At 37.9% G+C, this 72,089-nt stretch overlaps 4 protein-coding genes and 2 long non-coding RNA genes across 9 annotated transcripts; all 6 read left to right on the top strand.

The window, feature by feature from the left end:
- Positions 1-9,204: 9,204 nt before the first annotated feature.
- Positions 9,205-11,915, top strand: LOC131018136 (uncharacterized). The gene is made up of 4 exons (XM_057946857.1): positions 9,205-9,785; positions 9,884-10,123; positions 10,280-10,867; positions 10,922-11,915. The coding sequence occupies exons 1-4, from the start codon at positions 9,205-9,207 to the stop codon at positions 11,913-11,915; spliced, it is 2,403 nt and encodes an 800-aa protein (XP_057802840.1).
- A 3,002-nt stretch (positions 11,916-14,917) lies between these two features.
- Positions 14,918-16,699, top strand: LOC131018135 (uncharacterized). The gene has a single exon (XM_057946856.1). The coding sequence runs from the start codon at positions 14,918-14,920 to the stop codon at positions 16,697-16,699; it is 1,782 nt and encodes a 593-aa protein (XP_057802839.1).
- A 14,358-nt stretch (positions 16,700-31,057) lies between these two features.
- On the top strand, positions 31,058-33,999 carry LOC131017029 (uncharacterized). Of its 3 annotated transcripts, XR_009099345.1 has the most exons (4): positions 31,058-32,203; positions 32,382-33,021; positions 33,245-33,295; positions 33,489-33,999. It is a non-coding gene; the product is annotated as an uncharacterized LOC131017029 (long non-coding RNA). The 3 variants fall into 3 exon arrangements; XR_009099344.1 differs by having other exon boundaries at positions 33,245-33,999; XR_009099343.1 differs by having other exon boundaries at positions 31,061-32,203; positions 32,382-32,632; positions 32,852-33,999.
- A 5,374-nt stretch (positions 34,000-39,373) lies between these two features.
- On the top strand, positions 39,374-40,204 carry LOC131018133 (F-box/kelch-repeat protein At3g06240-like). Its single transcript, XM_057946854.1, has one exon. The coding sequence runs from the start codon at positions 39,374-39,376 to the stop codon at positions 40,202-40,204; it is 831 nt and encodes a 276-aa protein (XP_057802837.1).
- A 5,375-nt stretch (positions 40,205-45,579) lies between these two features.
- On the top strand, positions 45,580-48,247 carry LOC131017034 (uncharacterized). Of its 2 annotated transcripts, XR_009099351.1 has the most exons (4): positions 45,580-46,725; positions 46,904-47,543; positions 47,767-47,817; positions 48,012-48,247. It is a non-coding gene; the product is annotated as an uncharacterized LOC131017034 (long non-coding RNA). The 2 variants fall into 2 exon arrangements; XR_009099350.1 differs by having other exon boundaries at positions 45,583-46,725; positions 46,904-47,154; positions 47,374-48,247.
- A 5,224-nt stretch (positions 48,248-53,471) lies between these two features.
- Positions 53,472-54,841, top strand: LOC131016900 (F-box/kelch-repeat protein At3g06240-like). Its single transcript, XM_057945701.1, has one exon. The coding sequence runs from the start codon at positions 53,575-53,577 to the stop codon at positions 54,727-54,729; it is 1,155 nt and encodes a 384-aa protein (XP_057801684.1). The 5' UTR covers positions 53,472-53,574; the 3' UTR covers positions 54,730-54,841.
- Positions 54,842-72,089: the final 17,248 nt, after the last annotated feature.

The following is a 72,089-nucleotide window of genomic DNA, read 5'->3' as shown; positions in this document are numbered from 1 at the left end:
TATATATATATATATATATATATATATATATATATATATATATCACTAGTTTGTTGTTATTAATGTTGGTTACTTAACAAATCCCCTTTGTTTTCTAGTTCTCATTGTTCACCCCAAGTCATAACGCCGGTTAACCTGTCATTGGGATAGTGGGCTGTGACAGAATGGTACAATTTCAAAAGAACATAGACCACTAGATTAGTAGGATATTTCTACAATCTAGATTCTTAAAGTGATGATTTAGAAGAATGAAAGAGAACTTAGAGCATTTCAGCTCCCTCAAGAAAACAATGATTCTTTTGAACTACAAAGAGGAATGAAAAGATATGTACGAGGTAAAGGAAAAGCACAGAATGAGGTAAAGATATGTACAAAGGAGCCTGCCATAACGACTAGACCTCAAATGAAAGTTAATCAAAATGAAGTAGTAATAAGTTCAAATAGAAACGGTAACAAGTCAGAGTGTTTGCAGCGGAAAAACGTGTGAGTTATGCATATGGAGATGCATACTCAAGGTTTCATTACATGACCGTCAAAAGGGAATCCGCTCAACACCGATCCATTCCATCGCCTGCTCAACCTGCACATTTAGAAATACATGCAGGGCTGAGTATAAAAATATTCAGTGGCATAAGCCGAAAAACAAACATGCATACACATATATAAATTGAACTGCCAACAGTAACACACAGGGGTTTTCTTGAAAGTCCTGCGCTTACTAAAAATATTTCTTTCATTTTCATAAGATTGGTCGACCGACCCATTTCCTTCATATGATCCATATCTGTTCCTTTCTGTCACGCGCCGGGAAGGAGGCCTCCTTACCACGGACGCCAAGACCGGTCACAAGCGACTCGCGATCTCCATGAGTGTACACGTTAACCCTAGCTAGCGACCTTTGTCTAGCATAGGATCCCAATTGGATTTCCTTTAAAGTTGGCGAACCAACACAGATAGGATACATACGTAAAACATAAACATTTTTGGCAGTCAATCATTTCATAAACATTTCATTTCATTTCATAAACATTTCATTTCATTTCATAAACATTTCATTTATCATTTTGGGCATAATAATAAACTGAAATTAACACTTAAAATCATCTCATGCATATATTCGTATAAGAGGCCTACGACACGCAGGGGATCTCTATATACGTATAGTAGAAGTAATGCCCACCTGAAAATCTTAGCTTTGGTCCTCGTACTTCGGAGCAATCCTACTTATGCCCTGTGTCTTCAGATATCATCATTGGCATAGGCGATTCATGTAATAAAATAAACGTCGATCAGACAAATCCCCACTCAGGTTTACTATTCTTATCTAAGTACTAGTCTTCCTTTCTTATTGTTTCCATGTAACTAATCACTCTTATAATAATACATCCTAAGTATTTATCGTTTCCATTTTCAACCCATTGTTCGCTATTTATTTTCGCTACGCCGCAAGTATACGGTGTAGTTGCAATAAGTGGAAGTAAGGTCGTATCCCACAAGGATTGGTGAATTCAAACTTCTAAATACTATTAATAAGTTATTTTCAATCTATTTAGACAAACCAAAGATGAAGAGATATTGAAGGTTAAATCAAAGTTAAATTAAAGCAAACAAACTAAATAACAATAATATAAACTTAGTTAAAAAATTGGGGAATGACTCGAAGGAAAGTTATCCTAGGGACTAGATTTCAATGGATCGTAATGAACTTCAATCTAAATCAATATAAATCTTGATATGGCCTACTTATCTAGGGCGATCTCCCCACTAGTTTTAGCCCCCTCCCGGACGACTAAAACAGTAGATTACGGGTCATAATTGCCGTCCCCGGTCAATTTCTAACCTATAACTCCCAAGAGCACAAAAGATCAACAAGCCCTCACCCAACTCTCAACCTCCCGGTTTGTTCGCTATTTTCTTTACACGCCGCAAGTGTACGGGTGCAATTGTATATAGTGGCAAACAAGGTCGAATCCACAGGGACTAATGGTTATCAATGCCTACTCTTAATTATTTTACTCTATCTGGATGAACGATTATTAAAGTTTTGATTTTGGAAAACAAACTTAAAGTAAAATAAAGAAACACTGAAAAGAAATCAAGCTGTGAAAACGCGAAGTAACAGAAGAAAGAGAGTTTCCCAAGGCAAAGGTTTCAACAGATTCTCCTAACTAACATGTTTGATTCAATTAATGAGATAATTCCTAAGGCAATCTCAAAGTTAATTCATACCCACTCCCGTGGCATACAAATCGTTGATTACATGCAAGGTTACCATCCCTGGATCACACTTCTAACATGTAACTCCTAAAAGTTCCTAGGATTAAAGCCTTCACAATTATTAATTCCCTTTAGAATTAAAATAAATGTGTTCTATGTTCTTAGTTTAGGTAATAATTATCATCTCCCGATCTCAAATTAAAACAGGTAATAATTATCATCTCCCGATCTCAAATTAAAACCTATGATTATGCTAAATTGGTGATCAAGCAATAAAGCAAACAATTATAACAAGAACATAGAAAGGAATATAAATCTCAATTAATTAAATCAACAGTCAGAAATTCGAATCATGTTTACTCCCTAAACCCTGGGAAAAAGGGATTTAGCCACACATAGACATATGACTAACAATCACAATCTCAATCTCAATAAAACTAATGAACATTAAACAATGAAAAACCGTAGAGAAGTCGAGATTCTTCCGTCTTGCTCTTGCTCCGTGTCTCACAGCTCTCAGGAAAAGTAAAAATATGATAAAAAGTGATTGGGGAATAAGTTATTGGATGGTATTTATATGCCCTAGGTCTTCAAGCTCCAAAAATACTCCAAAATCGCGCTTTAAGTGAAAAATCCGAAAACTGGGCGAGAAAATGGCGTCTCGCGCGGCCGCGCGCCGAGACCGCATGACCTCGCGCGGCCTGCTCGCGCGCCCGCGCGCTCCTCCAGCAAGCTTTGCTCCGTCGCGCGGCCGGGTCGCGCGGCCTCGCGCCTGGACCGCGCAACCTCGCGCGGCCTTGCGCAGTGATTTTGTTTTGGCTCGTTCTCTCTCGTCCGAACTCCGATTTACAAACCGTTTATGCTCACGAACTCCTCTCGAGACGAACTACAACTTGTATTTCAGCCAAATCTTCCAAATTCGACTTCATTATTTCTGAAAATTCGTTCAAACAACGAGCAAGTGACAAGTTCTTGACCATAAACCAATATAAGCTCAAATAAATCAACAAACACACAAAATCCTCATAACTAAACATAAAAAATGACACACCAAGAGGTAAAAATGCATGTTTATCACCGGTTTATTGAGATGATATGTATCAAACTCCTAATCTATTATAATTATCCTCTCCCGATTCAAATCACAAATTAGAAATGCACAAAAGGTGGCCAACCAATCATACAAGAGATAAATCTAGGGCTTGAAAAGATAACAATAAGCACAATCAAGATATAAATATTAAACAAAGAAATCAATCCATTACAAATCCATCTAATCTAATCCCTAAGATAAGAGATTTTAGCCAAGCATATTCATAATAAAAACAAATCCCAAGTCATAAGAAAACATAAATAAAGATATAGAGAGATAGAGATTCATAGACAAATCCTATAATCTTGATCTTCAATCATGTAATCTTGATGAGCTCCTTTCCAAGTCTTCCCCTTCTTTATTTGATTTTGGTGTTGTTTTTGTGTATGGAAGAAGAGAAAAATGGTAGATAATGGAGGCTAGGGTTTTTGAGAGGTGAAGAATGGTGGATGGTATGAGAAAAGAGGGGGAAAAAGGAGTTTTGGGGCTAAAAATCCCGTTTGGGCCCACAAAAACGCACAATTCTGCCTTTTGACCGCGTTCACGGCCGTGACCGCGGTACAGGACCGTGGGAGAGCTTTTGGAGGGGGCCCGCGGTCGGGCCCGCGGCCGCGGCCCGGACCGCGGGTGCCGTCTGGCGTTCTGGACGATTTTGGAGCAGAGGCCCGCGGTCGGGCCCGTGACCGCGGCCCGGACCGCGGGGTACTGGACTCTGTGCGCAGTCCGCTTGTTTTGCTCCGTTCTCCCTCGTCCGGACTTGGATTTGGTCGTCGTTTGAGTTCACGGATTCCTCTCGAGACGTACTTCAATCTCATGTCTTCAAAATCCTCCAATTAATCCTTGATTTTCCCTGAAATCACTCCAAAACTACACCAAGGAATCAAAACTCAACAAAACTCAAAATTGGGATACAAACACATATTAGCAATCAATTCATGGGAGAAAATGACAACAATTCATGCGATATTGAGGTACGAAAACCATGTTTGTCACTCATCACCAAAATTTTAAGTCTAATCTGTTTATTAAAGAACAACTCTTAAATACTCAACCCATCTAACAATCACATGGTGTTATATCTAAATATATATATATATATATATATATATATATATATATATAGGGTGTGGTTCTAGAGAGAACTACATTATTTGTGAGAACGGGAGAACCATCAAATCTAATGCATCCACTGTAAAAATTAATGCATTCGCTGTTAAAATTAATACACTAAAAAAATTAAAAAAAAATGCTCCCTTCAGGATTCGAACCCAGGATCTGCATTCATCCAACAAGATGATGCATCCACCGTAGATCTTGATGATCGAATGGCTGAAAATGGTTCTCCGGTCTTCTTTTATTTATGGTTCTTTCTTGAACCTCTCCCTATATATATATACATATATATATATACCCCATTAGCATTTTTATGAATTAATATGGTGTATAGTTATCATCTTTAACACATGAAATTATAATAATTCAAAAGTAGATGTACTGAAAGACCACACTTGACTTCATATACTCTGTCCCAACTTCAAGCAATAACCTGCTTTACCTCGGAACTCTCCTTGGTTTGGGACTCATACCATTTGAAACCTCTTAAAGTCTAGTTTTATTTAAAAAAAAGTAGGTTGTAAAACACTAAGTGGTTTAAGAGATATGACCATTTTCCTACAGTCTACCATTTTCGACAGTTTTGGTGAAACTGGAAGTTTTGATTTTGAACAAATAGTAGACCTTGTCAAAATGACTTGAAATTTTGTGGGTAGCTAGCTAACATGTTCATCTTGTTCATATAAAAATTTGGAAACCATAAACTCAGGAAAAGCTACTGGAAAAATGACTCTTGTATCTGTTTCTTCCACACCTTCGGTAGAAAGTAGCAGCTGGAGATTCATAATTTAAAAGAATATCAAACGATGTTCAAATGACTTTAATCTTTACATGAGCGTTCCTAACACTTATATATACTTACCATAAAAATTTCAAGATTTTTGGGTATCAATAACCCCGTCGAAATTAATCAAGTCAGTAGCTTAATAAGCTAGCCAATTAACTCATCAACTAGTCTACCCTAAACATATAGCTAAGCATACTCTATTTTTTGTCAAACCAATTAATCATAATCACACAACTTAACACCTTTAGTATTCCATATCTCAAAATCAATTCATGCTTTTCATTCAAAGACCAATAAATAACATCTTAATAACATGCATATACTCTCATCTTAAAGTTAGAAGACGATAAAATTTTAGAAGACTTCCAACCCTAGAAATCTTCGAAAATTACCAGCTTGAATTAGGAGTTGTTTTCATGCTTTAATCCTCCATTTACATGCTCATAAAGCTTAGATATAAATAGATTCATGTGTTTAGAAGCTTACTCTTATGATCTGTATAACGAAAAGTATAACTCCACCTTCTTGATTCCTAGCTCGAGCCTTCAACCTAGCCTTTGTTCTATGGATTTACGAGTGTTTTCAGCTTGATTAAAATGGTGGTTATGGAATACAAGTAGCTTGTGAAGCTTTTTACTAGCTCATCAATGGTGTTGGGTGATGTCAGTCGAGAGAGGAGAGAGAGAAGAGAGAGGAAAGGGACGTCTGTTATGGGGGATGAAAGAGAAAGGTGTTGTTTTATTTAACCCCATTTACTTAGCCATCAAGTATTGGATAAATAACACATGCTTAATTATCCACTTGCATAAAATATCTTATCCGTTAACTATGTTTATCCACTTGCTTTGACTCCTTTCTCTCTAAGTCAGTTCCGCACCAGAGCAGAGGAATCGTGATTTCTCTGGCAGAGCAGAGGAATCGTGATTTCTCTGTCAAAGCAGAGGAATCGTGATTCCTCTGTCAAAGCAGAGACAACTCAAAATATAATTCACTTGGCAGAGCAAAGAAGAGAAACTCGCCAGAGCAGAGGAAATGCTCGCCAGTGCAGAGGAATCGACGCCAGTACAGCGGAATCGACGCCAGTACAACGAAATGCTCGTCAGTACAGCGGAATGCTCATCAGTACAGCGGAATGGTGATCTCTCTATCAAGTAAGAGGAACGGTGATTTCTCTGTCGAGCAGAGGAATCGACGCCAGTGCAGAGGAATGACTTCGCCTCTGGCATAGCAGAGCTCGCTTCCCGAGCAGAGTTCGCAAGCCAGAGCAAAACTCCCAGGCCATAGCAGAACTCCAAGGCCAGAGCTCGGCTTCAAACTATCGAAAGAAAAGATATTTTTAACTTCATCAATGTTCAACCAACATCTCTATACATCCTTACTTCCTCAAAGTATTTCATTCTCTAGTCCCATCATTGAAAATATAATAACTCAAACTATTGAGATATCTCATCTCATCAATAACTTATTTTTATATCTCAGTGCTCTTAAACATAAATCTCAAAATATATAATATAAGAAAAAATGCGGTGTGTTACATCTACTATCAAATTTAGATAAAATTCATGACTTCATGCATAATTTAAAATTCATGTGGCTCATATAAATACACTTAACTCACCAATTAAAACTTATGCATCGCATTTATAAAAATTTTCTTTAACTTAGCACATTAAAACACATATAACGATTAAATCACATCAGATAAATCAAACCAATTTTTTATTATTAATGGATGCCGAACGCTAATTATTAATAATTAAGCCCTTAATCAGGGATTAGAAGTCGGGGTATGACAAAAATCCTCCAAAACTCCTAATATTTCTTTTAGAACAGTTTGTTGTGTAGTCAATAATGCGTGGAATATGCCAATATTTCGTCTCTATCTGATTTTAACTCTTTTTTATTCCTTTAGAATCGTCTCTCACTTTGTGGCTTTCAAAAAAAATTGTATTTGTGTGTATGTGTTTCTCACATACAGCCGCCGCTTCTTTCTAATTTTTTTTGTAATATGTAGCTCTCAATTCTCAAAATTTGTACACACTTTTTAAAGAGAGCCGCCCTTTTTTACTTTCAATGGGCCCAAGCCCATTAATATTAATATTTACATGAAAGAAATCGGTTGGATTGTTTGGGGGACAAAATACTTAAAACAATTCTAAATACATAATACTACTAGTAATTTTTTTTTTGGGGTACAACTGTACCCTCATCGCCCCTTATAGATCCGCCTCTGCCATCCTCTTTAATATTTTATCCTTACTAACACCCTTTATTTACAAAAAAATCCACCTCAAATTCAATCTCAACCATACATCTCATAAAGTGGTGGGACCCTTTCTCTACTACATCTAAATGATCACCAATTTTATTAAATCTTGTGCTCAAGCAATTTGACATAATCTTGGCGGACAGAGGGAGTATACATAACTACGGATTTACGATGGAATATATAAAAAAAATTAAAAAATATACTCCCTCCGTCCACCAATTAAAGGCCTATATGAAAAAACACGGGTTTTAAGAAAAAAATATATTTTTATTAGTTGAGTGGAGAAAGTGTCCCACTTTTTAAGAAAAAATGTATTTTTATTAGTTGAGTGGAGAAAGGGTCCCACTTTTTTGAAAAGAATCTTTGACTTTTTTGATTAAATAATGAATAAAAGCTTACCAAAAATAGGTAGGCCTTGTTTTTGTGGACGGACAAAAAAGGCAAGTAGGCCTTGAATTGGTGGACGGAGGGAGTAATATATATAGACACGGATTTACGACAGAATATATAAAAAAATAAAAATAATACAATATATATAGCTATGGATTTACAATGGAATATTAAAAAAAAATTAATACAATATATATACCTACGGATTTACGATTTATGACGGAATATTAAAAAATATAATATGTATATAGCTACGGATTTACGACGAAAAATAATAAAAAAATGTCGGTTAACTACGGAATTCCGTCATTAAATTTAACGACTATAAGTTTTCGTCGAAGGTGTGAACAGTACGACCAAGCATAACCCGACGCTTGGTATACTGTCGTTAAATTTTAATTTTCCGTCGTTAACGATATATGGCTACGGATTAACTATCGAAATTATTTTACGGTTAATTTTAATTTTTATATTATATAATAATTTCATAAATTCATAATGTTGTGCATCTAGAATAGTTGATTTCCAGATTTTATATTGCATTTTGTTAGTTTTCGAACTATGTTTGTTTTGCTCTTTCTTCACTTTATGTTTGTAGGTGTTTTGACCAAGTCAAGAGATGGAAATCGTGAGGATTGGAGGAGGAAAGGAAGGAACGAATTCTGTTGAGAGAAGGAAGGAACAAGAGAAGATAAGGAGAGAGAAAGAAGGAGTTGTTGGGAGCTCCTAAATCAAAGGGATGAGTAGCTCGTGAAGACTGATTCTTCCAACTAACTCAACGGCCACTCATCCACTTCCCAACCCACGAACTCATACTTGGAGATCAAGATTTGAAGGTCTATAAATACCAAGGAAGAGTTCAGTTCAGATCACGAACTTTGAGAGAAGATATCTAGCTTTTGAGTGATCTGTGCAGGAGTGCTGTTTCTCGTGTTGGGATAACATTAGCTATAGCATTCTGTGTTTTGTTGGATTTCGGAGTATAGCTCTTGAATCCAGTTTTAGTTTGGTAGTGAGAGTGTATAGTGTTCAATACCTAGTCCTTTGTAAAGGTATTGAACGTGAGTGTCATTCTCCGTTTAGTAATTTCGCCATAAGGCATTCTTCAAGTTATTTATAACTTGAAGAAATTTTTCCAAAGTTTGGTGTTCGTTTATTTCCGCTGCATTATTTACTCTGTGCTGTGGGGTGTGTTACTTTAACACAAGGTTTTCAGTTAGTTCGTGTGGAGCAACACTTTCAATTGGCGTCAGAGCCAACACTCGATACACTGAGTGTGATCCTTGGTGTTGTTACAACAATTCCCGTCATAGTTGTTACAACAGTTGTTTCCACATGGAGCCGTTTGGTGTTATGCGTCCTCCTATCCTTGATGGTGCAAACTACTCGGCCTGGAGGATAAGAATCCGACAGTACATCAAGGCTATCGACCTTAAAGCCTGGCACTGCGTCGAAGAAGGGTGGTCTGCCCCCAAGACCACTGATGCCCATGGTGATGTGATTTTGACACCACCTGCTCAATGGAGTCGAGCTGAGTTCGAGGAGGCAAATTTCAACGAAAAAGCTATGCATGCTATCTATTCTTTCGTGGACATGAACATGTTCAATCTCATAAAGAATAGCACGTCGGCCAAGGAACAATGGGATATACTCCAGAGACACTGCGAGGGCGACACAAGTGTCAAAGAAACAAGGCTGCGACTCCTGACCACTAAGTTCGAAAACATGAAAATGGATGAAGGTGAAGACATCAAGGAGTATTCCAAGAGGATACTCAGTGTGGCTAATGAATGCCGAGAGCTCGGAGATCTAATCAGCAATCGGGTGCTTATCTCCAAAGCACTACGAACGCTCCCACCGCGTTTTGAAATGAAGATTACTGCCATCGAAACAAGTCAGAATGTTGCAAGCCTGGAGTTCGTGGACTTGATGAACACACTCCGGACCTATGAGATGACATTGGAAGAAAGAGGATTGCGTTCAATGCTGGATGCTCCTCTACGACAACAACCAGCAGCCACACCCTTCAGATACGTGATCTAGAAGATTCTGAAGAATTGGAGAAGATTCACGAAGGAGATGATGTTGCACTCATCACAAGGAAGTTCAACAATATGGTGAGAAAACTTAGACGGACCAAAGAGAATGATCGAGAAGGAAGCTCACCAAGGCATGATTCCGCACCACCTAAGAGGAATGACTTCACGCCCCCACGACCAATGAGGAAAGTTGCCTCAACGACTGAAACTTTCAGGTATGATCCAAATTTCATCAATAATGTTCAATGTCGTGAGTGCAAGGGGTTTGGTCACTATGCGAACCAGTGTGCGAACACCCTTCGAAAACGAGGCAAATCATATTGGGTGTCTTAGAGTGATGATGAGGCTGAATTTTTCGATGGTTCGGAAAGCTCAAAGGAAGAAAAAGGAGATGATGATGATCCCGGTCTGTCAGCTTTCCATGTCAAGTTTGGAAAAACCTTGTCTGACGATGAGGATGATGAAGGAGACCAGCTGTTAAACAGGTATGACACAGGGTTCTTTCCAAATTGTCTGTGCTTTAACGCGTGTGTAGGTAACACGGAGGAAAGCAACGAAGAGACCATGCTGGTTGTCATAGAACTTAAAAAATTCTATGACGAACTACTGGGAAAATGGAAAAAGCAAGGAGAGGAGCTTGAAGCAACAAAGGAGGAGAATGTCAAGCTAAAAGGATCGTTGGCAAAGCTTGAAGCCTCAATCACACAAAAAAAAGTCAAGCTTGAGCATGTTACAAGTCAGCTGGAGGAAGCTCAAAGCACCATTGCCAAATGGAATTCAAGTCGGCATAGGTATGATGATTTTGTGTCTGCAGGAACTACGGACACCACTGGACTTGGATACACTGCTGCACCCGCTGCTGAACCCACACCTGGAAAGACAAAGGTAAAATCTACTCATGGAAAGGAGTTTGTCGTGGAAGGAACTTCGGTTGGTCAGACACGACCACAAAGAAAGAGGTATGTGTGTCATTATTGCTTTCAAATTGGCCACATTCAACCCTTCTGTTTCAGGAAGTTCAATGACGAGAAGAAGATCTTTGTCAACTCAAAGAAAACGAGAACCAAAGGGAAGAAAAATCCACCACAAGCTAGTAGAAAAGTCTGGAAGTGGGTCAGAAAAGATGAACTGAAATGTAATGTTGTGTTCACAGCACTGAAAACTAACATCTCAAGTTCATGGTATTTCGACAGTGGATGTTCTCGTCACATGACAGGTGACAATGGCTACCTTAATAACTATCAGGTATGTGATGGTGGATCTGTGTCTTTTGGTGGTGGTTCGAAGGGTAAGATCATTGGTAAAGGCACCTTAAATGTTTCCGGCTTACCTTGTTTGAAAAATGTTTTCCATGTTAAAGGTCTTATGGCAAATTTGATTAGTATTAGTCAACTATGCGATGAGAATTTGCATGTTAAGTTTAACAAGGACTCTTGTGAGGTTTTTGATGCTCAAAATTGTTGTGTAATGAGAGGGCAAAGATCTAGTGATAACTGTTGCCTTGTCGATGATCCTAAGTGCAATAAAGCCCAAATTGATGAAAGCCTGTTGTGGCATCAAAAGTTAGGGCACACAAATTTTAAGAATCTTGACAGGTTGTCCAAGTTGGAAGCAGTCCGAGGTCTCCCAAAAATCATGCAAAAGGAAAAAGAAGTGTGTGAGAGTTGTCAAAAAGGGAAGCAGATCCATGCCACCCATCGTGCTACCCAACAAGCTGAACAACATTTTGGTACGACCCGATGCTTTGAACTGGTTCACATGGATTTGGTAGGACCAGTTGGTGTTGAAAGTATTGGAGGTAAACGGTATGTGTATGTCTTAGTGGATGATTTTTCAAGATATACGTGGACCTTTTTCTTACGTGAAAAATCTGAAACTATTGATGTTTTCAAAACACTCTTTGCCCGGTTTACTAACATGTTTGGTGCGAGAATAGCAAGAATAAGGTCTGACCATGGACGTGAGTTCGAGAATGCGGCTTTCACAAATTTTTGTGAGAAGAAATGAATTTTTCAAGAATTCTCAGCCCCCAAGACGCCACAGCAGAACGGAGTTGTGGAACGAAAGAACCGAACCCTGGTGGAGATGGCAAGAGTGATGTTGGCTTCAAAGAAATTGGCACAACGCTTCTGGGCAGAAGCTGTGAACACCGCATGTCATATCAACAATCGAGTCAACATCAGACCTGGTACGTTCAAAACTCTATATGAAATTCTGCGTGGTAAGAAGCCAAATCTCAAATACTTTCCTGTCTTTGGGTGTGTGTGTCATATACTGAATGACAGAGAATATCTCACAAAGTTTGATGAAAAAAGTGACAAAGGTATCTTTTTGGGATATTCATTGAATAGTCAAGCCTATCGAGTCTTTAACTTGAGAAGCCAAACTATTCAAGAATCTGTAAATGTGGTATTTGATGATGTGAGGAGTATCGCAGATGAGAATAATAGAGAAGAGCAGGTGATGGACATTGTGATGCCAGCAGAGGATGAAACTGCAGATGCTGAGGCAACAGAAGAAATCACACCACAAACACCAGAAGAACAGTGTGATACCGATGAAGAAGGAACCCCCAATAACCAAGGAGAAAATGTGAGTAATGCACCCTCCAGAAGGATTCACAAAAATCACCCAACCTCCCAAGTAATTGGCAATGTAAGTGATGGCATGACCACAAGAGGTAAACCGCCGGTTGATTACCGGAAGATGATTTGCATGTCTTCTCTTTGCACGTCTATACCAGGTTTCTTGTGTTTTGTGTCGAAATTTGAACCAAAAACAGTCAAGGAGGCATTACGTGATGAATTCTGGATGCTAGCCATGCAAGATGAACTTAACCAGTTTGTTCGAAGTGATGTTTGGTATCTTGTGTCTAGACCTGCTGACAGGAATGTGATCGGCACAAAGTGGATCTTCAAGAACAAATCAGACGAGTGTGGGACGATAGTGAGGAACAAGGCGAGACTTGTGGCGCAAGGTTACACCCAAGTCGAAGGTGTTGACTTCGATGACACTTTTGCTCCAGTCGCCCGCATCGAGTCAATACGGCTGCTTCTTGCAATTGCGTGCCATCTCAACATCAAGCTGTACCAAATGGATGTTAAAGGAGCCTTCCTCAACGGCATCTTAAAGGAAGAGGTGTATGTAGAGCAGCCAAAAGGCTTTGAAGATCCACACAGACCACACCACGTCTACAGGCTAAAGAAGGCTCTCTACGGCCTTAAACAAGCTCCTCGAGCATGGTATGGACATCTAACTTCCTTCTTACTTGAGTTTGGATTTGTGAGAGGTTATGCCGATAGGACATTGTTTATTAAAAGAGAAAGTAGTGATATTTTGATCACTCAAATCTTTGTTGATGATATGATTGTTGGCGCTACCTCACAACGTTTGTTAGATGATTTTGCAAGGGCCATGACCACCACGTTCGAGATGAGCATGGTGGGTGAACTAACATTTTTTTTAGGGATCCAAGTCAAGCAAGAACCGGAAGGAATCTTCATCTCACAGGGGAAGTATGCACGAGATATGGTGAAGAGGTTCAATCTGGAAGGTGCAAAGCACATGCGCACGCCAATGGGATCAAGCGACACTCTGTCGAAAGACAATGCTGGGGAGGCAGTAGACCCAACACTCTACAGATCAATGATTGGAAGCCTCCTATATCTCACCGCAACACGACCTGATATCATGTTCAGCGTGTGTGTTTGTGCCAGGTATCAAGCTGATCCTAAAGAGTCTCATTTAAAAGCGGTAAAGCGTGTGATAAGGTATGTGGCTGGCACACTTGATCTTGGCATTTTTTTCTCCAAAGATTCTAACACGAACCTTGTAGCTTTTAGTGATTCAGATTGGGCAGGGGATACTAATGATAGGAAAAGTACAAGTGGTGGGTGTTTTTATCTTGGAAATAACTTGGTGTCGTGGCATAGTAGAAAGCAAAATTGTGTGTCTCTCTCTACTGCAGAATCCGAATATGTTGCTGCAGGATGTTGTTGCTCTCAACTTCTTTGGTTGAGACAAATGTTGTCAGATTACGGTGTGACGAGTGATGTGATGGTGATGCACTGCGACAACATCAGTGCAATAAACATTTCAAAGAATCCGGTCCAACACTCACGAACCAAGCACATCGATATTCGACACCACTTTATTTGCGATTTAGTGGAACAAGAGGTAATTAAGTTAGAGTATGTTCCAACCGAGAACCAAATTACGGATATTTTTACTAAACCTTTGGATTTTGAGAGATTCACCATGTTAAGAAGGTCTCTTGGTCTTTGCCTTCGGAACTAATGAAAAAGGAAATGTTTGTTGCATCAGTTTCAAAAGAAATATTCTTAGATGCAACTGTTTTTTGTCTGTGTGATGCTCTATGTTGTTTCAGCACGTTCCTCTTCACTAACTCAGGATGTGTGTATAATATATATAAAGCACAGAAAAAGCCAAAGTAGTTTGGGGGGCACGGCGTTCGCTGCGACGATGCTACCTTACAAAATGGCCATCCTCGATTGCTTTCACAAATTAAGACTAGGGGCACGGCGTTCGCTGCGATGATGTTCTCTATGTCAATAAAAATGAGTGAATTTTACTTGGTGCTGTGCTTATAAGTGCGAAATAAAGTTTAACTGAGTTATGTGTTAGGGGATGTTGTTATAACAGAAGGCAGATTATTAGATATAATAATTCTGGAAAATCTGTGAAGTTTTTTGGTTCCGATTTTCATGGGATTCTCTCTCTGATCCGCAGGTTCTGTAATTTGTTACGCATATCTTGTTCTTGATTTGAGCATATCTCTATCTTAATCTCCTTCCAACCCTAATTTTCGAATTTTATGGTGAAGATTTACTTGAAAGATTTGGTTTGTTAGTGATTGGATCTGATTTCTTTAGTATTTATTCACTGCATGCAAATCACATCATCACCATTCTTCATCATTGCACTTAGATCTGCGTGAGAGACTCCTGGTTTCCTCTCGTTTTGTACTTAGTCTTTTTTGTGCTCTCATAATGTCTAACCCAAATACTATTGAGCTTATTAGACAGATTCTATCAAATCCCCAATTTCAAGCAGCCCTAGCCACCATCTCATTGCCGGAAAATCAAGCTGGTCCACCGTTGCCGTCCCTGCCTGCTCCGATGACAACTCCAGCAACAACAAGCGGACACGCTCCACTACCGGTGTCTCAAACACCGGAAGTCCCAAAAGCAGTGCTGAATCCGGCGCCCATTTCTACCATCGAGCACTCTGCCGATTCACCGGTCGAAAAACCGGCGAAGCAAGGGGAACCTGAAAAACCCTCAAATAAACGCAAGAAGAAGGGGGCCGAAACCTCTAGGCCCAAGCTCAAGGCGGTACGGAGGTCAAATCGAATCCCCACTCAACCTAGGGTTTCAAAACCCGGACCCCCAAAGATGGTGTTACTCGATGAATCAGAAGACGACGTACCTCCAGCCAAGCAAGCACGGACGTCTGGGCCGACGGCAGAAACCTCCACTGTTGATGAAGAATCTGCTGCTCCAACAGAGGAGACCACAGAACCAACAGCCCCTTCTCCGGCGCAATCTCTTGATACTCTGCTCAACGAGGCTGAAGCAGAGGTAGCAGCAGAAAATCCTTCTGAAGACGACACACCTCTCACTGAGGTGTTGACAAGGCTCAAGCGAAAAGCCATTCGTGAGGGAAAAATGAAGGCTACCACCTCGGCTGTGCCCACAACACCAGAGGCCACAAAGTCGGAGGAAGAAGACATGGATGTCGAAGACGAGGAGCCCGAAGGCTCAGACATGGAGGCCAACAAAGCTCACCAGCCTTTCTTTTACACTGCTGATGCAGCAAAGTCTTGGCAAAACGTCAAGATGATGGAGTGTTACAGTGAGCGGAACATCGAGCAAGATTCATTTAAAGTGCTCAATCTGGTGGAATTCTTCAAATCTCGCCATCTGTTCAAGTCCGTGACGGAGGTAGAGCCGTTTGTTAAAGCAGTGGTGCAGCTGGTTTATAGCAACTTGACAGCTGATTTCGGAAACCCAAGGTCCAGGAAGTACGGGAAAGCCTTCTACAGGAACACGGTATTCAATCTGACGCCCTCAATCATCAATGAAATTCTTGGCACACCTGATGTGAAGCCCACAGCGATAAAGAACATGGACAAAGTGGCCTCAGCCATCACTGGTGGGAAAGTGCGGAAATGGTTAAAGCCGATGAAATCATCCACCTTGTCCTATCTTTATTCTGCTCTGTTCAAAATCATGACCATGAACTGGATTGTGTCAACCAACTCCACCGTGGTTACACAACAGCACGGCATACTTCTCTATTGCATTGGAGAAGGATTGCCATTTAATCTAGGTCAGGTTATCTTTGATCAAATTGCCGCTTCTTCTCAATTGTCGGGGTTGTCGTTCCCCTCTTTGATTTTCAGGGCACTTCGGAGTCAAGGTGTACAGGTGAAAACGTCTGCCAAGAGAGAGGTTATTCATGAGTATGCTCTTACGAGCATGCTCTTTAGCGAGGGCAAAGTTGCAGACCTTCCCTGGATTAATCCTGTTGCTGCTCCCACTGTTGCTGACACTGCCATGATCACAATTCCAAAGGCAACATTGCAGGCTCTTTTGCAGAAGATTGATGAACTGGAGAACAACCTTCTTCAAGCCCGAAGAATTCAGGGGGAGTCATCGTCAATCCTGAATCAAGCCAAAGGACAGTTAACTGCTCTCCTTTCTTCCCAAAAAGGGGGAGAAGACGCTGATGCTGATGCTGCTAATGATGCTGAGGGAACAGGGGAGTGAAGTCAGGGGGAGCTGTGTTCGTGCGTTGATGATTTTTTTTCTAATTTGACAGAACTTCTTAAAACTTTTGTTTGATGGATGTTTAAGTACTTTTAATTGTTGATACCTTGACGTACGCTATGCTTATGCTCTTTGCTAGTGGCTAGTCTTTGCCTTGGTTGTTGAAAGTTTTGTGTGGTTGCTGCTGTGAGAATATGGTTTTTGTTTGTGTGTTTTTGTTACTACTATCTCTGCAAGGGGAGATCACATCAAGGGGGAGCAACTTGGTATTTGGTTTTGTGAAGAAAGGCAAAAATGGGGAGTTTGTTAGTTTTCGAACTATGTTTGTTTTGCTCTTTCTTCACTTTGTGTTTGTAGGTGTTTTGACCAAGTCAAGAGATGGAAATCGTGAGGATTGGAGGAGGAAAGGAAGGAACGAATTCTGTTGAGAGAAGGAAGGAACAAGAGAAGATAAGGAGAGAGAAAGAAGGAGTTGTTGGGAGCTCCTAAATCAAAGGGATGAGTAGCTCGTGAAGACTGATTCTTCCAACTAACTCAACGGCCACTCATCCACTTCCCAACCCACGAACTCATACTTGGAGATCAAGATTTGAAGGTCTATAAATACCAAGGAAGAGTTCAGTTCAGATCACGAACTTTGAGAGAAGATATCTAGCTTTTGAGTGATCTGTGTAGGAGTGCTGTTTCTCGTGTTGGGATAACATTAGCTATAGCATTCTGTGTTTTGTTGGATTTCGGAGTATAGCTCTTGAATCCAGTTTTAGTTTGGTAGTGAGAGTGTATAGTGTTCAATACCTAGTCCTTTGTAAAGGTATTGAACGTGAGTGTCATTCTCCGTTTAGTAATTTCGCCATAAGGCATTCTTCAAGTTATTTATAACTTGAAGAAATTTTTCCAAAGTTTGGTGTTCGTTTATTTCCGCTGCATTATTTACTCTGTGCTGTGGGGTGTGTTACTTTAACACAAGGTTTTCAGTTAGTTCGTGTGGAGCAACACTTTCACATTTCATCTTCAAATAGTAGCTTTCTAACTCCATTCTTGGTGTTGAGACATAGCAAGCAATTTCCTTGCCGCTCTCTTCTCTCCTGAGTGATATTAGTGACCTGATCTGCAAAACATCGAGTGTTATAATCTCGTTGAGTTTTGTTGTGGAAAATTGATGGGAGCAACACATATATTTATTACACTCTTTTGTTGAGGTGAGGCCTCCTCTTAGGTGCTTCATTGATGATGCCGAATGGAAGCGGTAGTAAGAGACATTTAAAAATCAAAGCTCGTCTCATTCCAGTAATCAAATCAAATACTTTCGAATTACACCAAAAATATCAAATTTGGGGATGAGCACAATACTTTGAAATATTGAACTAATTCGAAAGACAACTTGAAGGAGTAGAAAACATAACATAACTAAAGACACAAAAGCAAATTTGCAACGATGAAACTACTACCATGGGCTCCATGAAGACGCACAAGAGCTATCGCCAACACCGTGGGTACCACTCGGCATTGCTGCAACATTCTTGATTCTTCCCCGGGAACTTGAGTTTTTCCTACAATAATGAAGTGGAAGTATTTTGCAAGTTCAGTTGATTTAAAGACAAACCTCCGAGCAATGACACGAGCGTCTGCCCTTAGAGATCCGGCGATGCAAACGAGATCTGTTTGGCAGCAAATCTCTTTACCCAAACCTTGTTCATCAACAAAATGAAAAGGAATATAAATAACGGCAATCGAAGGCTGAAGCATAAAGGATTTGACCAAAAAACTGGACAAATCATGCGTGTCGGAGCAATTTTTTTTTTCTGATTTAGTGTGAATAACAATATTTTTATTCAGCCAAAATATCAAGCTCCTTGCAAGAAAATCATCTACTTCAAGAAAAGATATGACAAAACAATAGTAAAAGATTTTGCCGGGAAAATATTAACCAGTTGTTTCATATAATATTTAGATATTAAATTATTGACAATTTGGGTTATTTGATTTGAGTTTTTTTTTAATTACTATTGATAAGAAATTAAATAAAAAATAGTATTATTTTTCCAACTAATTGCCACAAAATAATAAATACGCCACGTCAAATATTATCTTTAATAGAATTATATAGTATATTATTTATGAAAAGTGATGTATAGATTTGTAATAGATTTTAGGGTAGAGTTCAATAACAATAAAATAAATTATATATTTTTTATATATCACTGGATCCGCGGGCGGATATGGACAAGATCTGGGTCTTAAAACTTTTGCTCCAGATCCAGATTCGCAAATCTTAGGAGTAATTCACATCCGGTTCAGACCCATCGGGTTCATTTTTTACAAGGCCCAAATCTTTTTTTAAAGGATCTGGATGCGCGGATTTGGACGGGGTCCATGATCCATTGCCATCCCTATGTGAGATAGATACCTATATGGTGATTCTATTCATAGCCCCCATTTTACTCCTTAAAGCCCCCTTTTTAATATAATAATTAAAAATAATTAAAAAAATATTATTTTACCCTATAAAATATAGCCTTTAAATTAAAATAAATTTTAAATCAATAATTTCTTTTTGCAAATCTTAAATAATAAATATGTATAGCCCTATCGAAATCTGAAAATATTTATAGCCCCCTATCATAATCTGATAAAGAAATATGTTTATGCATATATAAACCCTAGAAAGAACTGTATAACCCCCAACTCAAAATTCCGAGAATCATATGAAATAAACTAAATCAACATAGCTGTCGAGTCCGATTAATTTTCTTTAGTTTGAAATTTTTTTAGAGTTCCATGATGCAAATACTGGATGGAAATTCTGAAATCAAAGAGAATATATTACGCGTTTGCGTAATTTCTCTCCCAAGCATGTGTAGAAATAAACGTATAACTTCTGTCTTTCTAATTCTTTGCCAGTGCAATCTGGTTTTTAATATCACGCTTTCTATTGCTAATTTAATTGTGCTTCAAGCGGCGCCTTGAGGATTTAATGCTACGGCTGTGATTAGACGACTATGAGCGGTGCTTGTTTAAATGATGAATCTGTTAAAAAAATTGTTGAGGCGGCTATGAACAGATAGATTAAAAGATAGTAATTTTAGGTTTTGAAAAAAAAATAGTAATTTTAATTTGAGGACTGTATTTATATGTTAAAATAGTAATTTTTAATTTATTTTTAATTATTATATTAAAAATGGGCTGTAAGAAGTAAAATGGGGGCTATGAATAGAATCACCCTACCCTAATCTACTGTTTGCTTCAAAAATCAAAGCCTTTTATAAATGGGTTAAGGTGCAGATAAGCCCCTGAACTGTGAGCCCTTATAGCGATTTACTCCCTTTACTAACTGTGTGTGCAATTTACCCCATAAACTACCAAAAATCGCACATTTAACCCCTTCTTGACTAACACCGTTAGTCAACGTTAGTTAGTAATTTTTTCTTTTGTTTTTTTAATTCTAATTGTGGGGCCCACCTTCTTCTTCTTCTTCTTCTTCTTCTTCTACGCTTCTTCCTCCTCCTCTGCCCTCCTATCCACCGCCGTCATATTTTGGGTGATCTGAAATTCTTAATTCTACGTTGTACATTTCGAGGTGTTCATCTTCAGCATCAAATTTTGTCGTCTGAAAATTGATGACCCTACAAAATCTTGGTTTGTTTCTCCACCATTGCGCCAAAGCCAAGGAATTAAGTCGTGGGGTTTCGCTCCACGCTGCAGCTATCAAGACAGGAAGACTAGCAGAAACCTCCATGTGCAATCACATTCTCAATTTCTACGCCAAATGTGGACTTCTTCACCTGGCCCACCAGGTGTTCGACGAAATGGCGCACAGATATTTGGTTACCTGGTCCGCCTTGATATCTGGCTATAACCTTTGGGATACCCCCTACAAAGCGCTTCAACTTTTCAGCGAAATGCACAAGCATTTTAAGCCCAATGACTCGGTGTTCTCGAGCGCTCTTAGCTCTTGTGCCCGCTCAAGGGACTTGAATCTCGGGCAGCAAATTCATGCGCTCGCCTTTAAGCTGAGCTATTGTTCCGTTAGTTTCGTTGTTTATTCACTGCTTTTGGTGTACATGAAATGCGACATGTGTGCAGATGCATTATCCGTTTTGCGATAGCAGCTTTGTTCAGCCAACTCTAGTTTCCTACAACATCGCAATCACTGGGCTAGTGGAAAGCAAGCTCCAAGAGAAGGGAATGGAGTTGTTTGTGGAATTGCTTAGACGGGGGCTGCTTCCTGACCGGTTTACTTTCGCAGGATTATTAGGGGCTGGTGAAACCGTATATGGTTTATCAACGGTCGTGCAGCTACACTGTCAAATGGTGAAGCTCGGGCTTGACTGCACCTCATTTTCTGGGAATGTTTTGATTACACTCTACTCCAAGTTTAGTTTGTTTCAAGAATCCGACAAGGCGTTCAGGTGTATTGGAGAAAAAGATGTTGTTTCATGGATAGGACGGCGGCGGCGATTTTCCTGGAGGAGTGGGGGTGGGAGGCGGTGGATAGGAGGGCAGAGGAGGAGGAAGAAGCGTAGAAGAAGAAGAAGAAGAAGAAGAAGAAGGTGGGCCCCACAATTAGAATTAAAAAAACAAAAGAAAAAATTACTAACTAACGTTGACTAACGGTGCTAGTCAAAAAGGGGTTAAATGTGCGATTTTTGGTAGTTTAGGGGGTAAGTTGCACACACAGTTAGTAAAGGGAGTAAATCGCTCTAAGGGCTCACACTTCAGGGGCTTATCTGCACCTTAACCCTTTATAAATTAATAATGGTCCATTATTTACTATCCATATCTTTTAGATTCTGTATGTATCACACTTGAATATTGATGCAGTTAACAATATTACGAATATTGAGAGTGTGTCCATCATAAATTTCCATATAGATTTAATATGTACTAGTCTTTTATTAAATTTATTATTATTTTAAAACATAAAATGTAGTATCAATAATGTTAGGGGCGAAAGAGTGGTGGGAGAAACTTCACCGCAGTTTATCAATTTTAGGGTTTATTTTGGTTCCATGCCTTTGAATCTCATGCTTAACCCTTTCTTTAAGAGAGAGACTTAACCGCACTGCCGCTTCTCCATAATGACGCCGTCGAATGCCACCACACCCATACCATCATCTTCCTTGATTTTCTAAGGTAACCACCAGCTAATAGTTTATTTGCTATTCTTCGATTCTTCGTTATTTTGATTTCATTATTGTCATGGAAACTTTAACATAGATGAAGTATGAGAAGAAAGTTCAACAATTTTTTTCAAGAAGTGCTAGAATAGGCAGAAGAAGAAGAAGAATAAGAAGAAGAAGAGGACAAAGAAGAGGAAACCAGCAATCTCTCCATCTTCCAGAAGAAATCATCGAAGAAATACTGTCAATATTGCTGGTGAAATCACTGTTGAGATTTAGGTGCGTTTCGAAAACATGGCGGTCTTTAATAGGCAGCAAACGCTTCATCAAAGCCCATCATCAAAATTCAATAAAAAATCCATCTTTCCCCCATCAAAGGCTCATTATACGGGAGAAGTTGAATGATAGGCTTGAGGAATGTTCTCTGCAGTCGTTGCTGAGTGAACCACCTATCAGTCGATATTCACTTGATGATGCGATGGCGACATTGCCGCCATATAAAATTTCGGGATGCTGTAATGGGCTGTTCTGCGTTCTCAAGAAATCTAAGAAACGTGCAGAAATTCTTAAAGAAATTTACTTGTGGAACCCATCGACTCGGACCTCCAAGAAACTGCCAGAAATTTCTAGTCCCGGCGATGTTCGTAATTACGGATTCGGTTGGGTTGAATCGAGTGATGAGTACAAGGTGTTTGTTGTTGTGGAAAACAATTCGAAACGGGTTGGTAAAGTTTATAGTCCAAAGACAAAATCATGGAAAACAATTGAGCTATCCGGTTATTTACGTCTAAGTTGGGGAAGAGGGGTGTTTGCAGGTGGGAAGCTTTACTGGAGGAATAGTATAAATTTATACAAAGAAGAAATTAATTTCTTGGACTTGAAAAGTGAGGTGTTTGGAAGGATTGAGCTTCCCTTTGATCACGAGTTTTGCACGAAATGGTACTTTGTGGGTGTGCTTGGTGGCTTACTTTGTGTGCAGTGTCATATTGAATTTAATAGCAATGTCGTTCGAGTTTGGGTTATGAAGGAGTCTTGGAAGAGAGTGACGACTTTTTCTCATCTTGTTGAGCTTCTTCAACCAGCACCATTGCTGGTGGGTCGTAAGGGAGAGATTTTGCTCAATTGTGGATCCACTTTGTTGGTTTACGATCTCGGAGATAATGTGTTCCGCCGTCGTCATGAGGTTTGTTACGATTCGCATGTCTATGTTGAAAGTTTAGTCTCGCCAAAAGATTTATGAAAGATGGGAACAAAATCTTAGAACATGATCATGAGTGATTTTGTAGCATACTATTTCTTCACAATTATATATTGTTTGATTTGATTATACCTAAATGGATGCGTATTGTTTCTAAAGTGATTGTCAAGAAGTTAATTTTTATAGAGTTGAGATTGGTTGAACTTAACCTCAGCTCCCTATTTCGTGACACATCCAATGCCTTCTATGATTTAACATACAGAAGCACGAGTTTATCTTGATTACATTTAGGTGAGACTCGTTGCAAATTGAATGTTAATGTTTGCCTTCTCCAATGCTTTGCAAAAATTCAAGGCGTTTATTTTGTTTGATAGATTTGATTGGAACAAATACTCACTTTGTTCATAAAAAATGTATTATAATTTGGGGGCATCAGTTTAAATTATTAGTTGAGAGGCTACAAAAAATGCAGTTGGACACCGACAGAATCACCGATCATTAGTGATTACCGACGAAAAAGTGATGTATTTTATTTATTTTTATTTATTCTTGCCGACTGATGTGTCCGTCGGTAATGTTAATGTTAACTAACATACATCCAGCGCACGACAACTCCTCCTCCGCCTGCGACACCGCCAATCCTAACGTCGCTGCCCCGCTATCTGCCAACGCCATAATCGCCGCAAACTTCTCCTTTCTCGCACAACAAATCAAGCCCTAATCTCTCGGCCCCTGCAATCAACAGTGATATGAACCTCCCCACCCGCGCCACCGACCCCGTTGCACACCGCCAAAGCTTGAAACATGCACACCACCATTTTAAATTAATGTAGTTTTCATTTTTAGAATTGTCTTGTTTAAATTTATCATTTTGAATTTGAGTAATTTAAATCAAATCACAAAGTCAAAATCGAAAATCGTAGTGCAGGGGTATGAGTTTTAGTAAATAGTTAAAAAATGTGTTTAATGTGGAGAAAATAACCCATTAAAATTGAGCGGAAAACAGATCCATCAAAATGGATGTGTTAAATGAGTTCGCTTTTTGTAAATATTAAGAATGAGAAGTTTAACATATAAGGGCTAGTTAAAAAAGAACACAATATTAATAGAAACAATTTAGTCAAATGGCCATAATGAAAATTGAAAATCAATTTTTGGCCCCTAATCTTAAAACATCAAAATATGACCATTAATTAGGTGGTATGCCTAATTTGCCCTTTTTACTCGGCCGTTGAGGTGATTGCGTGACCGCTGGATGATTGCGCGGCCGCTGGAAGGTTATGGGTGAGTTGCGCGCTCGCGGGGAAAAGCCAGCGCCCGCTGCGCGTATGGCACTTATGGCACGGATCATTTTATTACTTGGTTTTATTTTGGATTTCAGTTGACACTTATGGCACTAATAGTGCCATAAGTGCCAAAAAGACCATTTTAAACACTTCCCCGTAGGGTTTAGATGTTCCATTTAGGGTTTAGATTATTCATTTATGGTTTAGATGCTCGATTTAGGGTTTAGATTATCCATTTAGGGTTTAGATGATCCATTTATGATTTCTTGATTCTATTGTTGTTGTTTCTGTATTTGTGTTGCACGTATGATACTTATGACACTATTAGTGCCATAAGTGCCAAAAGGACCGTTTTACTTGGTTTTATTTTGAATTTTCGTAGTGCCAACGGAAATCCAAAATAAAACTAAAGTAAAATCTTGGCACTTATGACACTATTAGTGCCATAAGTGTCTAACCCGACCCAGCACGCGACCCGCGTGCCTGATCCTACCTGGTCCGCCTCATTAAGGGTAAAATTATCCAAATCAATAAAAAAATGGCCAAATTTTGTGTTTTTTCAATGTGTGGCCATAAATTGTGTTTTATGCTTCATTTTGACGACTACAAAATTTTACTCATATTAATAAGTGGATGAAAGTAATAATAAGACTATAGTTTGGTGGACAATGGGCATATTTAAACATAGCCCTCAAATCCCTCACTGTAGCCCCCTAATTGCTAGAATGCCTCAAAAATATGGTGCTCATCTTGACCCTTTCCTATTTTTTATATCTTAGCCCTCAGAAACTGTTGGGTATCTTCGTCTAGCCAGGGTTCACCACTTGGTTTCCGAACCTCCTGTCTTCCCCACTTCGTGCTCAAGCACTTGAGACTTCGTCTTCTTTTGATCTTCGACTTCTTCTCCTGACTCCTCTTCTTCTGATCTGCACAAAAGAGAAAGAATGCAAGTAACAGTAGAAAGTAAAGGAAGAACATAAAGGTGAAAAAGATAGAGTTCAGAGAAAGGGGAAAAGGTGTCCTCGGGACACTGTGGGGCTCAGATTTTCCCCTGTACTCGGCTAGCCCTTCCGGCAGCTGTACAATCACGACCAACAGGAACTGGAAAGTGGAGTGGCTTCACAGATCTCAGTGCAGACAAGTCACCAACAGCAGGAGCCAAAGTTCAGGCCTCCGATGACTCACGAGCAACTCAGGTAACCACCAAACAAGGCTCCGATGGTCTGGAAGGCCCGGTGATACCACCACTCACACAGGGAATCCCGAATTATCAAGAGAACAACACACTGAAAGGAATAGCAGAGCCCTTCTTGCTTTTGATAATTCGTTATCCCAGTTTGAATTAGCATCAAAGGTTAAAAAGGAGGAGATGGTGGAGCTGGACAACGGTAAAGAGTGGGGAGCCATAAAGGTGATGGAGAAACCAAGGAGATGGACGGTGGAACGGCGGAGGAGATGGAGAGTCAGGGAGAGAGAGGAATTTAGGGTTTGAGAGAGAGCGGCACAGAGCGAGAAATAAGGGAGAGTGAGAACTCGGGTGGGGGTATATCAGGAGAGGGAAGTGGGCTAGGGTTAATAGTGGGCTTGGGCTGGGCCTGAGCAGCAAATGAGAATTGGGCCAACACCCACATTTCCACCTTTGGCACATTGATCATTTTGTCACCAGGGAAGGGCCAGCCATTGAGTTTTGGAGTTGTCATCACAGCCCCTATTTTTACGCTTAACCTATCACACAGACAGGAAAGAGAGGGTGAGAAATAATGTTAAGCATATCATTCTCAATCTCAAGCCACATAGACCAACCCAAAGGGAAATCACCATTTCTCAAACCCAAAAGTAGGTTATCATTGAAGACACAACATGCAGCAAACACAACAAACACAACATATAAAACATGCAAAGCAAACAGCAGACAAAAAACAAGCAAAACAGAGAAAAGTAACAGCAAAACAGAAGACAGGACCAGAGCAGACCACAAACAAGACACAAAACAGAAACAAGGACAGACAAAAGACAACACAAAGAAACAAGCAACCACAAAAGCTGAACTTGTCACACAGGCATGATTCTAACCCAGACCAATGTTCAAGGTCTTTTTGCAAGATTCCAGCTTTGCAACTGGTAGGCATTTAGTGCCCATATCTGCAGGGTTGAATTTAGATAGTATCTTATCAAGTATAACTTCTCCTTTTTCAACAATGTCCCTGATGAAATGAAATCTGACATCTATATGCTTGGTTCTATCATGAAAAACAGGATTTTTGCATAGTTGTATAGCATATTGACTATCAGAGAAAAGCACAGGTTTATCATCAATGAACTTTATTTCAGACAGGACACCATTTAACCAAATTGCTTCTTTCACAGCCTCAGCGGCAGCAATGTATTCAGACTCTGTGGTAGATAATGCAACTATACCTTGCAGTTGAGACTTCCAACTAATGCATGAACCACATAAGGTAAACACATAAGATGTGGTAGATTTTCTATGATCTCTATCATTTGCATAATTAGAATCAACATAACCAACACATTTAATTCCATCTTCAGCTTTAGTAAAGATCAGACCTTGATTCATAGTAGATTTCAAATATCTGAAAAGCCATTTCATAGCTTCCCAGTGGGGAAGTCCAGGGTTTGCCATATATCTACTCAAGAACGACACAACATAAGCAATATCAGGTCTGGTACTAATCATAAGATACATGACAGACCCTAAGGCATTTGCATAAGGAATGTTTTTCATTTCAGCAGTTTCAGACTCAGACTCGGGAGATTGATCCTTACTAAGCACAAAATGGGAAGCAAGAGGCACATTCACAGGCTTACAACTATCCATGTTAAACTTAAGAAGAACTTGCTTCACATAATCTGACTGATGCAGTAACAGGGTGGATTTCTCTCTATTTCTTTCTATGCTCATGCCTAAGATTTTCTTAGCATCTCCTAAGTTTTTCATGTCGAAGTTCTCACATAGGCTTTTCTGCACACTTTCAATTGTTTTCAAACATGGGCCAAGCAGTCGTAGCATGTCATCAACATAAAGCAGTAAATACACAGAGGGTTCAGAGTTTGAAAAGTACAGACAGTGATCAAATTGACTCCTGGAGAAGTTCAAATTTTTGCATGCATTTATCAAACTTCAGGTTCCACTGCCTAGGAGATTGCTTAAGGCCATAGAGAGATTTCTTCAGTAAACACACATGATCAGGAAAATTTTTATCCACAAAACCTTCAGGTTGCTTCATGTAAATGTTATTTTCAAGATCATCATGAAGAAAGGCAGTAGTTACATCCATCTGTTTTAATTCCCAGTTGAAGTGAGCACACAAAGCAAGCATAATACGAACAGTGGTGAATTTAACAACAGGTGCAAAAATTTCATTGTAATCTATGCCCTCCTTTTGAGTGAAGCCCTTAGCTACAAGTCTAGCTTTGTACCTAACATGATCCACCTCATTTTTAATCTTGAATAACCATTTACACTCAACTATGGAACAATCAGCAGGTTTAGGAACAAGAATCCATGTAGAGTTACCATGTAATGAGTTCATCTCAGACTCCATAGCAGTTATCCATTTTTCAGAATTTTCAGAGTTAACAGCTTCAGAATATGAGCATGGTTCAGATTGATCCACATTGGTAAACACATTAAAGGCATACAAAGACAGGTTGTAGTCATCAAACCTAGCACGCTGCCTAACATGTCTCCTTTCTCTATCCCTAGTGAGTTGATAATTGTCCAGATTTTCATTCTCAAGCACTTCATTGTGGACAGGTTGATGCATAATAGGTTCAGGCTCAACAAGATCAGGCACAACATGTTCATTCATAATTGGTTCAGGCACAATAGGTTCAGGCTGAACAACAGGGTCAGGGACAGGAGGAGGTTCAGTGTTTTGCTGGGGTTCCACCTCAAAAGGAACCACATGAGTGAACATAAATTCATATCTAGTATGATCATGAGCATTCAAGTTCTCCACCTCACTTGGAGTTGCAGATTGTGAGGATTCAAGCAGACAAGGAAAGTTTAGTTCATTGAAAGACACATCTCTACTTATACATGTTTTAAATCCAGGGACAGACTTATCCCACAATCTATAACCCTTGACACCCTCAGGGTATCCAAGAAAAATACATTTCTTAGCTCTGGGATCTAGTTTCCCAACATTCTGATGAACATAGGCAGCACACCCAAACACTTTCAAATGATTTAAACTCACAGGCTTATCATAGAAAACAGACTCAGGTAGTTTGCCAAGTAAGGGGACAGAGGGGGATCTGCTAATCAAATAAACAGCAGTCATAAGTGCTTTACCCCAAAAATGTTTGGAAAGACCAGATGCAACAAGTAGGTTCCTAACTCTCTCAAGGAGAGTCCTATTCATCCTTTCAACAACTCCATTCTGCTGTGGAGTGTAAGGGACTGACTTGTGCCTAATGATGCCTAACTCAGAACACCAAGTATCCATGGAATGATTGCAAAATTCAAGACCATTGTCAGTTCTGATGCACTTAATCCTTTTCTTGGTTTGATTTTAAATTTTATTAGCCCACTTTGAAAGTTTTTCAAACACATCAGACTTGTTTTTCATGAGAAATACCCAAGTTTTTCTTGAAAATTCATCAATAACAGATAAGAAGTACATGTTTCCACCATGGGTGGGCACCTTAGCAGGGCCCCAAACATCAGCATGAATGTATTTAAGGATTTCAGAACTGACATGTTTTCTAGGGTAGGGAGTAGTCACAGGAAAAACAGATTTATGATGTTTACCAAAGATGCAAGGTTCACAGAAAGATATGCCAGACACTTTGTCATTCCCAAAAGACCCAGCTTTTTTCAAAATTTCCATGCCTATATTACTCATGTGACCTAGTCTAGCATGCCAAAGTGCAGACTTATCTTCATGAATCACATTAGCAATATGCAGAGGCACAGACTCAGCACTCACAGCATACAGATTTCCTTTCCTTAGTGCAGAAAAATAAGGCATAGAATCCTTTTTAATATGGAAGCTTAAGTGATCAACAGAACCAGTTATCATGCTATCAGTAATTTGAGACACAGACAACAGACTGAATTTAAGTTTGGTACAAATCTGACTTCAGTTAGAGTGAGAAACTTTCCATTTTCAAATTTTAAACAAACATCACCCTTTCCCATGATTTCACAGTTCTGCACATCAGCCAAAGCAACATGTCCAGATTTAACAAGTTGGAGATTATGAATCATATGCTCAAATGTGGTAACATGAAAAGTGCAACCAGAATCAATGAGCCATTCACTGGAACTCATGGTTTTTGAAATAACATTGGAGTAACTGATGAACTGAAAATCATAATCATGCATCATGTACACACCATCTTCTTCATACACATTATTAGCATTCTGATTAGATTCTTCTGGGACATATTCTTTTTTCTTCTTAGGAAGTTTGCATCTGTTTATAAAATGTCCAGGTTTTCCACAATTCCAGCAAACTTTCCTAGGTTTTTGGTCAGAGTTTTGATTCTGACCTCTATTTTCACCATTCTGATTATCAGGTCTCATGTCCTTAGATTTTTCAAAATTCTTACCCCTATTGAAGTTCTGGGGTTGATTTTTATTAACATATAAAATCTCACCATGCAAAGGTTTTGATTTTATCAATTTAAGCTCACTCTCCTTAGACTTAAGCCCATTATTGATCATATCACAATGTAACCTTATCACCACCATATTCTAGAGCAGATTTTACCTCAACAAAGGATTCAGGTATGGAGTTTAACAGAATCTGGGGTGCATATTTTTCAATGGAGTCATCTCCAGCAAGCTTTAAGTCATGAAGCAGTTTATTGAAAATTTCCATATTAGTGTCAACATCTTTAGAAGAATCCATTTGGAAAGACATAAACTGATTTTGCAAAGACCAAGTAGATACTTCAGAGGGTGCAACATAAATGGAGTTTAGTTCATCCCACAGTTCTTTAGCACATGCATGGTGTGACACTTTCCTTACAACAGAATTGCTTAAATTCAACAGAATTGTTGCCCTAACATTATCATTCATGTCATGCAGTTTTTCATCAGTGACAGTCTTATCAATTTTAGTTAATAAAGCCTTATTAACCTTCTCGTTAACAAGAATGCATTCTATTTTGGTTTTCCAGTCCTGAAAATCATCCCTGCCATTGAATGGCACCAAATGCATGTTGTTCATGATGAATGCAGATGAAACAAGCAGACAGACCAACACAAAGTCAAGAGCACAGCAGGCAATAAAAACACAGAGTAGAGGGCAGGTCAAAAAGACCCTGTGGAAGCTACTTAAGGTTAAAGAGCAGTGGAGAGCCCAGATCTCAGCACATATTGATCTGTGGAGCAAGGGTCACACTGGTCACCCTAGAGGTCCCAGCTGACTTATCACAGAAAACAAACAGAACTTCACAGATCAGCAGAAAACACACGATTTCACTACACCAAAAACGCACATACATAACGCCTCATAGATAACGGATATTTCAAATATCCGTTATGTATGTGCGCCCTTTTTACATAGATAACGGATATTTTAAAAATCCGTTATGAGAAAACTGTTACCTATACTTATTTATAACGTTTTTTAGTCTACCGTTATCTATGAGTGTTATGTATGTTTATTTTTAATAACGCGTATTTATTATCGTTATGCTTTATGTTATGTATGAGTACACTTTAATAACAGTAAATATTACCGTTATTAATTTATGTTATGTATTAGATTTTAATCTCACTACAAGATTCAAAACCCTAAGTTCCTAATGATTTCTCTCCAACTCTCCCTCTCTCGTTCTCTTCCTCCCTTCAAATCCTCCACCCACCCGCCCTCCTTCTCTTCTCCGGCGTCGTCGGCCGCGGTGCCTGGATCCAGCGAAGCCGTGCCTCCATTTCTCCTCATATCTCAACATATTTTCACCTCTCTCCTTCTCATCCCTCAATTTCTCAGTTCGTGCCCTAGATCTGCTTCCAAAATGTTGTCACCTCAAGGATCTCCGCCACGATTAGCTCCGGCGAGGCTGGCTGCCGTCGCCTCTGAAATTGGCGAGGCAATCGTCATCCCCTGTTCTCACCTACTCATTCACACGCACACGATGAAGACAGGGGTTGAGCCCTGACCTCTCGGCTCGACTGTTGCCGCTCTCTCTCACGAGCGCCTTCGCCGTCGGCGCTGGGCTCTAAAATTGGTGAGGCTTTCGCGCTCCCCTCCCTGTGTTCGACGCGCTCCCCTCCCTGACCTCTCGGCTCGACTGCTGCCGCGCTGTCTCACGAGCACCTTCGTCGTCGGCGCTGGGCTCTAAAATTGGTTCGCGCTCCCCTCCCTGTGTTCGTCCGGCGGGTAGCAGTCCTGAGATTGCCACCTTCTTAGCCAGATATTACTTATGCAGGTGGGCCAGGTAAATTTTCCCAAATTCAGATATCGAATTAGGTATCCTCTTCGAAAAAATGCCATCTTTGGATGGATCCCATGTTTCAGATCTGTATATGTGTGTGTGTGTGTGTGTGTGGGCAATTAGTTTTATTGGGTGCTCTTTACTGTGTAATGTATGTAGTTCAAGTGATGAGCTGATTTCTGAAAGTTGGGCTGTTTATGAACTCTTTGATACTTTGATATGAAGCTAAAAGAGCTGATATATCTATATATGTATGTATGTATGCATATTTTATGTTTCTTGGTGATTGGTCAATGGGTGGATTGAGAAGCTTTTGGTGGTGAAATCATGCTCGTAGTTGAACTGCTTAATTTCCATTAGAATTTGTTTAGACTCAATTTCTGCACACACAAGAATGAAAGGATGAAAGGTTCTAATCGAGTTATGTCTTAATCTCCTTCAAGGTCTGTTGCATCCAAGTCAGAATCTGCCCTCACTCTGTATCAAGGTATTTACTCATTTTGTGACAGTCCAATTTAGCCTTTCTCCACGAATACATAAGAATTGGTATTAACATGACGGATGTGAAATCAAATTAGTGTACAAATAACTGGTTGATCAGACAAAAAAGGGATCCTTGGTGACAACTTCTTACTTCTTACTGATAAACGGTGCTCTTATTGAAGCTGATTCTATGGAGGGAAATGTTGAGGCTGTGACGCTTCTGTTGTCTCGTGGCGCTATGGTCGGCAAGCACAACCTTGAGTTGCACTGTTTACTGATGAATGTTTTGCTTAAGGGAAGTTTGTCTAAATTATTGTTTATGTTTGCTGCTTTCTATTTTGAAGCCAAGTAATAATTATGTAGTTGTGGACACCCCTCTTGTATGTTCAATCAAGGCTCTCACTCATTTGAATGCGTGGATTTGTTGCTTAAGGTATTTTATTCCAGGAAGTTTGCTTCTTTAGTTAATGAAAGATTCATTCCAGGAAGTTTCGTTTCACCTCTTTAGTTGTAGTTTATTTCAATTTTTCTTGATTTTGCAGCCTTTTCATTTCATTAGTATCTGCTTTTGGTATAAATCTTCCCTTCAATTATATTCAGTATTGGGATTGATTGAATTGCTTTTCATAAGTGCAGTCATTTCTCTTTTCAGGTTAATGCTTACTCAAAGAACTATTTTGTTGGGTTAAGCCCGCTGTCCATTGCAGCAAAATATGGCGAAAGATTTATTGCATCTTTGCTTGAAGAGTAGATCCAAATTTATTGCATCTTTGCTTGAAGAGTGGATAATCAAAATCTAGGCAAACTCGCTGAATGTGCCCAGTAAGTTCTGCTTCTTACATACTGCAAATCATGCTTACTTTATACACACGAGTAATTTCTACATAGCACGAAGACGATCATTGTCTTTGTTCTTATCGATTTTCTTTCCAATATATGTTTATTTCAAAGTTACTCCCATGAAATGTGTAACTCGAGCTATATTTTTTTTGATTTATAGTGGTTTAGTTTCTGTGATTGCTTTTGATTTTTATTTTTTATTTAGATTCTTTGAATTGAGAAAGTGAGTGATTGGACCTGTGAAGCCATGGCTCTGGTGAGTGTACTGTTGCTCTCTTTGACAGCCTGAACTAACAAAAAAAAAATGTAGAAACCAAGTACTTAATTCTTTAATTAAATACTTTAGATATTTTTTTTCTAACATCATTAGTTTTTCCTTCTAGTGCTAGGTAATTTCCCCTTTTTCTAACATCACTGTTGGTTATGACTCTTGGATTTTTGATTTTCAGTCATATGGTGAACTTGATCTAAACAAGGCGCCTGACACTTTGCAGGTGATTAAACTTGAGCTAGAAGAATTCTGCATTTGACGTGATTATAAATATTGGTATCACATATACTGCAGAATTCATCTTATAATCAGTTCTCTCATTATTCTTTTGTAATGGTTGTGATTACTTAATGAATTTAGATGTTTATTTTCCACCATTGATGTTTCTATGGAGATGTAAGTTTTTTAGAAATGTGTTTTTATAACAGTTGCAAGAATTGCTTAATTTTATCATGTCTCATTTCTTTGTTTATTTCTGTGCAGCTGTACATATTTCTCAACCCCAACTGGACTCAGCTTCAGGAGGTATTCTTCACTCTGCGGTCGCGAGCAGCTCAACAGTTATATAGTTGAAGGATAAGATACAAGATTATAGAGCTTATAGAGAGGTGCTGGTTTTAGAAGGCAACGGAAGCCCTAGTTTTTTTTTTTTTTGAGTTGGGCTCAAAACATCATGTATGAATGTTTTGTGATATATATAATATATGTTATTGATGGTTTTATCATTTTGTTGTTTTAAGTTTATTTATTCATTATTTTAGATAAATAACAGAAAAATTGAGAAAAAGTATTAAAAATATGCTAAAAGTTATAGTTGGCATACATAACGGTAAAGAACTGTTATGTATTATGACAAAGATAACGGTTAAAACCGTTATGTATAATACTATAGATAACGGATATAAAACGTTATTTATATATAAACAATCGTTATGTATATGTGTATACATAACGGTGAAGTTTAACTTTCTTGACGGATTGGAACCGTTATGTATAATTATTTAGATAATGAATTTTGAGCGTTATATATTTATGAAAAACCGTTATGTATAATAGAATAGATAACGCTTAAATCTCCGTTATGTATGAACTCCACATACATTACACCACTATATATTACGGCAGTTTTCACACGTTATCTATGAGCGAATTTGTAGTAGTGTTTGAACACACAAATCACACAGCCAATCTTAACAGACCCTTCCCTTAAAGCTATCCAGGATACTCGCACGAGGAGACTCCTTTAAAGGAGAATCCAGACGAACTGGACCGTAGCAGTAAGGTCCGGACTTGGTTTGGAATACCAAGGGTCAGCCGGATTAAGCAAAGCGGAAGCACACAGATCACAGGAACGCAAGATACCCAAAAAAAAAAAAAAGATAAAAGCAGTACCTTGAACCAAACCTAGATCTAGGAGCTAGGGCTTCAGCCGATTTACCAGAGCCAAACTCTTCCAGGGGGAAGAGCTGGACTTACCCTACTCCTTGCTCGTCGGGAGCGAATCGGCGCAGCCAAGGGGCGGCGGGGTGGGTAAGATGTGTTCCGAGGGTGCCCTGGCTAGGTCACTGTGGCTCTGATACCACTGTTGGGTATCTTCGCCTAGCCAGGGTTCACCACTTGGTTTCCGAACCTCCTGTCTTCCCCACTTCGTGCTCAAGCACTTGAGACTTCGTCTTCTTTTGATCTTCGACTTCTTCTCCTGACTCCTCTTCTTCTGATCTGCACAAAAGAGAAAGAATGCAAGTAACAGTAGAAAGTAAAGGAAGAACATAAAGGTGAAAAAGATAGAGTTCAGAGAAAGGGGAAAAGGTGTCCTCGGGACACTGTGGGGCTCAGATTTTCCCCTGTACTCGGCTAGCCCTTCCGGCAGCTGTACAATCACGACCAACAGGAACTGGAAAGTGGAGTGGCTTCACAGATCTCAGTGCAGACAAGTCACCAACAGCAGGAGCCAAAGTTCAGGCCTCCGATGACTCACGAGCAACTCAGGTAACCACCAAACAAGGCTCCGATGGTCTGGAAGGCCCGGTGATACCACCACTCACACAGGGAATCCCGAATTATCAAGAGAACAACACACTGAAAGGAATAGCAGAGCCCTTCTTGCTTTTGATAATTCGTTATCCCAGTTTGAATGAGCATCAAGGGTTAGAAAGGAGGAGATGGTGGAGCTGGACAACGGTAAAGAGTGGGGAGCCATAAAGGTGATGGAGAAACCAAGGAGATGGACGGTGGAACGGCGGAGGAGATGGAGAGTCAGGGAGAGAGAGGAATTTAGGGTTTGAGAGAGAGCGGTGCAGAGCGAGAAATAAGGGAGAGTGAGAACTCGGGTGGGGGTATATCAGGAGAGGGAAGTGGGCTAGGGTTAATAGTGGGCTTGGGCTGGGCCTGAGCAGCAAATGAGAAATGGGCCAACACCCACAGAAACATATATCGCAACATTGGTTATGGAGATCGAAAGAAATCTCTTCATCTTCCTAAAGAAATCATCGAAGAAATACTGTCGAGAATTGCAGTGAAATCACTAATTGGCAGCAAACGCTTCATAAAAAAACACCACCAAAATTCGATGAACAACCCATCTTCCCCCAACAAAGGGTCATTATACAGAGGAATATGGTTGAATGGCCTATGCAATGTTCTCTGTTGTCGATTTTGAGTGGACCAACAAATACTATCCCTTTATCTCCTTTAGCTAATCCAATGAATACTACAGTGACGGGATATCAAATTATAGGGTGCTGTAATGGGCTGCTCTGCATTCTCAAAGATCAAAGAATATTTCAGTTGTGGAACCCATCCACTAGAATCTCCAAGAAACTGCCAGAAATTTCTAATCCCGACTCTCGTGTTAGGAATTTGGGGTTTGGTTGGGGTGAATCGAGTGATGAGTAGAAGGTGCAGTGTTTGTGAGTGTGGTTGATGACAACTCCAGCTTTGGTAAAGTTTATAGTTCAAAGACAAAATCATGGAAAAGCTTTACTTGAAAGAACGAACATGAAAAAGTTATTATTTTCTGGGACTTGAAGAGTGAGGTGTTTGGAAGGATTGAGCTTCCCTTTGATCAAGAGGTGTATGACATTGTGGGTGTGCTTGTTGGTATCCTTTGCGTGCTATGTTTTAATGATCAAATTACACGATTTCCAGCCTGTAATTAGTATATGTGAGTTAAATTTACCGTTAAATAATTAATAAGATTCTGTTAAAAATTTATCGTTAAATGTTTCTCTATTAAACTGGTTCTTTATATAATATATAGATATATAGATTATAGTAGTTGGATTTCAATTTTATTAACATGATGATAACAATAATTCTATCGGTCAATCGTGAGTGGATACGTGCCGAACAACTTGAATAAAAATTATTTTATACATATTTAAATTTTAATTTACAATGTTCACGAATAACAATTTTTATTAGTGGGTTAGTGGAAAAAAGATTTTAAACATAAGACATATGTCATTCACTAAAATAAAATATAAATGGTTTCAATAAATTTAAATTACGTGCTACTATAAATTACATTATTACTAGTATGTGCCCGCTCGTGCGATGCACGACCATCATCGAAATTGAACGATAATTTAAATAAATAAATAAAAATGTTAAACATAATATATATATATATATATATGTAAATATAAACATAAATGATCTCAATAAAAAATAAATTATTCACAATATAATCTCAATAAAAATATCAATCTGAAAACATTCGAATTTTCAAATATTGAAATAGCAATTAATTGATTTAATTGATAATGTGTATAAATTTATAAATAAATAAATTATGAAATATCAAAAGCAAGTATAGATGATAATGAGTATCATTATGGATCATATAATATTCTAAGATGTACAAAACTATTTATTTACATATAGTATAACTGTAGTTTAATATAGTTTTCGAATGCATATTTATGAGGTCATTTTGTTTATGCTCAAATTTTAAAATAAAGTTACAATGTATACATTTTTTTTTTTCAATTGGAAAGTGAAAAAATAAAGGGTTTAACATGAGATATGTGTCGTTCATTTTCCAAAATAAAATGTATACAATTTCAGTAAATTTAAATAAATGTGCTACTAAAAAATTAAACTCTTCAATTTACTTTTATTTTTTATTTTTAAAGAAAATCGATAATGGTTCTCTAATTACTGATTTTCCAATGAGTAATTTTGAAGCTTAAAAATTCGATTTTTAAGATATACTATATATTAGTTATTTATCTACAAATTTATATTAATATAAAGTTGACCTTTAAAAAAAAAATTAAGCTAAAGATTTCTAAAATGAACAAATATAAGTTTCATCATTGTAATTGCATTAAACTGATATAATAAAAATATAAATAGTAAAATATAAAAAATACTGATCTATAGTAAAAACATAAAAAATAAAATAAAAAAATATGGAAAAATGAATGAAAGAACCGTGAATTTTAAAAAATGAGAAATGAGAGAGGAGATGATAGAGGAGAGAAGAGAGAGGAGAGAGAAAAAAATAATTTGGTGACTTTAAACTATAATAACTTATTGGTTTTAAATTTATTTTTTATAATTTTTACATCAAATTAAAGATATCGTCGTTATCTTTAATTTAACATCCATATTGAATATTTTTTTATAAATTAAAGTTGATGAATTTAAAAGAAAATCAAATTGAATAAATATATTTGAATAGTATTTTCTAAGTAATTAATATATTTTGTTGAATTAGTGTGAACGTGTGAAATGAGTTAGTGGTGTTAATAATTTTTTTTAACCTTCATATTAAAAGTATTATCAAAATTGTCATTCAAATCAATTTCAAATTGATTTGAAATCAATTTCTAATTGAAAACTGTTGTTTTAATATAGTATAGATTCTATCGAAAAAGTCAAACACACAAAAAGAAATGCAAACTAACATATTAAAAAACTCTTATCGTGATCTTTAATTAGAGAAACATATCGAATATTTGTCATAATCGAAACTACACAATTTTTGGATGAAAGAAAAAGAAAAGAGACACATAAAGGAAAAAAAAACTATAAAAAACTGAAAAATACTCCGTCCGTCCCATGAATCTTGATGCATTTATTTTTGGCACGAAAATTAAGTTGTAGATTAGTGCTTTAAGTGTGTAGGTAATAAAGTAGAAAAATGATAAAGTAGAAGTATGTAGGTAATAAAGTAGAAAAATGATAAATTAGAAAGATGTGTAGCTAATAAAGTGATAAAGTAGGTAATTAAGAACCCTTATTTTTTGCTAATTGTTACTATATTTAGAAATGCATCAAGTTTCGTGGGACGGTCCAAAAAAGAACATGTTTCAAGATTCGTGGGATAGAGGGAATATTATATAGATATAGATTTATATTCTAAAGATATAAATTTTTATTGCATATAACTTTTTTATTAATAAGAAATATTCAATATATATCTCAATTTAAAAATCATGATAAACCTTTAATTTGATACTATAAAAATTATCAAAAATAAATAAGATATGATTATTTCAAAAAAATATATATTTTCTCTGCTTTTTTCTCTCTCCTCCCTCTTTTGTCTCCCATCTTACCTCACATTTTACGGTTATTTATCTTCTCTCATCTCCTCTTTCCTCTCTAATACATTGTCGTCAATTAATATTAGTAATTGCTAGAATGCCACAAAAAGATGCTGCTCATCTTGACCCTTTCCTATTTATTTTTTCTTCTTAGTCCTCAGAAACATATATAGCAGCATTGGGTATGGAGATCGAAAGCAGTAGTCAGCAATCTCTCCATCTTCCGGAAGAAATCATTGGAGAAATACTGCCAAGACTGCCGGTGAAATCACTGTTGAGATTCAGGTGCGTTTCGAAATCATGGGGCTCTTTAATTGGCAGCGAAAGATTAATAAAAAAACACCACCAAAATTCGATGAAAAACCCATCTTTCCTCCAACAAAGGTTCATTGTAGAGACGGATTCGGTTGAATGGCCTCAGCAATGTTCTCTGCTGTCGGTTTTGAGCGGACCGATAAATACTATCCCTTTTTCTCCTTTAGCTTATCCAACGAATAACACATTGCCGATGGGATATCACTTTGCTTATCCAAGGAATACTACATTGTCGATCGGATATGAAATTGTGGGGAGCTGTAATGGGCTTCTCTGCATTGTCGATGATGAAAATATATTTCACTTGTGGAACCCATCCACTAGAATAATCTCCAAGAAACTGCCAGAAATTTCACTTGTTAATTATCTCGACGATTTTGATAATTTCGGGTTCGGTTGGGTTGAATCGAGTGATGAGTACAAGGTGTTTGTGAATGTGGTTAAATCTGACTCCAGCGTCGGTGAAATTTATAGTACAAGGACAAAATCATGGAAAACAATTGATCTCTGCCCATATTTCCTTCCATTTAGGAAGGGGGGAGTGTTTGCAGGTGGGAAGCTTTACTGGATGTACGAAGATGATAAAGTTATTATTTTCTTGGACTTGAAGAGTGAGGAGTTTGGAAGGATTGAGATTCCCTTTGATCAAGAGATGTATGGAGAGTTTGAACAAGATAATTACGGCATTGTGGGTGTGCTTGGTGGTTTCGTTTGTGTGCTATGTTTTAATTATCAGATTAGAGGCTATCGAGTTTGGGTTACGAAGGAGTCTTGGGAGAAAGTGTTGACTCTTTCTCATCTTCTCGAGCTTCTTCAACCACCATTGGTGAAAGGTCTAAATGGAGACATTTTGGTAAACTGTGGATCCACTGTGGTGGTCTATGATTGTCAGGATAATGTGTTCCGCGACCTCAAGTATTGTTCCTGTTGTGAGGATTCTGAGTTCAACAGCCACGAGGATTGTGTCGATTCAATTTCACATGATGTCTATGTTGAAAGTTTAGTCTCGCCAGAAGATTTTTGAAACAAGTCTTAGAACATGATTGTGAGTGGTTTCATAGCTTTATTTATGATAGGTGTTTTATTTCGATGCTTTATATATATAAATATATATTTTGATCTTGTAGATCCTAGTCCTCCCTGAAAGCTTGCGATATTTGAGAGAGAAAAATAGATCTAATAACAATGAATAATTGTGCATACAAAGTCTGATGAATACATAAGAATAATATATATAATGAAATGACAAATAAGCCCCTAATGACTAACTAATAAAAATAACATTCTAACACCCTCCCTCAAACTCAAGATGTCGCTGCGACGAGCATTGAGAGTTTGCCAACCAGAGCACGAAAGCGCGGAAGTGGAAGAGACTTGGTGAGCAAATCTGCAATCTGTGATGAAGAAGCAATAAAAGGTAACTCAAGTGTCCCCTGCTGCAAATGATGGCGAGTGAAGTGACAGTCGATCTCAATGTGTTTAGTACGCTCATGGAAGACAGAGTTGTGAGCAATTTGAATAGCACTCTTATTGTCACAATACATTGGAGTTGGTTTAGAGATGGAGACACCCATTTCAGAGAGTAACCACCTTAGCCAGATAATCTCAGTAGTAGTGGAGGCCATGGCTCGGTACTCAGCTTCTGTAGATGATCGAGAAACAACCTTTTGTTTCTTACTCTTCCAAGAGATAAGAGAATCACCGAAAAATACACACATCCCAGTAGTAGATTTTCGATCAATAGGATCACTGGCCCAATCAGCATCAGAAAAGGCACGAAGCTCAAGTGATGAAGTGGTAGAGTACAAGAGACTGTGGAACATCGTACCTCGAAGATAGCGAAGAATGCGAAGAACAGCAGACCAATGAACTGTGGTAGGAGAAGAGACAAACTGACTGACAATGTGGACAGCATAAGCAATATCCGGACGAGAGATAGTTAGGTAGACCAAACTCCCAACAATGGTGCGATACAAGGTAGGATCCTCCAAAGGTAAACCATCAGATGTGGAGTACTGAACATTTGCTTCCATAGGAGTGTCAATAGTACGAGTGTCAGTAAGATGAGCACGATCAAGAATGTCAGCAATATATTTGGACTGAGATAAGAGATACCCCCTGGGGGATTTACAAACCTCAATACCAAGAAAATATCTAAGAGGACCTAAATCCTTCATTTCAAAGCGAGATGCTAAATCTGATTTCAATGAAGAAATTCCAGTTGTGTCACTCCCAGTTATGATCATATCATCAACATATAGAGAAACGAGGATAATACCAGAATCCGAGGTCTTGACAAAAAGTGCATGATCACATTCGCTCATACGAAAACCAAGAGAAATAAGAGCAATGGAGAATGTGTCATACCAAGAGCGAGAGGCTTGTTTTAGACCATACAAAGATTTCTTTAGCCGACAAACGTATCCAGCTTTGTGGGAGACTCCTGGAGGAGGAGTCATGTAGACTTCATCAATAAGATCTCCATGTAAGAAGGCATTCTTGACATCCATCTGAGAGAGATCCCATTGACGGGCAGCAGCAACAGCAATAAGAGTACGAACCGTGGTCATTTTGGCAACAGGAGCAAATGTTTCTTCATAATCTAGACCATATTGTTGTGAAAACCCCTTAGCAACCAACCTTGCTTTATACCTCTCAATAGATCCATCTGCCTTTGTTTTGATCTTATATACCCATCGGGAACCAATGGCATGCTTTCCTTGTGGAAGGGGTACCAACTCCCAAGTACCAGTCTTGTGTAGAGCTTGAAGTTCATCATCCATAGCCCGTTGCCACAAAGGATTAAGAGAAGCCTCCTTATAGGAGGTGGGTTCAACAATTTTGTGGATTGAAGAAAGAAAAGCAGTGAAAGAAGGAGAATATGCAGAATAAGCAAAATCAGGAAGACGAGTAGACTTACTGATGCAGGTAGAAGCGTGAAATATATTTGATATTGATAAATATACGAACTCCGTTGATAACCATTGTATACCGGAATACGTACAATAAGGGTTAATCCGTTGATTCACTCATGAATACCGGAAGAACACCGCGAAAAGGGAACAATTCCACCCTCTACATTTTAACTCTCAATTCGACTCCACTAAAACATAAATAAAACTCCTATTTATAATAAAACCCTAAACATCTAAAAGGAAACAAACTAACTTGACCAACAAGACAAATCAATAATTAAAGATATAATATATTATACAATTCTATCTTCATCATTCTCTCCATCCTTGAAACGATTCGTCCTCGAATCGAAAACGTCCTTGATGATGTTCTGCATAGGGTCGATCATATTGACCGTGTAGGAAGTCAAAGATCTCTCGATTCTGTGCTCGTAATTCCTTGAATTGTTGAGACAGAAGATCGTCGTCACGATGGAGATAATCTTGAACATTCTGAACGGTTGATTGACGGGGAGACATCGCGTAGGAGCGTAGCAAGGCTCTGGATACCAACTGATGCAGGTAGAAGCGTGAAATATATTTGATATTGATAAATATACGAACTCCGTTGATAACCATTGTATACCGGAATACGTACAATAAGGGTTAATCCGTTGATTCACTCATGAATACCGGAAGAACACCGCGAAAAGGGAACAATTCCACCCTCTACATTTTAACTCTCAATTCGACTCCACTAAAACATAAATAAAACTCCTATTTATAATAAAACCCTAAACATCTAAAAGGAAACAAACTAACTTGACCAACAAGACAAATCAATAATTAAAGATATAATATATTATACAATTCTATCTTCATCACTTACTGACACGGGTAGAACGACGAAGAGGTGGATCCACATTCACAGGAGGTGGAGAAGGAGCAGGAGAGGCAGGTTGGGCAATATCATTAGTAACATCATCATTAGTACCTACATGTTCAAGCTCACAATCGCTAACAAACGGGTCAACATGTATGAGGTCAGATCTAGTCATATTGTTAGGAGATGAAGGAATGGAATATAGAGGAATATGCTCAATAAAAAAGACATGACGAGACACATACAACTTATGACTAACAGGATCAAAACATCTATAACCCTTTTGACCTTCCCCATACCCTAGGAAAATACACAAGGCAGAACGAGAGGATAACTTATTTCGCTCAACATGAGGGCGAAGAACGAAGCAAGCACATCCAAACACACGCAGATGAGTGTAGTCAGGGGCATAGCCAAAAAGCTTTTCAAAAGGAGACACGCCTTTGGTAAGGGCAGATGGGATCCTATTTATCAAGTAAACAGAGGTAAGAGTAGCCTCTCCCCAAAATTCATTGGGAACAGAGGCAGACAAAAGTAGAGAGCGGGCTGTTTCAACAATGTGACGATGCTTTCTTTCTGCCACACCATTTTGTTGTGGTGTGTCAGTGCAAGAACTTTGATGTATAGTACCATCATTAGCAAGCAACTCTTTGAAGCTATTGGAAGTATATTCCCCACCCAAGTCACACCTAAAACACTTAATAACAGAAGAGAATTGAGTTTTGACAAGAGCACGAAAAGCTTGATAAATTCCTAGAAAATCAGAACGATGTTTCATAAGATATGCATTAGCAATATGCAGAGGCACAGACTCAGCACTCACAGCATACAGATTTCCTTTCCTTAGTGCATAAAAATAAGGCATAGAATCCTTTTTAATATGGAAGCTTAAGTGATCAACAGAACCAGTTATCATGCTATCAGTAATTTGAGACACAGACAACAGACTGAATTTAAGTTTGGTACAAATCTGACTTCAGTTAGAGTGAGAAACTTTCCATTTTCAAATTTTAAACAAACATCACCCTTTCCCATGATTTCACAGTTTTGCACATCAGCCAAAGCAACATGTCCAGATTTAACAAGTTGGAGATTATGAATCATATGCTCAAATGTGGTAACATGAAAAGTGCAACCAGAATCAATGAGCCATTCACTGGAACTCATGGTTTTTGAAATAACATTGGAGTAACTGATGAACTGAAAATCATAATCATGCATCATGTACACACCATCTTCTTCATACACATTATTAGCATTCTGATTAGATTCTTCTGGGACATATTCTTTTTTCTTCTTAGGAAGTTTGCATCTGTTTATAAAATGTCCAGGTTTTCCACAATTCCAGCAAACTTTCCTAGGTTTTTGGTCAGAGTTTTGATTCTGACCTCTATTTTCACCATTCTGATTATCAGGTCTCATGTCCTTAGATTTTTCAAAATTCTTACCCCTATTGAAGTTCTGGGGTTGATTTTTATTAACATATAAAATCTCACCATGCAAAGGTTTTGATTTTATCAATTTAAGCTCACTCTCCTTAGACTTAAGCCCATTATTGATCATATCACAATGTAACCTTATCACCACCATATTCTAGAGCAGATTTTACCTCAACAAAGGATTCAGGTATGGAGTTTAACAGAATCTGGGGTGCATATTTTTCAATGGAGTCATCTCCAGCAAGCTTTAAGTCATGAAGCAGTTTATTGAAAATTTCCATATTAGTGTCAACATCTTTAGAAGAATCCATTTGGAAAGACATAAACTGATTTTGCAAAGACCAAGTAGATACTTCAGAGGGTGCAACATAAATGGAGTTTAGTTCATCCCACAGTTCTTTAGCACATGCATGGTGTGACACTTTCCTTACAACAGAATTGCTTAAATTCAACAGAATTGTTGCCCTAACATTATCATTCATGTCATGCAGTTTTTCATCAGTGACAGTCTTATCAATTTTAGTTAATAAAGCCTTATTAACCTTCTCGTTAACAAGAATGCATTCTATTTTGGTTTTCCAGTCCTGAAAATCATCCCTGCCATTGAATGGCACCAAATGCATGTTGTTCATGATGAATGCAGATGAAACAAGCAGACAGACCAACACAAAGTCAAGAGCACAGCAGGCAATAAAAACACAGAGTAGAGGGCAGGTCAAAAAGACCCTGTGGAAGCTACTTAAGGTTAAAGAGCAGTGGAGAGCCCAGATCTCAGCACATATTGATCTGTGGAGCAAGGGTCACACTGGTCACCCTAGAGGTCCCAGCTGACTTATCACAGAAAACAAACAGAACTTCACAGATCAGCAGAAAACACACGATTTCACTACACCAAAAACGCACATACATAACGCCTCATAGATAACGGATATTTCAAATATCCGTTATGTATGTGCGCCCTTTTTACATAGATAACGGATATTTTAAAAATCCGTTATGAGAAAACTGTTACCTATACTTATTTATAACGTTTTTTAGTCTACCGTTATCTATGAGTGTTATGTATGTTTATTTTTAATAACGCGTATTTATTATCGTTATGCTTTATGTTATGTATGAGTACACTTTAATAACAGTAAATATTACCGTTATTAATTTATGTTATGTATTAGATTTTAATCTCACTACAAGATTCAAAACCCTAAGTTCCTAATGATTTCTCTCCAACTCTCCCTCTCTCGTTCTCTTCCTCCCTTCAAATCCTCCACCCACCCGCCCTCCTTCTCTTCTCCGGCGTCGTCGGCCGCGGTGCCTGGATCCAGCGAAGCCGTGCCTCCATTTCTCCTCATATCTCAACATATTTTCACCTCTCTCCTTCTCATCCCTCAATTTCTCAGTTCGTGCCCTAGATCTGCTTCCAAAATGTTGTCACCTCAAGGATCTCCGCCACGATTAGCTCCGGCGAGGCTGGCTGCCGTCGCCTCTGAAATTGGCGAGGCAATCGTCATCCCCTGTTCTCACCTACTCATTCACACGCACACGATGAAGACAGGGGTTGAGCCCTGACCTCTCGGCTCGACTGTTGCCGCTCTCTCTCACGAGCGCCTTCGCCGTCGGCGCTGGGCTCTAAAATTGGTGAGGCTTTCGCGCTCCCCTCCCTGTGTTCGACGCGCTCCCCTCCCTGACCTCTCGGCTCGACTGCTGCCGCGCTGTCTCACGAGCACCTTCGTCGTCGGCGCTGGGCTCTAAAATTGGTTCGCGCTCCCCTCCCTGTGTTCGTCCGGCGGGTAGCAGTCCTGAGATTGCCACCTTCTTAGCCAGATATTACTTATGCAGGTGGGCCAGGTAAATTTTCCCAAATTCAGATATCGAATTAGGTATCCTCTTCGAAAAAATGCCATCTTTGGATGGATCCCATGTTTCAGATCTGTATATGTGTGTGTGTGTGTGTGTGTGGGCAATTAGTTTTATTGGGTGCTCTTTACTGTGTAATGTATGTAGTTCAAGTGATGAGCTGATTTCTGAAAGTTGGGCTGTTTATGAACTCTTTGATACTTTGATATGAAGCTAAAAGAGCTGATATATCTATATATGTATGTATGTATGCATATTTTATGTTTCTTGGTGATTGGTCAATGGGTGGATTGAGAAGCTTTTGGTGGTGAAATCATGCTCGTAGTTGAACTGCTTAATTTCCATTAGAATTTGTTTAGACTCAATTTCTGCACACACAAGAATGAAAGGATGAAAGGTTCTAATCGAGTTATGTCTTAATCTCCTTCAAGGTCTGTTGCATCCAAGTCAGAATCTGCCCTCACTCTGTATCAAGGTATTTACTCATTTTGTGACAGTCCAATTTAGCCTTTCTCCACGAATACATAAGAATTGGTATTAACATGACGGATGTGAAATCAAATTAGTGTACAAATAACTGGTTGATCAGACAAAAAAGGGATCCTTGGTGACAACTTCTTACTTCTTACTGATAAACGGTGCTCTTATTGAAGCTGATTCTATGGAGGGAAATGTTGAGGCTGTGACGCTTCTGTTGTCTCGTGGCGCTATGGTCGGCAAGCACAACCTTGAGTTGCACTGTTTACTGATGAATGTTTTGCTTAAGGGAAGTTTGTCTAAATTATTGTTTATGTTTGCTGCTTTCTATTTTGAAGCCAAGTAATAATTATGTAGTTGTGGACACCCCTCTTGTATGTTCAATCAAGGCTCTCACTCATTTGAATGCGTGGATTTGTTGCTTAAGGTATTTTATTCCAGGAAGTTTGCTTCTTTAGTTAATGAAAGATTCATTCCAGGAAGTTTCGTTTCACCTCTTTAGTTGTAGTTTATTTCAATTTTTCTTGATTTTGCAGCCTTTTCATTTCATTAGTATCTGCTTTTGGTATAAATCTTCCCTTCAATTATATTCAGTATTGGGATTGATTGAATTGCTTTTCATAAGTGCAGTCATTTCTCTTTTCAGGTTAATGCTTACTCAAAGAACTATTTTGTTGGGTTAAGCCCGCTGTCCATTGCAGCAAAATATGGCGAAAGATTTATTGCATCTTTGCTTGAAGAGTAGATCCAAATTTATTGCATCTTTGCTTGAAGAGTGGATAATCAAAATCTAGGCAAACTCGCTGAATGTGCCCAGTAAGTTCTGCTTCTTACATACTGCAAATCATGCTTACTTTATACACACGAGTAATTTCTACATAGCACGAAGACGATCATTGTCTTTGTTCTTATCGATTTTCTTTCCAATATATGTTTATTTCAAAGTTACTCCCATGAAATGTGTAACTCGAGCTATATTTTTTTTGATTTATAGTGGTTTAGTTTCTGTGATTGCTTTTGATTTTTATTTTTTATTTAGATTCTTTGAATTGAGAAAGTGAGTGATTGGACCTGTGAAGCCATGGCTCTGGTGAGTGTACTGTTGCTCTCTTTGACAGCCTGAACTAACAAAAAAAAAAATGTAGAAACCAAGTACTTAATTCTTTAATTAAATACTTTAGATATTTTTTTTCTAACATCATTAGTTTTTCCTTCTAGTGCTAGGTAATTTCCCCTTTTTCTAACATCACTGTTGGTTATGACTCTTGGATTTTTGATTTTCAGTCATATGGTGAACTTGATCTAAACAAGGCGCCTGACACTTTGCAGGTGATTAAACTTGAGCTAGAAGAATTCTGCATTTGACGTGATTATAAATATTGGTATCACATATACTGCAGAATTCATCTTATAATCAGTTCTCTCATTATTCTTTTGTAATGGTTGTGATTACTTAATGAATTTAGATGTTTATTTTCCACCATTGATGTTTCTATGGAGATGTAAGTTTTTTAGAAATGTGTTTTTATAACAGTTGCAAGAATTGCTTAATTTTATCATGTCTCATTTCTTTGTTTATTTCTGTGCAGCTGTACATATTTCTCAACCCCAACTGGACTCAGCTTCAGGAGGTATTCTTCACTCTGCGGTCGCGAGCAGCTCAACAGTTATATAGTTGAAGGATAAGATACAAGATTATAGAGCTTATAGAGAGGTGCTGGTTTTAGAAGGCAACGGAAGCCCTAGTTTTTTTTTTTTTTGAGTTGGGCTCAAAACATCATGTATGAATGTTTTGTGATATATATAATATATGTTATTGATGGTTTTATCATTTTGTTGTTTTAAGTTTATTTATTCATTATTTTAGATAAATAACAGAAAAATTGAGAAAAAGTATTAAAAATATGCTAAAAGTTATAGTTGGCATACATAACGGTAAAGAACTGTTATGTATTATGACAAAGATAACGGTTAAAACCGTTATGTATAATACTATAGATAACGGATATAAAACGTTATTTATATATAAACAATCGTTATGTATATGTGTATACATAACGGTGAAGTTTAACTTTCTTGACGGATTGGAACCGTTATGTATAATTATTTAGATAATGAATTTTGAGCGTTATATATTTATGAAAAACCGTTATGTATAATAGAATAGATAACGCTTAAATCTCCGTTATGTATGAACTCCACATACATTACACCACTATATATTACGGCAGTTTTCACACGTTATCTATGAGCGAATTTGTAGTAGTGTTTGAACACACAAATCACACAGCCAATCTTAACAGACCCTTCCCTTAAAGCTATCCAGGATACTCGCACGAGGAGACTCCTTTAAAGGAGAATCCAGACGAACTGGACCGTAGCAGTAAGGTCCGGACTTGGTTTGGAATACCAAGGGTCAGCCGGATTAAGCAAAGCGGAAGCACACAGATCACAGGAACGCAAGATACCCAAAAAAAAAAAAAAGATAAAAGCAGTACCTTGAACCAAACCTAGATCTAGGAGCTAGGGCTTCAGCCGATTTACCAGAGCCAAACTCTTCCAGGGGGAAGAGCTGGACTTACCCTACTCCTTGCTCGTCGGGAGCGAATCGGCGCAGCCAAGGGGCGGCGGGGTGGGTAAGATGTGTTCCGAGGGTGCCCTGGCTAGGTCACTGTGGCTCTGATACCACTGTTGGGTATCTTCGCCTAGCCAGGGTTCACCACTTGGTTTCCGAACCTCCTGTCTTCCCCACTTCGTGCTCAAGCACTTGAGACTTCGTCTTCTTTTGATCTTCGACTTCTTCTCCTGACTCCTCTTCTTCTGATCTGCACAAAAGAGAAAGAATGCAAGTAACAGTAGAAAGTAAAGGAAGAACATAAAGGTGAAAAAGATAGAGTTCAGAGAAAGGGGAAAAGGTGTCCTCGGGACACTGTGGGGCTCAGATTTTCCCCTGTACTCGGCTAGCCCTTCCGGCAGCTGTACAATCACGACCAACAGGAACTGGAAAGTGGAGTGGCTTCACAGATCTCAGTGCAGACAAGTCACCAACAGCAGGAGCCAAAGTTCAGGCCTCCGATGACTCACGAGCAACTCAGGTAACCACCAAACAAGGCTCCGATGGTCTGGAAGGCCCGGTGATACCACCACTCACACAGGGAATCCCGAATTATCAAGAGAACAACACACTGAAAGGAATAGCAGAGCCCTTCTTGCTTTTGATAATTCGTTATCCCAGTTTGAATGAGCATCAAGGGTTAGAAAGGAGGAGATGGTGGAGCTGGACAACGGTAAAGAGTGGGGAGCCATAAAGGTGATGGAGAAACCAAGGAGATGGACGGTGGAACGGCGGAGGAGATGGAGAGTCAGGGAGAGAGAGGAATTTAGGGTTTGAGAGAGAGCGGTGCAGAGCGAGAAATAAGGGAGAGTGAGAACTCGGGTGGGGGTATATCAGGAGAGGGAAGTGGGCTAGGGTTAATAGTGGGCTTGGGCTGGGCCTGAGCAGCAAATGAGAAATGGGCCAACACCCACAGAAACATATATCGCAACATTGGTTATGGAGATCGAAAGAAATCTCTTCATCTTCCTAAAGAAATCATCGAAGAAATACTGTCGAGAATTGCAGTGAAATCACTAATTGGCAGCAAACGCTTCATAAAAAAACACCACCAAAATTCGATGAACAACCCATCTTCCCCCAACAAAGGGTCATTATACAGAGGAATATGGTTGAATGGCCTATGCAATGTTCTCTGTTGTCGATTTTGAGTGGACCAACAAATACTATCCCTTTATCTCCTTTAGCTAATCCAATGAATACTACAGTGACGGGATATCAAATTATAGGGTGCTGTAATGGGCTGCTCTGCATTCTCAAAGATCAAAGAATATTTCAGTTGTGGAACCCATCCACTAGAATCTCCAAGAAACTGCCAGAAATTTCTAATCCCGACTCTCGTGTTAGGAATTTGGGGTTTGGTTGGGGTGAATCGAGTGATGAGTAGAAGGTGCAGTGTTTGTGAGTGTGGTTGATGACAACTCCAGCTTTGGTAAAGTTTATAGTTCAAAGACAAAATCATGGAAAAGCTTTACTTGAAAGAACGAACATGAAAAAGTTATTATTTTCTGGGACTTGAAGAGTGAGGTGTTTGGAAGGATTGAGCTTCCCTTTGATCAAGAGGTGTATGACATTGTGGGTGTGCTTGTTGGTATCCTTTGCGTGCTATGTTTTAATGATCAAATTACACGATTTCCAGCCTGTAATTAGTATATGTGAGTTAAATTTACCGTTAAATAATTAATAAGATTCTGTTAAAAATTTATCGTTAAATGTTTCTCTATTAAACTGGTTCTTTATATAATATATAGATATATAGATTATAGTAGTTGGATTTCAATTTTATTAACATGATGATAACAATAATTCTATCGGTCAATCGTGAGTGGATACGTGCCGAACAACTTGAATAAAAATTATTTTATACATATTTAAATTTTAATTTACAATGTTCACGAATAACAATTTTTATTAGTGGGTTAGTGGAAAAAAGATTTTAAACATAAGACATATGTCATTCACTAAAATAAAATATAAATGGTTTCAATAAATTTAAATTACGTGCTACTATAAATTACATTATTACTAGTATGTGCCCGCTCGTGCGATGCACGACCATCATCGAAATTGAACGATAATTTAAATAAATAAATAAAAATGTTAAACATAATATATATATATATATATATATGTAAATATAAACATAAATGATCTCAATAAAAAATAAATTATTCACAATATAATCTCAATAAAAATATCAATCTGAAAACATTCGAATTTTCAAATATTGAAATAGCAATTAATTGATTTAATTGATAATGTGTATAAATTTATAAATAAATAAATTATGAAATATCAAAAGCAAGTATAGATGATAATGAGTATCATTATGGATCATATAATATTCTAAGATGTACAAAACTATTTATTTACATATAGTATAACTGTAGTTTAATATAGTTTTCGAATGCATATTTATGAGGTCATTTTGTTTATGCTCAAATTTTAAAATAAAGTTACAATGTATACATTTTTTTTTTTCAATTGGAAAGTGAAAAAATAAAGGGTTTAACATGAGATATGTGTCGTTCATTTTCCAAAATAAAATGTATACAATTTCAGTAAATTTAAATAAATGTGCTACTAAAAAATTAAACTCTTCAATTTACTTTTATTTTTTATTTTTAAAGAAAATCGATAATGGTTCTCTAATTACTGATTTTCCAATGAGTAATTTTGAAGCTTAAAAATTCGATTTTTAAGATATACTATATATTAGTTATTTATCTACAAATTTATATTAATATAAAGTTGACCTTTAAAAAAAAAATTAAGCTAAAGATTTCTAAAATGAACAAATATAAGTTTCATCATTGTAATTGCATTAAACTGATATAATAAAAATATAAATAGTAAAATATAAAAAATACTGATCTATAGTAAAAACATAAAAAATAAAATAAAAAAATATGGAAAAATGAATGAAAGAACCGTGAATTTTAAAAAATGAGAAATGAGAGAGGAGATGATAGAGGAGAGAAGAGAGAGGAGAGAGAAAAAAATAATTTGGTGACTTTAAACTATAATAACTTATTGGTTTTAAATTTATTTTTTATAATTTTTACATCAAATTAAAGATATCGTCGTTATCTTTAATTTAACATCCATATTGAATATTTTTTTATAAATTAAAGTTGATGAATTTAAAAGAAAATCAAATTGAATAAATATATTTGAATAGTATTTTCTAAGTAATTAATATATTTTGTTGAATTAGTGTGAACGTGTGAAATGAGTTAGTGGTGTTAATAATTTTTTTTAACCTTCATATTAAAAGTATTATCAAAATTGTCATTCAAATCAATTTCAAATTGATTTGAAATCAATTTCTAATTGAAAACTGTTGTTTTAATATAGTATAGATTCTATCGAAAAAGTCAAACACACAAAAAGAAATGCAAACTAACATATTAAAAAACTCTTATCGTGATCTTTAATTAGAGAAACATATCGAATATTTGTCATAATCGAAACTACACAATTTTTGGATGAAAGAAAAAGAAAAGAGACACATAAAGGAAAAAAAAACTATAAAAAACTGAAAAATACTCCGTCCGTCCCATGAATCTTGATGCATTTATTTTTGGCACGAAAATTAAGTTGTAGATTAGTGCTTTAAGTGTGTAGGTAATAAAGTAGAAAAATGATAAAGTAGAAGTATGTAGGTAATAAAGTAGAAAAATGATAAATTAGAAAGATGTGTAGCTAATAAAGTGATAAAGTAGGTAATTAAGAACCCTTATTTTTTGCTAATTGTTACTATATTTAGAAATGCATCAAGTTTCGTGGGACGGTCCAAAAAAGAACATGTTTCAAGATTCGTGGGATAGAGGGAATATTATATAGATATAGATTTATATTCTAAAGATATAAATTTTTATTGCATATAACTTTTTTATTAATAAGAAATATTCAATATATATCTCAATTTAAAAATCATGATAAACCTTTAATTTGATACTATAAAAATTATCAAAAATAAATAAGATATGATTATTTCAAAAAAATATATATTTTCTCTGCTTTTTTCTCTCTCCTCCCTCTTTTGTCTCCCATCTTACCTCACATTTTACGGTTATTTATCTTCTCTCATCTCCTCTTTCCTCTCTAATACATTGTCGTCAATTAATATTAGTAATTGCTAGAATGCCACAAAAAGATGCTGCTCATCTTGACCCTTTCCTATTTATTTTTTCTTCTTAGTCCTCAGAAACATATATAGCAGCATTGGGTATGGAGATCGAAAGCAGTAGTCAGCAATCTCTCCATCTTCCGGAAGAAATCATTGGAGAAATACTGCCAAGACTGCCGGTGAAATCACTGTTGAGATTCAGGTGCGTTTCGAAATCATGGGGCTCTTTAATTGGCAGCGAAAGATTAATAAAAAAACACCACCAAAATTCGATGAAAAACCCATCTTTCCTCCAACAAAGGTTCATTGTAGAGACGGATTCGGTTGAATGGCCTCAGCAATGTTCTCTGCTGTCGGTTTTGAGCGGACCGATAAATACTATCCCTTTTTCTCCTTTAGCTTATCCAACGAATAACACATTGCCGATGGGATATCACTTTGCTTATCCAAGGAATACTACATTGTCGATCGGATATGAAATTGTGGGGAGCTGTAATGGGCTTCTCTGCATTGTCGATGATGAAAATATATTTCACTTGTGGAACCCATCCACTAGAATAATCTCCAAGAAACTGCCAGAAATTTCACTTGTTAATTATCTCGACGATTTTGATAATTTCGGGTTCGGTTGGGTTGAATCGAGTGATGAGTACAAGGTGTTTGTGAATGTGGTTAAATCTGACTCCAGCGTCGGTGAAATTTATAGTACAAGGACAAAATCATGGAAAACAATTGATCTCTGCCCATATTTCCTTCCATTTAGGAAGGGGGGAGTGTTTGCAGGTGGGAAGCTTTACTGGATGTACGAAGATGATAAAGTTATTATTTTCTTGGACTTGAAGAGTGAGGAGTTTGGAAGGATTGAGATTCCCTTTGATCAAGAGATGTATGGAGAGTTTGAACAAGATAATTACGGCATTGTGGGTGTGCTTGGTGGTTTCGTTTGTGTGCTATGTTTTAATTATCAGATTAGAGGCTATCGAGTTTGGGTTACGAAGGAGTCTTGGGAGAAAGTGTTGACTCTTTCTCATCTTCTCGAGCTTCTTCAACCACCATTGGTGAAAGGTCTAAATGGAGACATTTTGGTAAACTGTGGATCCACTGTGGTGGTCTATGATTGTCAGGATAATGTGTTCCGCGACCTCAAGTATTGTTCCTGTTGTGAGGATTCTGAGTTCAACAGCCACGAGGATTGTGTCGATTCAATTTCACATGATGTCTATGTTGAAAGTTTAGTCTCGCCAGAAGATTTTTGAAACAAGTCTTAGAACATGATTGTGAGTGGTTTCATAGCTTTATTTATGATAGGTGTTTTATTTCGATGCTTTATATATATAAATATATATTTTGATCTTGTAGATCCTAGTCCTCCCTGAAAGCTTGCGATATTTGAGAGAGAAAAATAGATCTAATAACAATGAATAATTGTGCATACAAAGTCTGATGAATACATAAGAATAATATATATAATGAAATGACAAATAAGCCCCTAATGACTAACTAATAAAAATAACATTCTAACACCCTCCCTCAAACTCAAGATGTCGCTGCGACGAGCATTGAGAGTTTGCCAACCAGAGCACGAAAGCGCGGAAGTGGAAGAGACTTGGTGAGCAAATCTGCAATCTGTGATGAAGAAGCAATAAAAGGTAACTCAAGTGTCCCCTGCTGCAAATGATGGCGAGTGAAGTGACAGTCGATCTCAATGTGTTTAGTACGCTCATGGAAGACAGAGTTGTGAGCAATTTGAATAGCACTCTTATTGTCACAATACATTGGAGTTGGTTTAGAGATGGAGACACCCATTTCAGAGAGTAACCACCTTAGCCAGATAATCTCAGTAGTAGTGGAGGCCATGGCTCGGTACTCAGCTTCTGTAGATGATCGAGAAACAACCTTTTGTTTCTTACTCTTCCAAGAGATAAGAGAATCACCGAAAAATACACACATCCCAGTAGTAGATTTTCGATCAATAGGATCACTGGCCCAATCAGCATCAGAAAAGGCACGAAGCTCAAGTGATGAAGTGGTAGAGTACAAGAGACTGTGGAACATCGTACCTCGAAGATAGCGAAGAATGCGAAGAACAGCAGACCAATGAACTGTGGTAGGAGAAGAGACAAACTGACTGACAATGTGGACAGCATAAGCAATATCCGGACGAGAGATAGTTAGGTAGACCAAACTCCCAACAATGGTGCGATACAAGGTAGGATCCTCCAAAGGTAAACCATCAGATGTGGAGTACTGAACATTTGCTTCCATAGGAGTGTCAATAGTACGAGTGTCAGTAAGATGAGCACGATCAAGAATGTCAGCAATATATTTGGACTGAGATAAGAGATACCCCCTGGGGGATTTACAAACCTCAATACCAAGAAAATATCTAAGAGGACCTAAATCCTTCATTTCAAAGCGAGATGCTAAATCTGATTTCAATGAAGAAATTCCAGTTGTGTCACTCCCAGTTATGATCATATCATCAACATATAGAGAAACGAGGATAATACCAGAATCCGAGGTCTTGACAAAAAGTGCATGATCACATTCGCTCATACGAAAACCAAGAGAAATAAGAGCAATGGAGAATGTGTCATACCAAGAGCGAGAGGCTTGTTTTAGACCATACAAAGATTTCTTTAGCCGACAAACGTATCCAGCTTTGTGGGAGACTCCTGGAGGAGGAGTCATGTAGACTTCATCAATAAGATCTCCATGTAAGAAGGCATTCTTGACATCCATCTGAGAGAGATCCCATTGACGGGCAGCAGCAACAGCAATAAGAGTACGAACCGTGGTCATTTTGGCAACAGGAGCAAATGTTTCTTCATAATCTAGACCATATTGTTGTGAAAACCCCTTAGCAACCAACCTTGCTTTATACCTCTCAATAGATCCATCTGCCTTTGTTTTGATCTTATATACCCATCGGGAACCAATGGCATGCTTTCCTTGTGGAAGGGGTACCAACTCCCAAGTACCAGTCTTGTGTAGAGCTTGAAGTTCATCATCCATAGCCCGTTGCCACAAAGGATTAAGAGAAGCCTCCTTATAGGAGGTGGGTTCAACAATTTTGTGGATTGAAGAAAGAAAAGCAGTGAAAGAAGGAGAATATGCAGAATAAGCAAAATCAGGAAGACGAGTAGACTTACTGACACGGGTAGAACGACGAAGAGGTGGATCCACATTCACAGGAGGTGGAGAAGGAGCAGGAGAGGCAGGTTGGGCAATATCATTAGTAACATCATCATTAGTACCTGCATGTTCAAGCTCACAATCGCTAACAAACGGGTCAACATGTATGAGGTCAGATCTAGTCATATTGTTAGGAGATGAAGGAATGGAATATAGAGGAATATGCTCAATAAAAAAGACATGACGAGACACATACAACTTATGACTAACAGGATCAAAACATCTATAACCCTTTTGACCTTCCCCATACCCTAGGAAAATACACAAGGCAGAACGAGAGGATAACTTATTTCGCTCAACATGAGGGCGAAGAACGAAGCAAGCACATCCAAACACACGCAGATGAGTGTAGTCAGGGGCATAGCCAAAAAGCTTTTCAAAAGGAGACACGCCTTTGGTAAGGGCAGATGGGATCCTATTTATCAAGTAAACAGAGGTAAGAGTAGCCTCTCCCCAAAATTCATTGGGAACAGAGGCAGACAAAAGTAGAGAGCGGGCTGTTTCAACAATGTGACGATGCTTTCTTTCTGCCACACCATTTTGTTGTGGTGTGTCAGTGCAAGAACTTTGATGTATAGTACCATCATTAGCAAGCAACTCTTTGAAGCTATTGGAAGTATATTCCCCACCCAAGTCACACCTAAAACACTTAATAACAGAAGAGAATTGAGTTTTGACAAGAGCACGAAAAGCTTGATAAATTCCTAGAAAATCAGAACGATGTTTCATAAGATAAACCCAACAATATCGAGTATGATCATCAATAAATGAGACATAATATCTTGACCCCCCTTTTGTAGCAATGGGGGAGGGTCCCCAAACATCAGAATGAATCAAGTCAAAAGGAGAATGAGAAACAGAATCACTGTGATGAAAAGGTAAGGCAGAAAATTTTGCAAGTTTACAACCACTACAAGCAGATATGTCATGACTCTTGATGGACCCTAAGGATCCATTATTAGCCATATAGTTTAAACGAGAAGAAGAAACATGTCCAAGACGAGAATGCCATAAATAAAAACTAGAAGATGACGAATTCAAATGAAAATTGGACAAGTCAATACTAGAGGCAGCAACTCCTGGGGGTCGAAGATGACCCAAAATGTATAGTCCGCCCTGCCTATGGCCTGTCCCAATCTCCCTCCGAGAATGTAGATCCTGAATATGACAAGAATCAGGAAGAAATGTGACAGCAGCAGAATATTTATCACAAATTTTACTAACAGAGGCTAAATTCAAGGCAAGTTTAGGAATATGATAAACATGTGGAATAGAAATATTATGTGAGATGACATGACCAATTCCAGAAGATGATATATGAGTTCCATCAGCTGTGGCAACAGATATGGAATGTGATGGACTAATGGAAGCAAAAGTATCTGCATTGGGAGACATATGGTTGGTAGCTCCAGAATCTAAAACCCAAGCAGAAGAAGAAGATGTACCTGTGGAACCTGAGGTCGACAAACCTGCTGCAGCAGTCATAGCATGAGGTTGAGAGTTGATGAACTTTTGAAACTTCTCAAAAAGATCATTTGATGTGGAAGTAGAGATTCCAGAATCTATCTGTGTAGATTCAGGTGTGGCAGCAGCAGTGTGAGGAGGTTTGGGATGTCTATAAGATTGATTCTGGCCAAAAGTAGGAGGAGGACGACCAGCTGTAGTGTGTGACTTGTTTGCCAATTCAGGGCACTGAGCCTTCCAATGACCAGGTTGCTTGCAGTAGTTGCAAATGCTCGTATCAGAGATTGGATTCTTATTCTGATAATAGCTCGGAGGTCTTCCATGGCTTCTTTGTTGAGGACGAGAGTGAGCAGCCAATACAGATTGAGTGAGTGCTGGATTGGTGCCTTTAACTGTTCCTGACTTATGTCGAATTTCCTCAGCAAGAAGTTCACTAACAACAGAATCCACAGAGGGCAGGGGATTGCGATGTAGAATGTTGCCACGCAAACCCTCAAAATCATCACGAAGAGCCATCAAAAATTGAACCAAGCGTTGTTCTTCTCTCCGAGCAATATAGGGAGCAAAAGCCTTAAGTTGTATAGACTCAGTGAGAGCCAACTGATCCCACAAATCTGTCATGGAAGTATAGAATTCCTGAATACTCATGTCCCTCTGATTGAGAGAACGAATATCCATTTCCAATTGATATTGTCTTGCAAAATTAGACTGAGTGTAAAGTTTCCCCAAGTGTTCCCAAACTTCTTTTGCAGTATCATACTTAGCCAGTTGCATGCCAATGGAGTTTTCAACAGAGTTATTTATCCAAGTAATAATCTTCGAATTACAAACTTCCCAAGAGTCAAGCTCCTCAACATATTTATCATTATTCTCCTTAATCGGTTTACAATGTGTGCCAGACACATAACCCCATAATTTTTTACCTCTCAAAAAATTCTTCATGACATAACTCCAATAAGAATAATTTTTTCCATTCAAACGAACATTAATAGACTGAAGCGAGTCGTCTCTTTCGGAAGTCATAATGATGAAACAAGTAGCAAATGATACCACCAAACAAGTTTCAAAACCAAATAAGAACAGACAATCCCAAAACCAACAAATCTTCAACAAAACACCAAGCAAAATCACCAATAACAATGCCAATCACCAACCAACAAAATCAAATATCGAAGCAATTTTCAAGAAAATACCAAATATTCTGTCGGATCCGGAATTCCACAAACAGGTACATAAATCGAAGGAGAAGGACGAGACGAGTCGAACGGCGTTGACCGGAGCTCCGTCCGGCGCCGGACGCGCCCTCACGCGCCGGCGGAAGGGGACGCCGCGCCGGAGCTCGGTGGCGCGTGTGGGCCACACGCGCGGCTTCTGCCGCCGATTCTTCGGCCGTCGGGTCGTTGGACGGCGGCGCTTCTCACTGCGTCGGAGGTGAGATCCAATTCAAGCTAGAAATTTCCGGCTCTGATGCCATGAAAGCTTGCGATATTTGAGAGAGAAAAATAGATCTAATAACAATGAATAATTGTGCATACAAAGTCTGATGAATACATAAGAATAATATATATAATGAAATGACAAATAAGCCCCTAATGACTAACTAATAAAAATAACATTCTAACACTCCCTTAGTACTGTAGACCCTTGTATTTATTTATAATGTTAAATACAAATATTTATTTATGAATTGTGTTAGATATTTGTAAATAAACCATAAGAAATCCAGAATATTATTCATGGTGTATCTGAGTAGAACATGCTTGTTATATATAGTTAATATTCTGGATTTCTCCCAATGCAGCCACGACTCGTGGCTGCATGGCTTCAACGGAGTCGACAAGAGCTAAGTCACCGATGGCCAGCCCGCTCGGAGGAGAGAGAGGCGGGACGCCTGAGAAGGCAGCGGGTGGCTCTTCAAAGAAATGGCTGTCCTTCTCGGGCTCCCCTGCTGGCCCTAGGAGGCATTCGGGCCCACCGAGGGTCGATATTAGCCCTATGAAGGACATCACTACGAACTCATAGACTCCCATAGTGGCTATAGCCACGAATTGGCTATGGTAAGGTGGCTTTTTAACCTTTTATTTTTTTTCTTTTTTTCTTCTTTTTTTAAAGAAAAACAGAGTGAGAAGTGTGTTGAGGTGGTTTTGAAACAAATGTTTCCATTGCGAAAAAATGTTGCTGGTTGAAGTTTGATGTCAATAGTTGAAAGAAACGTGGTTTGGTTGTTTTTTTATGTAACCAAAGTCGCTGTTTTGTGCTGTATGATTATGAATCATCATTTTCTCATGCTATATTTCTTTTCTTTATAGATTAGATTTTGTCTGATGTACACAGCATTATTTCATATATATTGCATATTTAAAAATTTCACGAAATGTAAAAGACTCTCTATCCTTCATTCCTCATGGACATGTTTAATTGTTTAGACTGGAAAAATTGTGAAGTTGTATCAGCTTGTTCGTGTAATAACAGCTTGTTTTGTATCAGTAACTATCCAATAATATCTATTAAACTCAAATTTATTCTAAACGACATGGTAATATACATTTCGGGAAGCAAATTGCAATGATGTTGTGGTTACAGAATATAGTGAAAGTAGTCAAGAATAATACGCAGTAGTAAAGACCAATATGCCAAGAATAGTTACCCACGACAGGGTAAGTACGTACAATGATGTTGTAACACACAATATAGTGAAAGTAGTAAATAATAATACGCAGTAGTTGAAGGGTTATATACTTAAAGCAACACTTTTATGCTTGTATATATTGATACCTTATTCACTACTATTTTCCTATCTGAATTATTGTTATTGTATAATCCTATTATAGTCCAATTTATCTCATACTATAGATTATATGGTGTGTTGTAGATCACAGAAGATCATATAATTGGAAAAAGTTGAGATATAAATTGAGTTCACAATCGAGGCAACTATGGACGAGTTGCTAGTTTAGATTGTAGCATAAATGGATAAATAGTTTGTCTTGGCTATTTATTTATGCTAGTACCTTCGTGTATTGAACAGGATCACAGTGAGATGAATTCTTATATTCTGACTAATTAAGAATCAAGATCTCGGCGACTTAAATAGTCTTAACCTTAGTTGGATTAATCGGTGTGAATAATAGATTGACTATTGCTTTGATTTATCATGGGTGAGAGTTCTCTTGAAGCTCAATATACTCGATACTTTGGGTGATAGCAATTATTATTTGACATGCGATTATATTGCAATAAGGATCCGTGTCCTGCTAATAACAGGATGATAATATCCTCTCGAGAAACTTAATAAGTTTATCGTATTAAACCCTGCAGGTGGAATTAGTTCCGATACGATAATAAGTTTAAGTGGTAGCACTCGAGATGTCGTTTATAATTAAACGACTAATTAATTAATTAATTGATCGTCAGAGGAATTAATTAATTAATGGATATTCGATATCTTAAACACGGAGATTAATTAAGTCTAATACTAGCCCCGACTCACCTAAAGAATAAAGAGGTAATTCAGTATTAATTTTCTAGTGGAATAAATTAATACTAGTGTCTCGATTTATATTCTGGGCTGAATAAGAAAAATCGAGCACTGGGAGGCCAAACTTTATTCGAGCTAGTAGATCCCCGATTGGCCCAAATTAAGGCTTAAATCTCAAGTGGACAAACAATTCATTATCTCTAGATTCTTTCTCATTAATAATTGCTATTATTATTATCTTTTGCTATTTTAATAAAAAGTAAAATGGCAAACATAATAATTGCTATTATTATTATCTTTTGCTATTTTAATCAAAAGTAAAATGGCAAACATAATAATTGCTATTATTCTTATCTTTTGCTATTTTAATCAAAAGTAAAAGATAAGAATAATATGTGATATCATTCTTAAGAATGAACAATCACGTAACATTTTTAGACATAATTTTGAGAAAGAGAGAAATTGAGAAAGAAAGAGATTGGGAGTGTTTGTTCATTGGAGTTGAGATAGGATTCGAAGATCGTTGCCATCCAACGTCGAATCTTGCCGTGGGAACAATTCGGAAGATCAACTCTGGAGTCGATCACTTCTCGTTTCGCAGGTATACTTCTTTTACTACCTTGTAGGATTATGGTTTTTGTATGTACTTGTTAGATATCCGAAATGGATCGTGGGCACACGAACCGTATATCAAAATATGGTTCCTACAATTGGTATCAGAGCCAAGGTCCGGACATTTCGGCTCTATCGGATTAATGAGTAGTAAAACCATTAGATCTTGGTAGAACTTTGCTATATCAATATGCAGGTTTTGTATATTGTTCGTCGTCTTATCGTGGATCATTTATTTGATTTGTCGATCTTGGCCTGTAATCTTAAAATCACGACAAGCTATGCGTGATTAGATTAGGATTTCCATTTGTATTTTTTTTTCTTTGTTGGTTTATCTATTGGAGAACAATAGAAATCAAGAACAGAGGGTGATAGAATGCAAAATGGAGAAGCACAGAAATTTCGGGCTCCCGCTGGTCGCCCGGTGCCGGAATTCAGCCGGCGCCGCCGTGCCTCTCGCAGGAAATCAAAGTTCTGGCAGTCTCCGAAGAACAGCTATAACTTTCTCTACAGAAGTCCGATTGAGGTGAAACAGGTGGCCACGGAAAGCTCTTTCAAAGACGAAGAAGTCGTATTTCTGCATAAAATACGATTAGAGGTCGTTTGAGGGGTCAAACGGAGCGTTGAAGTTGGCTGACCTGTTCAGCGACAGTTTCACGAATTGGGCCTATCTTTTGGACTTCTATGATTTAATTCCATTGGGCTCTCTTTTGGGCCTCTTAAATTAAATATATTGGACCTATTTAATTAAATTAAGTTGGGCTCTTTTATTTAATTAATTTGAGCCTCTTTGATTTAATTAATTTGGGATCTTTTATTTAATTTGGGCTACTTAATGGAAGGAGTGTTTCGCGGACGACGAGACTTGCCAAAAGACGAAGAAATCTATTATGTAATAGATTAGAATTTAATTTCCCTTATTTTATTCATTTGTAATAAAATAGGCAGGGAAGAACAGGTTCCAGGTTTCCACGATAAGACGACAATTTTTTTTGTCGGGTTTCTTTTATGTCGTGGAATTTAATCACCGTTAAGGTGTTTTAATAGCATGATATTTTTTATGTGGTTTTAAATGCGCATAGTATATCATGCTAGGTGTTATCACGTTTTCTCTAAGCATGTTTTAGAATTTCAAGCGAGCATGTTTTATTACATGTGTTATAGAAATGCATGCTTAGGTTTTCCGTGTCAACGTGATTTAACCTGTAAACCTTTTGAAGTAAAAGACTAAGCGGATAATTCAATTTTTTAAATAAAATTGATATAGACCTCCACAGTTGGTTTAAGACAAAGTAAATTGATAATTGGTGTAAACGTCCACACGAACGTGGCTTGCACTCGTTATTAATTTGCAGCTTTTGTCGGTTAAACTTCTAAATTAAAAAATATTTTAATCTTGTGAATAAGTGGGAGTTTTTGCATGTAAACGTTCACACTATCGTGACTTGCATGTATTAATTTCTGCGAATTATTCTAGAAATGATTAAAATTAATTATTTTAACCTTGAGAATAGTGGGAGCTTCTCGTGTAAACGTCCACACGAACGTGGCTTGCACGGGTTAGTCTTTCATGGATTATTCTAGAAGGGGTTAAAATAAAAGATAGTCATAAAGTTGACTAAACTGTGGTCATAGCTTAGGCGTTTATTTCAAGTACAACTCCCCAACGGAGTCCCTTCTTGAAATTGCGTGGTCTAGACAAGGTCCGTTTATTGGTCCCATTTTTTCATAAGGATAAGTTGAAAATGGAATGAGACCAAAGACTGGGTGTCTGGTCAAACGAAGAGCGCGTAAACGTCCACACGAACGTGGCTTGCGTGTAATTCGATTGGGCTAACAGAGGTTTCAATAATATTGTTTTATCAAAAGGTTACAATATTATTGCTACGAATCTTTATGCAATAACGTGTTTTCTTATTTGCATTTGTTTGTTTAATATTTCAGATATGACTATTACCCCGCTTTTGAATGTTTTATCTGCTAAGCCGCTTACTGGTCCGAATTTTTCGGAATGGAAGCGCAATCTGGGATTTGTTCTAGACGCGAAGGAGTATAAGTTTGTGCTTACTACTCCCGCTCCCGCGAACCTTACTACTCGGTCTTCCGAAGAGCAAAGGGAGGCCCATAAGCGGTGGCATAGGGCGAATAATATGACGAAAACTTATATTATGACCACTATGTCTTCTGCGTTGCAGCTGCAACATCAGTCGTTGGAGACTGCGACTGCAATTATAAGGAACCTCGAGGAGCTCTTTGGGGAATCAGACCGATCAGTCCGTTTTGAACTCATGAGGAAACTCATGTCTTCAAAGATGACGGAAGGTTCGTCTGTGCGCGAGCACGTGCTTGGAATGATTAATCATTTCAATGAGCTGGACGTGCTCGGTGGAGGAATCGAGGATGCCATTAAGGTAGACATGGTTCTCCACACTCTGCCCAAATCCTACGAAAACTTCCGACTCAATGCCATAATGGGCAAGAAAAAGTTCACTCTAAATGAACTACTTAATGAGTTGGTAGCGGCCGAGGGGGTCATGGGAAAGAGTCCACAGGCTTTGGCCACTGCCACAGGACCCAGTTTTCCACCGAAAGGTAGGAAGAAGAAAGGGCCCCATGGCAAGAAAGGCCAAGAAAAAGGTGGGAGCAAGAAGAAGCTAGGCCCGACCGGAGGCGTTGGCAAGCCAAAGGGAAAAGGGAAATGCTTCAAGTGTCAACAAGTAGGACATTGGAAATCCGACTGTCCCTTGATGAAGAAAGCTCAAGGTATTTCTATTGCTCTAGTAACGGAAACATATTCAGTTTCGAGATCTTCCCATCAATGGGTTGTTGACTCGGGTGCAACTGACCATGTTTGTTACACCTTGCAGGGGTTCCTGCGGACAAGGGAGCTTAGTAAAGCCGAGCTAGCACTCTCCATGGGAAATGAAGCAAGCTTACCCGTTGTTTCAATTGGAGATGTGAATTTATTAATTGATGAACATGTTTTGGTTTTAAGAGATGTACTCTATGTTCCGGGTTTTCGGAAAAACTTGATTTCTACCATTCAATTGACGATGGGCTTATCGAAGAAGATCCCTGGACTTACTCCGAAGCACTAGCAGATCCGGATGCTCTTGAGTGGGAGGCATGTATGGTTTCAGAATTTGAATCCATAACTGCCATGGATGTATACGAGAAATGTTTGCTACCTGAGGGTCGAAAGGCCATTGGTAGCAAATGGGTATACAAACGCAAGAGAGGACCGGATGGGAAGGTTACGGCCTTCAAAGCGAGACTGGTGGCGAAAGGTTATACTCAACGACCTGGTATCGATTTTGAGGAAACTTTTTCGCCAGTAGCCATGCTTAAGTCTATCCGATTTCTCTTGTCCATGGCAGCCCATATGAACCTTGAGGTATGGCAAATGGATGTCAAGACCGCATTCTTGAATGGGTATCTTGAAGAAGATAGAGATATCTATATGCTACAACCAGAAGGGTTCATCAAGAAAGGTGAAGAGCATCTAGTTTGGAAGCTTAAGAAGTCTATTTATGGACTTAAGCAAGCTTCACGATCCTGGAATAAACGTTTTGATGACGTGGTCAAAACTTATGGTTTTGAGCAGTGTGTCAACGATAGCTGCGTTTATAGGGTCTGTATCGATGGGAGTTTGGTTTTCCTTATACTCTTTGTGGATGACATACTTCTCATTAGTGATAATGTGAATGTATTGTCTGGAATTAAGGAGTGGTTATCCCAACAGTTTGAAATGAAGGATCTGGGAGAGGCAGCATATATTCTCGGAATAAAGATTGGTCGTGACCGATCTAAGAGAATGTTGAGTTTGTCTCAAGCATCCTACATTGACACTGTTTTGGCACGGTTCAGCATGCAGAATGCTAAGAAAGGTTTTCTACCTTTCAGACATGGTGTTCCGCTATCTAAAGCTTTGTGTCCCTCAACACCTGAGCAAATAGCGAGCATGAAGACAGTTCCTTATGCTTCGGCTGTAGGAAGTCTCATGTATGCGATGCAGTGTACCAGGCCTGATATCTGTTTTGCCGTTGGCATTGTGGCTAGATATCAAGCGAATCCAGGTCAAGCTCATTGGACTGCTGTAAAGCACATACTCAAGTACCTTAAACGGACTAAGGAGTATGCGCTAGTTTACCAGTCTGATGATCTGACACCGGTAGGGTATGTAGACGCCGATTATCAAGGTGATAAGGACAAGAGGCGGTCTACTACTGGCTATGTGTTTATGTTTGGGGGTGGAGCCATTGTGTGGAGAAGTGTAAAGCAGAAATGCAATTCACTATCCACCATGGAAGCCGAGTATGTAGCTGCTTGTGAAGCTGCTAAAGAGGCTGTATGGCTCAGGAACTTCCTAACTGAGATTGATGTGATTCCTAGTTTGCCGAAGTGCATCACAATTTATTGTGATAACGAGGCTGCTATTGCGAATAGCAAGGATTCAAGATGTCATCAATCCATGAAACACATTGATGGCAAGTATCATTACATTCGGTCAGTGGTCAAGCATGGTGATGTTGCATTACTACATATTGCGGGAGTTGATAATCTTGCTGATCCTTTCACGAAGAGTCTTCCTGGTGCGGTGTTCAACAAGCATGTTGAAAACCTTGGAGTTCGTGACCTCCCGATACTAAACTAAACTTTAGTATAAGTGGGAGAATTTGTAATAGAGATTTACAAGTGAGTGGATAGCTAGAGGATATTATCAGTTTATTAGTCACGTTGTATACTAAAAGTTTGCTTTAGTATAAGTGGGAGAATTGAAGGGTTATATACTTAAAGCAACACTTTTATGCTTGTATATATTGATACCTTATTCACTACTATTTTCCTATCTGAATTATTGTTATTGTATAATCCTATTATAGTCCAATTTATCTCATACTATAGATTATATGGTGTATTGTAGATCACAGAAGATCATATAATTGGAAAAAGTTGAGATATAAATTGAGTTCACAATCGAGGCAACTATGGACGAGTTGCTGGTTTAGATTGTAGCATAAATGGATAAATAGTTTGTCTTGGCTATTTATTTATGCTAGTACCTTCGTGTATTGAACAGGATCACAGTGAGATGAATTCTTATATTCTGACTAATTAAGAATCAAGATCTCGGCGACTTAAATAGTCTTAACCTTAGTTGGATTAATCGGTGTGAATAATAGATTGACTATTGCTTTGATTTATCATGGGTGAGAGTTCTCTTGAAGCTCAATATACTCGATACTTTGGGTGATAGCAATTATTATTTGACATGCGATTATATTGCAATAAGGATCCGTGTCCTGCTAATAACAGGATGATAATATCCTCTCGAGAAACTTAATAAGTTTATCGTATTAAACCCTGCAGGTGGAATTAGTTCCGATACGATAATAAGTTTAAGTGGTAGCACTCGAGATGTCGTTTATAATTAAACGACTAATTAATTAATTAATTGATCGTCAGAGGAATTAATTAATTAATGGATATTCGATATCTTAAACACGGAGATTAATTAAGTCTAATACTAGCCCCGACTCACCTAAAGAATAAAGAGGTAATTCAGTATTAATTTTCTAGTGGAATAAATTAATACTAGTGTCTCGATTTATATTCTGGGCTGAATAAGAAAAATCGAGCACTGGGAGGCCAAACTTTATTCGAGCTAGTAGATCCCCGATTGGCCCAAATTAAGGCTTAAATCTCAAGTGGACAAACAATTCATTATCTCTAGATTCTTTCTCATTAATAATTGCTATTATTATTATCTTTTGCTATTTTAATAAAAAGTAAAATAGCAAACATAATAATTGCTATTATTATTATCTTTTGCTATTTTAATCAAAAGTAAAATGGCAAACATAATAATTGCTATTATTCTTATCTTTTGCTATTTTAATCAAAAGTAAAAGATAAGAATAATATGTGATATCATTCTTAAGAATGAACAATCACGTAGCATTTTTAGACATAATTTTGAGAAAGAGAGAAATTGAGAAAGAAAGAGATTGGGAGTGTTTGTTCATTGGAGTTGAGATAGGATTCGAAGATCGTTGCCATCCAACGTCGAATCTTGCCGTGGGAACAATTCGGAAGATCAACTCTGGAGTCGATCACTTCTCGTTTCGCAGGTATACTTCTTTTACTACCTTGTAGGATTATGGTTTTTGTATGTACTTGTTAGATATCCGAAATGGATCGTGGGCACACGAACCGTATATCAAAATATGGTTCCTACAGTAGTAAAGAATAATATGCCAAGAATAGTTACCTAGTTCAGCGATAAAACACCTACGTCTGGAGGCACCGTCTAGGAAAAATGATCCACTATAAATTAAGATAACATATGAACTTACAATAAGGCTCTATTTTACCACTATATCTTTCAAAAACCTCATCAATGGTGGACAATTGAAAACTAGACAACGACTAACTTACTAGGCGTGAATATAGGTAGTCCACCGCCTAATCCCTCACAATAATATCACCAATTACTTAGTGAAACAAATATAAAATAGAATGGCACAAATCGAACAATCGCTCTCCAACACAATGAAAATGATTAAACAAGATCACACTCAAATGCAATATATGATTTGACAACTCCACGATAAATACTCTATCAACTAAAAAGAATATTGAAACAACTATAGATAATAGTTCTTCTCTTCGCTTTGTATTGATGTAGCTTTGCAGAAGTCCACCTCGATAAGAACTCATCCATAATAACGATGATCGATCAATATGATAATTATCCTCCAAGAATATAGAGTCCACACGCATGTCGCTAATCAAATTCGCAGGAATAGATAATGTGTATAAGTATGTCTAATGTGTAATTCCACTTGAATAAGGAGTTTTGTGTTTATTTATAACTTTAACACTTCTTTAGGACATGTATCACTTCATGCACCTAACTCCACATATATAGTCAACATAATGACAAAACAATAAAGAGTATCCATATTGCAACAACCTCGATCCCGGCCCCCTTTGTCATGTGTGTGGACAAAATAAAAAATTGCTCGACGCATGAATAACTAGTAGTAATGACTCAAAATAAATGAGGAAGCAGAAAAATAACGACTCCCCCTTAATGTATGCAACTTCCCCTCAATCAAAGCAACAAGCAGCAGAACATAATGTCATCATACGAACAAACCAAAGCTACGGAGTTCATAAAAAACAATAGCACCAAAACAACGTCATAAGCAAGCTAAGCAACAAAGAGATAAGCTAAAGAGTTTTGTCTAATGTGTATAAGTATGTCTAATGTGTAATTCCACTTGAATAATGAGTTTTGTCTTTATTTACAGGGTTGGTCTCCTGTGCGGTTGGTCGCATCCCATGCGACGAGTTACTTTTAATATGTATAAGATATACAATTGTTCGCACAAATGTATACTTATGTAGTTGTACAAGTTCTAATGAATAAAAGTAACAATTATTGTGAATAAATGTAATAATTTAGAAACACTACATTTCATTGTAACAATAATTACTTTTTGTGACGACAATAATTACTTGACCAAATAGTTAAGAATAAAAGTATTAACGAGTGAAAAATAACTAAAAGAAAAAGTTCTTATGAATAAAAATAAATATTATTATGAACAAATGTAATGCTTCAAACCTGTCACATCCCATGCGACCAGTAGCATGGGCGATTTTGTGTTATTTATAAGTTTATCACTTCTTTAGGACATGTATCACTTCACGCACCTAAATCCACAAATATAGTCAACATAATGACCAAACGACAAAGAGTATCCATACTACAACCTCAATCCCCCTTTGTCATTTATGTGGGCAAAACAAAAAGTTGCACGACGCATGAATAATCGGTTGTAATGACTCAAAATAAATGAGGAAGCAGAAAAACAACGACTCCCCCATAATTAGGGCTTGTAACCGGTTTACCAGTTAACCGGAACCGGATAAGGGACATTTCCCTAACCGGTAACCGAACTGGTTAATGGACTGGTTACCTATTAATTTTACATTTCTGAATTTGTTCGAATTAACCGATTTAATTGAGGCAGATTATGAAATAAAAAAAAAATCAAATTTTTTGAATGTGAGCAATAAGATTTGAATTCTTGACATTTGGAAGAAAGGATGAGGGCTTATCCACTCCACCAACTTATAACTTATGATTATTTAGAACAAAAAAAAAAGTTTTATAGAGACTTGTATTTTTATATTAAACAAAAAAAGAACACATCTAATAAATGAATTCCCAACCTAGGCAACAATTAACGACAATTACAGTAAACAAACTAACACACATTACAACCAAAATCCACAATAATAAGTCAATTACTTTCAATCCATAAAAAAGTCTAATGAAATTAAAACATAATCTAAAATATAAAGTAACACAAGTGGACCTTGTCCCTGAAGATTTTCGAGCTCTTTTTGCCTTTGGTTCTTCAACTTCTTCACTTCTAGTTCACGTACTTCAACCTCTTCAAACATATCATCGTCTTCAATTCCAAGCCTATTACTAACTTGTTGTGTGATAGATTGTGATCCATATTCAACTCTCTCCATCTAATAAAAAAATCAAGGAGGTAGTGATTTTGATGTAGAGGTGCAGCAGAAGATTCTAAATACAAACATATGTTATGAAAGAGTAATCTGTATAGTACTCCCTACTGTTTCTACTTCAACTCATGATATACCAATTACCAAGCCATGAATCTTAATTAATTACATAAGGCATATGATGCAATAATTTTTCTACGTCTCAAGAGTGATCATTAACTATATAGCCACAATAGAAAATTGGGACACACATATTTGCATTTCACATCCAAAAAACTTTATTTGGTCTAGATTTATTTTCACCCCCGGCCGGCTGTTTTGTAAGACATAAATTCCCATATTCAAACCATTATAAACTATAAACAAGAATATATAGATTGAATCAAATTAGCAATATTTGCAAATAAATTAAATTAACTAAAAACTTCTATACCTAGCCAGTCAGTCATATATATTGTTAAAGTCACGTATATTGAGCCTAGTTATAGTGCTACTAAGATGTGATTATACGTACTACTACATGAAAAGCATCAACAAGTAATTTCTAAGATATCACTTGCACAACATCACAAAAAATAAATGCTTAAATAAAAATAGAGTGCTCATATCATGGGAGAATCAACATAAACAATCCCATATGTTCTGCCGGAGAAATTAATGAAAACTCATCTCCAATCCCATAAACAGTCATTCTATATTTCCATACAAAATATACTAATTGCATCAGAGAAATAACCATAGAGATCAATAAACATTCAGAAAAAAAAGATACAAAGGTAAATTATATGGAACTGGAAAAAAAAAAAAACTTACCTTCAGGCCGTCGACGGCGTGCGGGAGGTGCGTGCTGGTGCTGGTGGGAGGCGGCTGGTGTGCCGCGTGGTTGGTGGGAGGCGGCTGCGGCTGGGAGGCTGAGCACGGGGGCAGCGGCGCCGGCGGCCGGTGGGAAGAGGCGCCGGTAGGGGTGGCTGTGCGAGTGAGAATGGCGTCTGAACAGAGATCAGAGAAAGGCAGAAAGCCCTAGCGTAAATTGTGTTTGTGTAATTGTGATTTTTAAGTACTTTTTAAATTATAATATTAAAATAAAAATTAATTAATTAATTTAATTCTTAAACCGGTTAATCCGTTTAACCGGTTCACCGGTTAATGAAAAATACACTAACTGGTAACCAAACCGAACCGGTAAAAATCAGTTTTCGGTTAACCGATAACCGATTTTTTCGGTTCGGTTACAATTTTAACCGGATAACCAGAACCGATTTACCAGGCCTACCCTTAATGTACGCAACTTCCCCTCAATCAAAGCAACGAGCAGCGGAA

The sequence above is a fragment of the Salvia miltiorrhiza genome, chromosome 3, assembly GCF_028751815.1.
Source record: "Salvia miltiorrhiza cultivar Shanhuang (shh) chromosome 3, IMPLAD_Smil_shh, whole genome shotgun sequence".
NCBI lineage: Eukaryota > Viridiplantae > Streptophyta > Magnoliopsida > Lamiales > Lamiaceae > Salvia > Salvia miltiorrhiza.
This window is presented reverse-complemented; position numbering and strand designations above follow the sequence as displayed.

What these genes read in the sequence shown, in the direction of transcription:
- LOC131018136 (XM_057946857.1), top strand. Translation starts at nt 9,205, where the DNA reads ATGGAGCCGTTTGGTGTTATGCGTCCTCCTATCCTTGATGGTGCAAAC. An exon ending in TCAACGACTGAAACTTTCAG is followed by an intron (nt 10,124 to 10,279) that starts GTATGATCCAAA and finishes TGGTTCGGAAAG; the next exon opens with CTCAAAGGAAGAAAAAGGAG. An exon ending in ACACGACCACAAAGAAAGAG is followed by an intron (nt 10,868 to 10,921) that starts GTATGTGTGTCA and finishes CTTCTGTTTCAG; the next exon opens with GAAGTTCAATGACGAGAAGA.
- LOC131018135 (XM_057946856.1), top strand. Translation starts at nt 14,918, where the DNA reads ATGTCTAACCCAAATACTATTGAGCTTATTAGACAGATTCTATCAAAT.
- LOC131018133 (XM_057946854.1), top strand. Translation starts at nt 39,374, where the DNA reads ATGGGATATCACTTTGCTTATCCAAGGAATACTACATTGTCGATCGGA.
- LOC131016900 (XM_057945701.1), top strand. Translation starts at nt 53,575, where the DNA reads ATGGAGATCGAAAGCAGTAGTCAGCAATCTCTCCATCTTCCGGAAGAA.